Genomic DNA, 72,089 nt, shown 5'->3' with positions numbered 1-72,089 from the left:
ACCAACTGTAAAATGAAGACATTTGACTAGTTGCCCATTTAAGTGTTTCAAGTACACTGACAGTTAAGAAGGCTTTGTCTGCTCAGAACAGATGGAAGTTCTGGGCAGGGTGAATGGGATGTTACCTGATCCACATATTGGCACTTCAATGTGTAAACTTAAGCCAAAAAAGGCTAAGAAACATTGTTACAAATATACTCTTTAAATCTCTCCTCTCTTCATCCAAAAAGAAACAGAAAATTCAGGTAGGTTCTAGATTAAAATCTAAAAAAAAAATTCTTATGTGGATATAATGTATTTATAATTGTTGCACATAGATTAATAAGTTGAAAAGCATCTGTTCACACTAGATGGCCAGCTCCTTAGAAAAAGGAACCATGTTCTATCCATTTTTGTACATTCAGATTTTATTTATTCAATAGTTTATGTCAAATGTTTAGGGAGTATTGTATTAGGTACTTTCCAAGGAGCTAAACCTTTGCATCTGGATATTGCAGTCTGTTTGCTTAGAGAAAGACAATTAAGCCATCAGTTTAATACCTTTTCATAACTACCATAATGGAGGTAAGCACAGTGCTGTATGGGGACATAGGAAGAAACACCAATTCTTGCTGGAGTGGAGATGTCAAGGTGTCCTGGAGGAGGTGACACTTGAGTTGAGTTATGAAGGATAATAGAATATTGGTGAGTAATGTATGAAAGGGAGAAAGATGAATTGCAATTCAGGAAGATGTAACAACATCATAAGAAACTGGTATGTTTGGGGAAGTAAAGGTAGAGGCCAGGTTGAGCTCGAAAGGGAATGCAGAAGGAAAGGTTTTGTCCTTTATTCTGAGGCATATTGGAGAACAGAAGGAATTTTTTTACAGGGAGTAGTATGATCATATTTGGATTTTATAAATATCCCATCTGCAACAGCATGGATAATTCATAGGAGTGGAACTGGACTGAAAGCAGAGGTACAAGTTATATTTTTTTAAATATATCACACTTATATGGATCGGATATTGGGTTCCATCGAGCTTTAAATTGGCCCAGATTATTTATTTTCTTATAAAAATATGGCTATCCAGTGGTTAGAACTCTACGCTTTCACTGCCAAGGGCCCAGTTTCAATCACTGGTCAGGGAACTAAGATCCCACAAGCTGTGCAGTGGGTCCAAAAAAAAAAAAATTTATTAATATAAGCCAGAATGGGTTTGGTACCTGGTACTTCCAGTTCTGACATTGTCTTACCTAGTAATATGTGCAACCCAGGTGTGGTGAAGAGCCTTCGCATTCACATGTGGTAAAATCTGACACAGACCTTGTCTCTTTCCCCTACACTTGTGACTCAGTGTAACCAACATCTCTCTTTCAAGAGCAGCAAGCAAGGTCTTCACTAATAAAAATGAAAGAAAATGTGACCAGTGAGGACTCACTTCCCGTTGATGGTGCTAAGTGAAACATTGGTTGCCATTTGGTGTAGCACTAAGTTGAACCAGAGTGAACAGTGACTTGAACTGCACGAGTTCCACAATTCACCAGACTGTGATGGAGTCACTAGGGGCACATGGAAAGATACCTTCAGAGGACATGAAATAGGTGTAGGAAACACAGACAGAAGATCCCTATTTGCACTCTGGAGTATCTTAACATTTTGGGAATCTTTAGTGGAATTCCTATATTTAACTGGATAAACATATATTCTGCAATGAAATAGAATACATTGGATAAGGCTATGATTTTTTAACACTTGAATTTGGCAAACTCTTCAAAAGAAGCATACAGGTAACATTTTACTTTCTTGCCTCATAAAAGTATTTATTGGCAAGAAAAGCACTCTAGCTGTTGACAAAAAGATAGTAGCTGTGCAGACATTTGGCTTGAAATATTTATATATTTAAGGAAAAATCTTAATTGAGAGTATCCTTTCATTCTGCAACATTGGCTCTGAGCTTTTTAATGAATTTCCATTAAAAGGCAAAGGGAAGAGTACTAATGCCTTAGATTGGATTCCCTAAAAGCAGAGAGAGTGTTTTTGAGAAAGGAATTGATTGAGGGAGTGCTCTCAGAAGAAGAGGAGTGTAGGAAACAGGGAAAGTTATGGGAACGAAGGTAAAAAAGGGTGTTATATTGGCAGGGGATTAACTTGGGCCTGGTGCCACAATGATTTTCCTATTTTTTTCCCACCTCCTCTGATTACTTGACCACCAAATTTACCACAAGAGGTGAGGCATTCAAATTGTTAATTCTAAATATGAAAAGGGGGTTCATAGAAAATCCTTATCAATTTCCAAAGTCATCAGCTTTATGTCTGACTTTCTTTCCTCCCCTGAGGGACTTCCCTTTCCTAGTCTTCTGTGTGAAACTGCCCACAATCCCCTAGTTTAATACCCTCAAGCTATGTATATATCAGGACATAAACTCATAATCTCCATCCCCATCATTTTTCTATGTAAACAGAAGACCAAAATGTCCAAACCCTAAACCTAGTAAAAATAAAATAAATAAAATTTGTCCCATTTAATGCCAGGGGGCCAGATTTTTTAACTCCTTTGGTGAAGAGTCTAATATTCCCCAGTAAGACAGACAGAGCTGTTCTCGGCCTGTTGAGAGCTATTCTCCAGGAGGAAGTAGCAACTCAGTATGAGAGCATCACTGGCTAAAGGTATGGGGAGGAACAGAATCAACAGTGTCGACTACAACTGAAAACCAGACTTGTGCATTTACATGTTGACTTTGTATTTACTACATATGAATCTTCCATAGAATTTCCTTTATAATATACATGTGCTGCTACATTTGAAAATATATCACATCTTCAAAATGTAGCTTAAAAAACATGAAAATATCTCCTTGTTTTCAATGATTTCATCACTCCAAATTACCAGTTACTTTTCTAATTTAATTGGAAAAAATATAGTTACCCTTTAAACATTAAATGCCAATTTAAAATTTTTCATAGTACCATTTAAAATCCTTGAAAAATAGGGGTTACAGTAGAAGTACTGAGGAGACCTTAATTATAGCACTGGGAAAAGTAATGCTCTAATAGCTATATAGCAGATTGTATTTCAAGTGAAGAAACAATAAAATTGTAAACCATGAAGTGCAAGCAGGGGATAAGACATATGTCTCATGCATTCAGCCTCGACTAAAGTGACAATTTTCAGGCGCAGTTGGGTTCTTAATCAGATAATTTTATCAGGTACAAAGAGCTGTCATTCTCACTGGCCTTAAAAAATAGCTTTTAAATGGTGTAAAAAGATCATTTTCTCTTTTCCTGTTCACTGGCACTAGTTTGCCAGCAGTATATCTGTGCCCACTTCTAAGAGCCCAACTCACTTTCATTTAGGTCTTTTTAATTTTTTCTCGGAAGTGACAAAATTTAACAATGTTAAAGAATTTAATCATACAGCATCCTTAGCAAAATAAATAACTAAAACATTTTCACATTTGCAGTACTTTTATTTTTGAGGATGAAGTCATAGGCTTTTTTTTTTTTTTAAAGAGATAATTTGTTAATTCAAATAAGGATTGAAAGGCTTCTGGACAACAGGTGAGGAAACCTGTTTGTCCAGTGTAGGTCACTGTGATAAGAAGCTGTAAAGAGCTAAAACAACCATGTAAAACTATTTCAATGTTATATCCAATGCCAGAGTTTCTCTATAAATGAAATAAAATTCAAACATACAGGCAAAAAAATTACATAACCTCCTTTTTCTAAGATACAAGATTGAAAGGAAGAAGACTAAAAGATAATGAATAAAGAAAAGAAAGATATATATATATATATATATAATATATTCACATACACAACATCTTATACAAATCTTATTCCCAGCCACAAAAATATGAACTGTGTTTTCATTTATCACAAACAATGAAACGCAAATTTACTTTTGTAATCAGGTTCAATTCCTGCAGTATTTACTAAATTTTTTTATATAATAAGGGATGATAGGTTAATAGTTAATCCATTAATAAAAGTTATATAATGATTTTTTAATTTCTGAGTTTCCTTCAGATTCATGCTTCCTATTTAGTAATCCAGTTTCCATTCTGGTAGGCATGAGAGTGACAGAGTGAATAAATGTTATTTTAGAAAATCAGAAGACAGGACATATGTGTGTCTTAACCAGGAAAAAGGGAAAAGAGAAAGCACATCTTTTCTGCTCCTGTGGATTGTGAAAAGAGGAAGGGAAAAAGCTGACTTCTGCCACTCAGTGGGATTGTGTGGGATGAAGGGCAGGGATTTTCAGGAAGGCAGAGAGAGGGTATGCTCCACTCATTTGTTGCTAAACTACAATCCCAGGGTCCTTGAGGAGTGATAAAGAGGTTAAAGAGACAGCCCAGGGCAGAGGAGTTGTTTCTTTTCTGTTTGTGCTGTTGTGGGAAGACTTCTAGACTTGTAGACTGTGTCTTTCACGTTGTAACCGCCATGAGAATAAAATGAGCTTTGAGACCTGTTGAGGCAGAAGGAATGCCCGAGGATCTCTTCAGCACCTGTGTCACATGAATCTGACGGTTCTGTTTGGCAAGTTTACTGGGGATTTCAGGGAAGTGGAGGAGAAAGTACTTTGTAACTGAAACCTCCAGAGCAGAAACCTGGGGTCAGACCTCAGGGGAATTACAGTGGTGGCATGGCATAGCTAAGGTGAGGTTCAGTGACCTCTGAAAAGCCAGGTAAGAGATCACAGCAGCCATCAACTTGACCTGCACTGGGCCCAGAAACAGGTTCTGCCTGATCTCTTCTCTGGGAACAGTAACCAGTATATATTTCCCAATACATGATTATGCTAACTTCCATATACTGATACTGTATTGGGAAGAATCTGGAGGTGTGATTTGAATCTGAAATGTTGAATTATCAAGAACAAATAGATTGCATAAACTGATGGTAAAACTATTTGGCCATTCTGAGCTTATCAAATAGGGTTATACTGCACTTTCAGGGCATGCATATGTGTGTGTATGTTTGTGTGTGGGGAGTGTGCGTGCACGTGAGTGTGAGTGTTTAACACCACACTTCTCTGTAAGTCGAGGGAAGAGGGTACATGGAGAAGGATCAGATCAGTTACGGGAAGAGTTAAGCTAAATTTGCTTATCTGAGTACAATGTGGATAAATTTTCAGCTTCATCATAGTCAACATTTAGAAATTCTAATTGGGATACCAAATCTCCAACAAAAACATAAAATATAGGCATAAACCCCCTAGGTCTCCCATGCCTTCTTGTCACTACTTTGGCTATTGTCCAAAAAATTAAGAGAGATTTGCACTTCCAATTTTGAATTGGGTCAAGGGCAAATCACTCAAAGCATAATATTCTATTCTTAGCCAGATAATCAAAGTATGAGTCTCAGGAAACAAATTATCCATAAGTAATTTAGGCTTAGTTTTAAAAATATCTTAATATCAAATACTTCGTGCCAAGTTCCTTCTCTTTTGCTTTTCGTCTCATTAATGTGTTGTCACTGCAAAGGGATTGCACATTGTACAGATGGGGAGACTGAGGCTCCAAGAGATCAGATGAATTGTCTACACTCACATAGCTCGAAGTAAAAGACTTGCAGTTTGATTGTGGAGACCATGGCCTTTTTATTTCACAGTACTCATAAATTAGAACTCTCAAGGGCAGGAAAAGTACTTGAGAACTTTGGTTATAGTTGAGAGATGATACATAAGGGAAGGTGGCAGAAAATTCCTACTCAGACTATGGGGGAATGAGATATAGAAGATGGGGAGGGTGGCAATGAGGCTCTGGAATAGAAATAGTAAAGGCAAATATAAATTGTGCAATTACATGCATTTATAAGAATTGCTTTACAATTTAATATCCATTACAGAGCTAATGAGAAGATTGAAAACTAAAGCCAATTGACCCCTCTGTCCCTCACCAGATGCTGAATTTAGATACAGCATTAGTGTTTGGCTTATTGGTCCCCAGTCATGTCAGTGTGATTTTAGACTGACTATACACATTCCTATAAGAATTGCTACGGTATTTTAAGAAGCTTGTACTTCGTTAGAAGTTTGAATCCATCCTAAAAATTTCTCTTCCTAGGAAAGGCAATTTAGTTGCTATTTAATAGAGATAGCCATACCTAGTTGTCAGCTCCAAAGGAGCGGTTTTTCAGTTTCTCTTGAGGCATGGACTTCTATTTATTCACCTGTTTCTGACTGCATATATGATTTTATATTCAGAATCTGGAGATAAGCATTTCATCTTTAAAAATAGAATGCAAGTGATTTTAAACTTTATGAACTGAAAAAGTAAAATGCTTAAGAAGATTATAGATTATCATCACAATCTGCATATAAGATGTCTTTCATCTGGGGAATATTAAAAAAATCAAGAGAGATTAAATATAATTAAGTGGGAGAGACAATGAACCAGTAATCCACAGAACACCATCAGAATTTTCCACATTCATAAAACTTATTTAGAATTCAGTGAACTAGAAAATGCAAAAAATGGTAAAGCAACCCACACAAAAAACAAAGTAGGTAAATAAACAATTCATTAACGTGGCAAAGCTTGATATAAGCAAAATGGGAATTGACCTTTAAAATTACAGCTTCTGAAAAATTAAATATGGTTTTAAAAATTCCTTGTCAATATGCACCGTGCACCACCAGCTTTTCTTGTTTACAGTATTTCATTTGTAAATAACCTCTTCAAATGCAATAAATATTTACATATAGAAAGGAATTCCAAACATCTTAATTTACCTAAATAATCATACAGTAGGACTGAAGGTGAATGGTTATACATATACTTCTTTCAACTAAATGAACAAACTTAAATTTTTCTTTTAAAATGTCCATTCATAGAGTCTATGAGTGAAAAACTTACTGAAAGCAGATCAGGGGATAAGGATCATTCATTTTCTGATTCTTTGATTATAAAACTTGCCCATTAAGAAATATCCCATGGTACTATGCACAGACATTTATTTAGAACTAATCACATGATGTTGTGGTTAGCTCTTTACTAGTTTGTTTTATAGAGGAGTCTGGATTGATATGGGGAAGAACATTTGCTAAAAGGATATACTCAAATTCTTGGACCAGATGAGAAGGGTATATGGAGAAGAGGTAAAATATATATAAAATATACAGAATTGTAGGAAAAGTATGTTGAGTTTATAATGATAAAAATAGAAATATATCAAAATTGTGGAAAGAATACTGTTTTAAATTCTTAAAGCCAGATTCTGCAGTAAGTCTTTTATTTATCTGAATTGGGAAACTTTTATTCTTCAGCATATCATTTTAGTTCCTAATGGCGGGAATTGGTATTCTCCTAGTTACCTGTCAAATGCATCTCTCTCAATCTATCCCCCTCAATCTAAACGCCACACAACCATTGTGAAAATAAGAGACCCACCAGGGAATTCCACAACTATGGTATTAATATATATATATATATATATATATATATATATATATACACAAATTTTTTATATATGTGAATTTATACATATACAATTTTTATATATGTTTACTCATACATACATATTTTATACACATATTTGAGTCTGTATGTATATATTAACAAATATGTTGTGGGAGATGATTAACAAACCCACAAAGCATTTATCTCAAATTAAATCAAGAACTCAGAAGAATACAGGAAGAACAACTAAAAAAAGAAAGTGAATTGAACAAAATGTTTCTGGTAAAACCAGGATGATATTTCTACATTGTTTGTGTAATAAGAATAAAATTAATAGAATTGGAAGGAAACAATTACAGAGATTATGATTCAATAAATGTGAAAAGAAAATTAAAATTGTCTATAATTTTGAAATAGTCATAATCCTTTCCTTAAGGAAAGAAAATCCATTTAAAATTTTGGAATGTTCATGGTTTGACTTAGAGTTGATGCCTTGTAACATAGATGATTAAGTATATTCACATTACTTTTTTTGCTCTATGACTTTAATGTTTGTTTATTTGGGGATTATCAAAATAATCCTATATGTATGTGATGAAAATCAAAGATTACATAATAGTTAATTATCTTATGATGAATGTTACCATTACTAATATTACAAAACGAATTGCTTCAAAACAGGGTACTAGAGCAAGCCTTTATATGACACTGAGTATATTAATTAGAATTTGATTAAAGCTCCCTTTTAAATTCTCTCTTGTTTTCCTCTAGGGTAGTTCTTGTTTTATCTTTATCTTTCTCTGTCATGCTAGTGACATATATAGTTATACACATGTGTAATATATCAATGGATTCTAATAATATCATCAAGGTTATAAGTAAAGTCCTGAGGAAGATAGTGGGTTTTCCTCTGCTGTTGGATGAACAGTTCTCCCTCTCAGCTGGTCTCTCTTTTCAGTACAAAGTCTGGTTGAGATTTGTGTAATTACAGTATTCAGATTACAGTAAGTGGTCCTGAACATGTCCTAAAGTTTTCAAATGCCAGAAAGGCTGAGCCTTGTTCTGAGACATTCACAGCTACAGTAGAGCTATTTCTATATAAAATTACCTACTTTTTTTTTTTCTTTTACATAAGGGACATCCAGACATTGTCAGATGGTAAACCTCAGATGAGCTCTACTGTGGGGAGAAGACCTAGGATGGCCAGGGAGTACAGTTATACCATAAATAGAACCTCAGGTGAATTTTCTCTGCTTGCCCTATGTCTCATCCTCACTCTTAATTGTTGCTGCTGATGCTGGAAAAATGACTGGGATTATGGCAACCAGATGGACTCTTTTTGCTATTTCAGGATAATTTGCCACTTATTTTATTTAGTAATATAGAATATTATCATGAAAATATAAACACATACTCCCTTGTCTAGACCTCATAATTTTCTGAACAGACTTCTTATGGATTTCCAATTAACTACTCCTATAAATATGCAAGTTATAAAAAACCTCATAATCCATAATGAGAAATATCTAACCGTTTACATTCCTGGAGATAAAGATTACATTTATATATATATCTTTGGTCATTTTAGTACAAAAAATACTACAATATAATAGATTATTTTGTATAATAAAATATTAAAGCAATATAATTTGAGTAGTGAAGAAATGTTTTCATCTATGTCAGAGCATAGATGTATTTTATTTTGTTATAAATGTTTAGCATCCTGGTTATTTTATAATCCTTCTACCTCCAAATCAATATGGTCTTTGAAGCCTAAAATATCATTTAAACGTTAATTTAAAATAAGAACTCTGTTACCCAAGTAATTTCAAAGTAAGACAATGAAATTTAATATTGACCTCTGAAATAATCTCAAGAATGCTCTGACTTCCCATTCTCTGATGATTGAAAACTGTGGTGACGTTATATTTCTTAATACTACATACTTATTACTAATTTTATTTGATTTTAATATTTTTTATTTCACAAAATACAATTTATCCCTTGTTTGTTTTTCCCTTTTTGTTTTCTCCCAGAAACCTCAGTATTTCATTTTTTGATAAGAAAATACTCCTGCCAACAGGTCGCACTCTTAATGTTGGTTTGTGCTGGAGCCCAAGTGGTAAGGGAGAGTTAACAGATACTTTCTAGATTTTCCTCTAGCTCTAGAGATGTGTGAAGATTTGAACATCCATCAAATCTTTCCTGAAAGAGTAGCTTAAGAATTCTCTAAGAGCATATGCAGAGCCACATAAATGAAAATGTGCCAGGGGGTATGATTTATAGGAAAAAGCACCTGTTCCTCATTATCAAGAATATTTATCGAGTACAGAGAAATAAGTATTGATGAAATACAATTGTTCCAGATAATGGAAGCTAGCTGTGTCTTCCTGAGGACATCACTAGCAAGCTAAAAGCTGGAGGGTTGATGGCATCTTTCATTTGAGATGGTCTGTGTGAGCTCAATATGACTAAAGTCACAGTGATCTTGGTACATCAGCATCTATGCCTGGGAATCACAAGACTTTCAGTCTACAATAACTATGAATGCTATGTTGTTGCCCTTTAAAATTCTGGGTACACTCGGTGCTCCTAGTAAAAGCTATTGTGTTTTAGGAGTTGAATTTTCAATCTGAACTGGAAACAACCAACAGTTGTAGTCAAAGAGAAGGATCATTTCAATAAGCAAGGTTTTCCTTCACAGTTAAAGTCTTTGTTCCAAACCTATACCAATGCATTTGTGTAAAAATTACACCAAACCAGTCCAAATCTAATAAAATAAAACGAAATACAACATGCACACACACACACACATGAGAGAGTGCATACCCACACAACACTATCATTTTTAAGTATTGAATTATTCTTTTATGCCCCTTGTAGGAACATATTGCGAGAGTCCAATAAATCTTTTTGAAACTGAGAAAATGTTAGTTAACTCTACATCTAGGCAAGACCCAAGTTCATATTAAGTGATATAAAACCTCTAACCAGCTTTTGAAAGTTAGCATACTTGGTAAAATTAGGCAAAGATTATTTTTATCTAATATTAGTTTTCAGACTACATATCCTGCTGTGCATTTGTGAAGTAATAAAAGGTCTTATGTTTACTAGACTAGATCTCATGGTGTTAAAAAATGTGATAATTTACAAAGAGAAAAAGTCCTCAGATATAATTAGCAGAAGTGTTAAACAAATAGCTCATATGCTTTAATTAAATTACATATTAAACCAGGTATCTATATTTTAATCTCCATAGTTTGAGTATATTATATATTTTTAAAGTTTTATTGACTGATCTATGATGAATCAAATAACGCTTATGTATACTCACCTAAGTACAAGAGATTAAAACATAAATTTAATATTTAAATGATTTATTTTCATAGAAAAGACATTTAAAAATAAGACTAACTGCTAAATTTATCTATAGTGGATATAAGAAAATTCAGCTAAAGGGAGTTTTAGCTCAGTGCATTTGGCAGTGACTTAATTTAAAAAGAAAAAAAAAAACCCAGAGGAACCTATAACAGAAGTTTAGATTTTTGAAATATAAAATTCAAAACATTTAATTACATTAATTTGGAACTAGAATTTTCAGAATTAGGTGGTTAGTTCCACAGAATTCACTTTTCGCACAGTATTGGTTTTATCGTTCACAGTGCTCATATGTGTGAAAAATTTTTTGAAATAGCCCTGATTCTAAATGGAGTGATTGGTGAATTTCTTTGTGAATGAACTACTGGTTTCTCATCAAATTCTACCCTTGCTTCTCGACTCCAGTCATTTTGCAAAAGGCTGGCTTCCACATCCCCAAATACTATCCTTTACAGAGCCATCAACACATCTTCCCAGAATGCCACTTTCAGCATATAATTTTTTTGCTTCCATATCTGATACTTTTGTTTGTCTGAACTCTGGGCCTAAAACCCTCTCTTCAATTTTGTTTCTTTGCACCCTACCCTCTGCTCGAGCCAAATGAGTCAGCTTGCCAATGCCATCTTTTTTCGTCCATAGCCTTTCTCTTTTCTTAGAAAGTCCTCCCTGTTCTCTAAATTTATTGAAATCCTACTCATTCAATAAATAGATATTTCAATAAGTAGGTATTGAAATTCGTCTACTTATCTGTCATTTTTCTCTTTCATCCAGGCTGTCACAGATTATCTCAAATCTATATTAAACATTTTACCCATTTTTCTTGTACATCCATTTTGTACAACATATTCCAGCCCCTTTTCTTGCCCGGATTGTTACAAAATTGCTGTACCCTGATGCTAGAGTCACCTAGCATAAAAGTAGAGCTGCATATCTCACTCTCTCACAGAAACCCAAAGGCAAATAAAGTTCAAACTGCAGTCACCCTGCATATCCAAGGGTTTCACATATGTCGATTCAACCGTTGATCAAAAATATTCCAAACAAATTCCAGAAAGTTCCAAAAAGCAAACTTGAATTTGCCCCACTCTGGAAATTATTTATGTAGCATTTACATTGTATCAGGTATTATAAATAATCTAGAGATGAGTTAAAGTATACGGGAGGATGTGCATAGGTTATATGCAAATACTATGCCATTTTACACAAGGGACTAGAGCATCCACGGATTTTGGTATGGAGGAGTCCTGGAACCAATCCTTCGCGGATACTAAGGGTCACCTGTACTCTTCAAGGAGTACAAAAGCCATCTCAAGTTATCTCTACTTACTTTTCCAGCTACTTTGCCAAATGCGTAATAGTAGAGTCTTTCACATACCTGTGCCTTATGTTCATTCTTCCTTCTACATAGAATACTCTTTATCTTTTTCTTCATTTCACAAATGCCCAAACATCTATCAAGACCTAGGTCCTATGTCACTATCTGCTTCGTGAAGACCACTCATTTCATCTCTCCCAAGTATTGGAGTTACTTTGTACTGCCCTGAAAGGGTATTCACATAGCCTATCTTTATATGGGACTTAATCTTTTCCTAGGATGTGAACTCTAAATTTAGAGATTGTGTCTTATTCAATTTTATGTTTGAAGTAGTTAGTAAAGGTTTCATTGAATATTTATTAATTGGTCACTTTGAATGCCATTTAATTTTTCTAATGCTTGAATCATCTGGCCAATCAGATTCTAAATGTGTGTGTGCATGTGTGTTTGTGTGTGTGTGTGTGTGTGTGTGTGTGTGTAAAAACGTTCTGACCCCACTGATGGCCGTTTCTGCCTTTCTGTTTCATCACAGAAAGAAACAAACACACTCACACAACTATAACAAAAAAAGAATTAGCAGGCATTGGACACTCAAAAGAATAGATAATGTGTACCAAATGGCCTTTGCTATTAATTACCCTATAGATCTGCTGCCTTATAATGTAACAAACTATTATTACAGAAACTTAATTATTGTATGGCAAATGTTTAAAATTATTCTATCACTTTTGATATGAGAAAATAAATCCTGTCAAATAAATTTAGTCAAAAGGAACCACATTTTATTTAACATTGCATTCCCAGTAGCTACAATATAGATAGATAGATAGATAGATAGATAGATATATTTTCCCAGTGGTGATATTTTGAATGATATCAATGCAACAGAAAATATCTTAAGATATGACAGGCGTTATTATACATAATAAAATGAAAATAGGCAGTATACTCTAATGAAAGATAACAAATAGTAAATAAGCACACTGGGAAAAAAATAATGACATTTATTTAAGAGATAAAATAACCCAGTACCTTGAGACAGATTAGATGTATCAGTGTAGACAGAAATGTAGAAAGGTAGATGTCACTTTCATCATACTTCTTTTTTAGGTAAAACATTACTATTTATAACAGAGCAAAATTTAAAACAAAACACTAATGGCATCTCCAAAGAGATCAAAACTAAGATGAATGATAATCCTTGCTCAGTGGAGAAGTGGTGGTGGCTGCCACTTTGCCTCTGCTCCTTTCCTATTGCTGTGCTCTCTTACTTGCTTGAAGAACCCCCTTGTCTTTTCCAGGCCTCAAACCACACCATGGCTCTAGACACATCAGCATGAATTCTTTGATTGAGATATTTCTATCCCTCTCATTTTTATATTGCATTAATTACTATATATGCCTTCTTAATCTGAATTGACAAATTGTTTTATTTTATACACAGACTAGCACAGCCAACCTGAACTATGGCATGAGTTAAGTTACAACAGTGAGCTATTCCAACCAAAATAATCTAGAAAGAATCATAGAAAGACTGAGTCTACAGTGGTCAGTGGCCAAGTGGACTGGAAGCCAGGGAGATATTTAGAAGTTTGACGATCATTGATTTTTCTTTAATAGGAACCAGAAAGAGAACAAGGGATTAGGACTACATCACAAGTGAAGAATCCAGGAAATTACTTAAAGGGAGAGAAGAAAGTAGTTAACGTAACACTGGATTCTTGATTACCAAATGGGAAGTCCAGTGTCGAACAATACTGATTACACAGAAAAACCTCTGTGAGTCATCAGAGCCAAGCATAGGAAGTCACATTATTTGGCACCTCTGCTGCTTCACATTTACTTACCACCCAAATTAACCATTTTGAGAGAATGACTTAGTGACACCAGTGTGCCCAGAACTCGTTGAGCCACTGAAAAATACAAACACATTTTGGGACATGTTGTCTGACCTCAAGAAATTTTAAATTCAAGCAGATGGATCAAAATATATAACAGAGCATATACATAGCACGTATACAGAGAGTTAAAGATAAAGCAGAGTCTCATGTCTCTTTAAGCAAGAAAGTCAAAGAGACAACTAATACAATCAAATTCAATCATGTTTAAAGTGTCCTTAATGAGGAAAATATTACATTACATATATTTAGTGAATTTTCTGTACACTGAACATGAGATAACATGAGATATATCCATCCACATGGGGGGTGGAGATAGAGGTGTACCATCTACTTAAGAAGGAATGTGCCATTGATGATTAAATTTATGTGTCCATCTGACTAGGTCAAGTGATGCCCAGACATTTGGTCACACATTATTCTAGGTGTGTCTGTGGGGTGTTTCTGGACAGGCAGACTGAGTGAAGCAGCTTGTTCTCCCGAAGGTGGATGGTCCTCATGCAATCTATTCAAGACCTAGGTACAACAAAAAAGGCTAAGTAAGAAGGAACTCCTCCTGCCTAACTGCCTTGAGCTGGAACATCTGTTTTTGTTTTGTTTTGTTTTCTTTCTTTGTTTTTTTTACTGCCTTTGGACTCAGACTCAAACAGTGACTCTTGTTGGATCTCGAACCTGGCAAGCACCTTACACAATTGGTTCTCCTAGTTCTCAGGCCTTCCGGCTGACTGGAATTACACTATCAGCCCTCCTGGGTTTCCAGCTTCCTGACTACAGACAGATCTTAGGACTTCTCAGTCTCTGTATTGTTTGAGCTAATTCCTTATAATAAATCTCTCTCTACATGTCTCTGTATATACCCTATTGGTTCTGTTTCTCTGGAGAACGCTGACTAACATGGTGACATTGCAGAGTTCCAAATGCTAAGTGCTCTGTAATTTTCCTTAAACATTTTTTCATATAGCTAGATAGATACTAAAAAGCATGTGAATAATTTTGGTACATACAATGACAAATTGAGAGAAATGTGGTATATATTTTTAAAAATTTTTTCAGTGGTCAGTGTTCCTCTTTGCTTGTACTCATCTTTTTTTTTTTTTTTTTTTTTTTTTTTTTGCGGTACGCGGGCCTCTCACTGTTGTGGTCTCTCCCGTTGCGGAGCACAGGCTCCGGACGCGCAGGCTCAGCAGCCATGGCTCACGGGCCCAGCCGCTCCACGGCATGTGGGATCCTCCCGGACCGGGGCACGAACCCGTATCCCCTGCATCGGCAGGCGGATTCTCAACCACTGCGTCACCAGGGAAGCCCGTACTCATCATTTTATATAAAAAACTCTGCTTTATTTTTTTTCTTTTGTATGTTCTGATTTTTATTTGAAGCTACATCTCCTTTACCACCTTTATGATGGTGTCTCTCTTACTATGAATGACTGTAAATCTTATGGTTTGTGATTTTATATGACACTTAGCATTTGGAATTAAAGTGTCACATTTCTCCTTAAGTATATGTTTAAGTCTGTGTTCTGTACCTAGCACCACTTATCTCTACCTCAGTATATAGCAAATAATAATAAATGAGAACAATGTAACATTTTCCTCATTTTAGGGATCATAATAAAACAGGATTTAGCATTAATAGATACACACTACTATATATAAAATAGATAAAAAACAAGGACCTACTGTATAGCACAGGGAAATATATTTAATATCTTGTAATAACTTATAATGGAAAAGAATCTGAAAAAGAATATATGCACATAACTGAATCACTGTTGTACACCTGAAACATTGTAAATCAACTATATCTCAATTTTTTAAAAAAAGAAAAGAAAATTAAGTATTAAAACTAGCCTAGAAAATCCAGGACCTATGATCATAGATAGGGATCACAGAGCAATGGGATTTAACTGTAAAAAAAAAAAAAATTGTTATTCTCTTGTTTGACTTTTTTGCACATTTTGCTTTTAATCAGAAAGTAAACAGGGTACTATTCTTTTCAGTTCCTCAGCCAATGCCACATACTACATATAATTATATATGCATGTTTGTACACACATGCCCTCATAACCACACGTATTGTTGCATGTCATATTATAAGAATTTTTTCAGCTGTTATAAATATGGATTGCTAGCCATGGAAAACACTGGTTACAAGCTAATCCAAGTGCTATAATCAGCTTTCTAAACCTTGCCTTTCCTCCACTATAGAGGCTATAAAAAGCCAGCTAATTGCTTTTGTAGCCTCTCTTATGGCTTGTGGTACCAATGTAGCAGTTGTCTCCATAATATGTAAAGAAAGTTTACAATCCAATAATAATAAGGCAAATGATCCAATAAAAATGAACAAAAGATTTGAACAAACACTTCATATAAGAAGACACACAAATGGCCAATAAACACATACAGTTGCTAAAAACCATTAGCCACCTGAGAAATGTATATTAAAACCAGAAGGAAATATTATTACACACCTGCTAGAATTGATACTACCATGCATTGGTGAGGTTATGGGCAACTGGAATTTCATATGACCAAACATTTTGTGGATGAATGTAAATTAGTTTAACTATAGATTTCTCATATTTTAAGTTGGGTCAAATAAGACCATTAAAATCCAATATGGACTACAAGGATATTCATTCCCCTGGAAGCTTTCTAGTCTACTTCAGGAGGTGAATACAAATGCAGTAATAATGAGTTAATAATTGTGATAGAAGAAGTATGCACACTTCTACAGCTGTTAGAAGAGTAAAATGCTTTACACTGATGCAGCTACAGTAATTGGTTTGTTCTGCTCTGAGTTCAATTTAAAATGACAATTATTTTTTGAATATGTGATTTAAATCTTTCAAGATATATTACAGTAAAAAGGGAAAATGCCTTAGAATTGAAATGGAGACTCACAACTAGTTATGGAGGAGAAAATGAGTGTCCATGAGATAACATTTAAACTTTATGTTGTGACTTCAATCAAGAATGAATTTGAATTTTTAGAATGTATTATAAGAGCATTTGAATATATAAGACTAACCATTTAAAAATGACTTTTAAATTTACAGTTAAACCCTAATTAAAGATTCTAAATGAGGTCTCAGTCAAAATTGCCAGCTGTGCCACCCAAACATCCATCTAAGGTAGTTCCATGTGTTATCACATCAATATTTTCACAATTATATAATATTATATTGCAAGTAAGACTATCTAGGTTAAATGATCTCAGCTCACTAATTCTAACATTTAAAACTGTTCCAGTCAAGGAATGATGGTCTATTCCTTTTTATCACAAATGTTCATCTGCAAATAAATGCTGTAGAGATGAAGATTTAGGAATACATTTGTGATTTTACAAAATGATGGAGCCTGCTTACAATAATTCACAATGCAGTTTAAAACAGCAACATCATCATTTTAATCAAAATTCAGTAGGATAAGAATTTTGGAAACTAATAAATTATAGTGACACTCATGATAGTAAAATCACACTAGAGTTATATCACTTCCATGTAAACCAGGAAAACATCATTAAAAAATTCAAAAACATATTGGAGAATGTGCATTTTTATGTATTAATATAGGGGATTAGTCCAAGGAGTCTCCTTAAACTTATTTTACAAAAGAGATATATTATTATTCCTTTTCATTAATTTTTCTTTTTGTGATACATTAGAATAAATAATATTACTCACTTTTCTTTGACGATGATGTGGCTATTTTCCCATCCAGTTTACCAATACAAATGGACAAATTAAACTGATCTATAGCTGCCCTATTACTACCAATATTGTTTCATATTTATTGGATGGAAGGGGACTGATAAGAGCATACCAGCTATTCTTTTTTTTAAAAAAAACATCTTTATTGGAGTATAATTGCTTTACAATGGTGTGTTAGTTTCTGCTTTATAACAAAGTGAATCAGCTATGCATATACTTATATCCCCATATCTCCTCCCTTTTGCATCTCCCTCCCATCCTCCCTATCCCACCCCTCTAGGTGGTCACAAAGCACTGAGCTGATCTCCCTGTGCTGTGTGGCTGCATTCTTTAAATCTGCATTCTTATTTTAATTTCCCTATACTTCGTCCCATCCCTCAAGGGTGATTTTTAATTCTCATAGTTACTAATGCCATGTTGGCAAAATGATTGGGGAGTGGAAGCACACATAGCATGTTTACAGGAAGCAATGGCAGAGAAACTGGCTTAATGTCTACAGGTCTTCTGGCAGGAGGACATTCTAAAAACAACTGGATCTTTTTTACTAGTTAGAGTTTAATTAGAAACAAAAGCAGAACAGTTTGCTGTGGGGGAGGAGTTTTAATAGCTCTATTTCATTACTTAGTTTTTCTAGATACTACGCTATGTATTTTAGTTAGTCTGTATCTCCCAACAAAAATGTGTTAGCTGGTTATCATTACCCTCATTTCACAGGTGAAGAAGTTAAACAGGAAATGTGTAAACTTTGTGCTAACCTGATAGTGAAAATTTGAAGTGTAATATTTTACACACGCATACACATTTTCAAAAAATATTTAACTCAATTTTTCAAACTAATCATTTTTAATTTCATATCTGAGCCTTCATATCTGTGCCACATTCCATATAATGAGAAATAGATTATATCTACTAGGTAAAATATTGCAACCCTTTGACACAGTTAAGCCTTAATAAAAATATACTCACAAATTCTGGATAAACTGCATTTGTATTAGTTTCTTAGACCTGCCATAATAAAATATCACAGATTGAGTATCTTAAACAACAGAAACTTATGTTCTCACAGTTCTGGAAACTGGAAGTCCAAGATCAAAGGGTCAGCAAGTTTGATTTCTTCTGAGGCATCTTTCCTTGACTTGAAGATGACCACTTCCTGTGGTCTTCCCTCTGTGTTTGACTGTGTCCAAATTTCCTTTTATTTCAAAAATGCCAGTTATATTGAGTAAGGCCTATCCTAATGAACTCATTTATTCTTATATGATTCTCTCCCTTTAATATGTCTCAAAATTACTATTTTACACAAGCATAAAGCAATATAATTCATATCAAAACAGAAAAAGTTTCTGGTTAGAGAATCTCTTCTTGAAATATGTTTATTATCTTGTTAAATACAAATATTCAGAGAAAGAAAAAAAGCAATTAGTATCCTACACTTTCATCAAATTATGAAATATTTTAGATTTTTTTTTTCCAGTGGAACAACTACATCGGATCAAAGCTTGGTAGGGACAGACTTTGATTACTCTGAAAATCTTTTCAAAATACACTTATGGGGAGAGGATGCTGCCTTAGCTTCTTGCTATTAAAAGTGTGGCTCGGCTTCCCTGTGGCGCAGTGGTTGAGAGTCCGCCTGCCGATGCAGGGGACACGGGTTCGTGCCCCGGTCCGGGAGGATCCCACATGCCGCGGAGCGGCTGGGCCCGTGAGCCATGGCCGCTGAGCCTGCGCGTCCAGAGCCTGTGCTCCGCAACGGGAGAGGCCACAACAGTGAGAGGCCCGCGTACCAAAAAAAAAAAAAAAGTGTGGTTCAACCATACCCTAGGCACTCACTAGAAATGCAGAATCTTGTGCTCTACTCCAGTCTTTCCAAATCAGAATCTGCATTTTAACTTCCTCTGAGGTGATTCTTATATACAATAACCTTTGAAAAGCTCTGATCTGAAATATAGCAGGTTTTCTCCAAAAGCACCATATGTAAGAATCAATGGAGATATAAGTGGGTGCAAGATCAGGAGCAAGGGAAAATGATGCAGAAGATTGATTTTCCTTTTGTCTTATTTTTTCCCAGAGCTACTTGTCTATACACATACATCATATCAAATAATATTGTTTAAAAATGTTTCATAATTGTTTTATTTGTTGCTCTGGAATAAATGCACTCCAGTATTCACAGTTTTATATGTCTTATGATAGCAGCTCACAAATGAATTCCTTGAAATTCTAGTACTAAAAATATTTTGGGAGAAGGAAAAGGATTCTTTGGTCGATAAGTTTGAGCAGATTGTCATATTAGATCTTTCTTATATAAAGTACATTAATTCACAATGTGCATTAGCATATAAAAGACTTTGAACATTTCAGCAGTAAAGCAACATGTCTAATGTTTAACTCTGCCTATGTCCCAGACTAATTTTACCATGGATATCTTTCATTTAAACTTTTATCAATATATGAAAGATCAGTGGAATTGATGTGTTCATAGACTTTGGTGTACACACATCCAAGTTCAAACTACAGCTTTATTACTTCATAGGTATAATTTTAGGCAATATTTAACATATTCAAGTCCCAATTATCTTGTAAGTAAAGTGCAGCATGGTAATATTTACTTATGTCACAAAGAGTGGCCCAGATTCTGAATACATGCAAGCTATTTTGTCATGGAATATATCTTGGGGAAGGCTGGGATGAATATATATGGAAGTATATATGTCATTATATGACAGTATATGTATAAATATAGTGTATATGTATAGAGTTGTAGTATATATATTAAACTTATATATAAAATAATTATAAATTATAGAGAGTTCTATAGTCAGTCTATGATTTCAAAGTTCATATAACATTAACCCTTTTCATGCTTCACTTAAGTAACAACTTGATATAAAAATGTTCTAACTTCATCAGTTACTTTCATTTTAAGAATGCTTGGTTTTATCAAGTTTTATCCATATTACTTTGCAATTCTCTTTGCTCTCATTCTATAACTCTTCTGACAGAATCATCTTAAATGATTGGTTTTCTATAACTCTACTTGGTCTTACAAGGAGAAAAAAGAGAAATGGCTGGAAACCTAAGACACAGTTGGAAAAATCTATTTCTAATTTTGCATTAATGGACAAAGTTACAGTTTTTCAAGTAGGCAGAGAAGGGCCTATGCTCAAGTTTTAAAGGGATGTGGCTCAGTGATTTCTTCAGTATAGTTCTTAAGGAACCTGGTAAATTAGTATTCATGTACTCAAAAACTAACTATACAATAAAACTGAACAAGAATTACAGTGTTTGCATAAAACCAGATTAAGATACCTTCAAAGTCCCCTCTTTCAAAACATCACTAATAGTGATCTGAAATCAAAAATAAAAATTTCCTTTCAAGCAATGCCAAAGAATATATTTTCCAGTGAAATATATATATATATATATATTTTAAATTAACTAATTTATTTATTTTTGGCTGTGTTGGGTCTTCGTTTCTGTGCGAGGGCTTTCTCCAGTTGTGGCAAGCAGGGGCCACTCTTCATCGCGTGCACGGGCCTCTCACTATCACGGCCTCTCTTGTTGCAGAACACAGGCTTCAGACGCACAAGCTCAGTAGTTGTGGCTCACGGGCCTAGTTGCTCAGCGGCATGTGGGATCTTCCCAGACCAGGGCTCGAATCCGTGTCCCCTGCATTGGCAGGCAGATTCTCAACCACTGCGCCACCAGCAAAGCCTGAAATATAATTTTTAAGGCTGAATTCCATGTTCCAAATAAATATTCAACCTGAAAGAATATAAACCAACTTTATATAGATTTTATTTGATATGTTACTTGTCAGGATTCTTCTTTTGGAAAGTGGGATTAATTCTCTATAACTTTATTAATTACCTGTATTTTTTTATATTCAAATTTCTATTTAAATTTAGACTTGCTGCTAAATTTCAATGTCTTTGGGCAGTTATTAATTATAAAATAAAAATGGACTTTCTTAAATTATTGTCATTGTATATTATACTCATAGATTTTTTTCACAGTGAATCATTTTTGCATTATTCAAACAAAACTAGTTCAAGGTGTTAAAACTTTTAGTATATGACTGATTTATTTTCTTAACATTGTTGCATCCATAATCAGAAGTCTTTTTGTTTGTTTGTTTTTTCTTATGGTCTATTATGTTTTGATTATTGCAAAGCAGATATTGGGAAATTAAAAAAAAAATCCTAGTGCTATAACAACCCAATGAACCAAACCAATATGATGTTGGTCAAACATCAATAACTTGCATTTTGGATGACCATTAACAAAGACTCACAGTCTGATCCCTGAATCATATTTGACTTACAAATATGATTTGTAAGACATAAAATTGTCTTACAACAATTTTGTGCCTGGTAAGTGATTAAGCTAATGACTTTTCATTCAGGAAGTGTATATAAGTTAGACATCAGTAGTTGAAATTAGCTTTTTTGAAGCTGCATCTAAAATAATTTTCTGGCACCTCACTTGGAGAATATTGACTAGAATCAATGTACTGAGGTTTCCCATCTGTTATTTGACTTCATGGTACCCCTTCATCCAATGTATCCCAAATTTGTAAGGAGAAATGCAAAATAATGCAATTATTTACTCTCATTTGTCATTGAGCATTGTATCTGAATTAATCAAGTTGTTTATTAACAAATTTTCATTGTCACTGATTGTATGAGAAGTTTAATCAAAGCAGCTCCTTAATTATATGTAATTATGAGTTTTTCTTCAAACCTCCTCAGTGACATTCCGTTGTTTTTTTGTTTATTTGTTTAAATGTTGATCAGTGAAGGCTGGGTAAAGTTTCATTTTCATTTCCAGAGAGAAAAAAAATAGAAAAACTCAGTGAAATAGTTCTCAGGAGAGCCAATTATAAACTTCACATTATATACTTTATAAGAGAAGTGTATGAACTGAATTTAAATACATGTTCTTAAATGGTGAGACTGTCAGCCTTTTAAAGAAATAATGACTATTAATATATGGCAGAAATATGCATTATAAAAAGAACTCTTTCAGGAAGGGGCTTATCCTCAGCTCACATTTCACCAGAAATTATGTTAGCTATTTTTCCCAAGGTCTTAAAATAATAAGTAGCTTTGCATAAATTCAAATCCAAGCTAACTCCAGAGCATGCATATTGTTGGATAATCTATGCCAAGAATAAGATAAATCAGAGGTTTATGTAAATGATACCATACATATTGGGAGACAAAGATCTTCATTAATAAAAACAAAACAAAACAACAACAATAAAAACCTCAGAAATCCCTGGACATATAATCAAATAGTAAATACAGAAAGCAAAAAATAAAATGGATCAAGAGTTGTCAATGGCCTTTAAAGGCTAAGTGCAAAGCCTCAATTCCCAGGCTTATCACTGCTACTCCATAATGTAAGAAAAGAAAAATGAAAAATACATAAACACCAATTTAGAAAAAGGCCAGAGTTAACTGGATAACAGAATATGAAAAATTTAATGACTTATGGTAAATGAGATTACTTTCTATTTTAGTTTGTGACATTTCATGAAGAGATAAAGAGCACTTAAATTTTACAGGCATCAGTATTTGAAGCTAATTTGAAAAAGATTAGAAAAGTAGGTGGCAGAAGGAGATGGAAGAAATGGGAAAATATAAGTATTATTTACTTATTCAATGTATAATAATTAAGCACTAAATATTTCAAGCACTGTTCTAGGTTCTGGAGACTGTGGTACAAAAGACGGAGTCCTGGTCATTTAACCCTAATCTTAAGATGTGACTTGTATGGTGATCATTAAACATCATGAAGAAATAGTCTATTTTGAACCATTATATATAAGCACTAAGCTCCAAATCCTTTCTGTTCTATTAGTTTCACACAGGGTCCAGAAGCTGCAGAGGAAGAGAAGACTGTGCTGCTGACACCCCAGGTGTCCAAGCATTCTGGCATAACCTCAGAAATGTTCAGAAGATTTGTTATTTACAAAGTGTGGGTAGAGAATAGGGAAGGCCAGTTAAAGTGATCCCAATAAATAATCTTGGCCTATATGAGAACGTATTGTAACCTTTATCCCTACACCAACAGAATACGGTAGAGGGTAGGAAGAGTCACCAAAAAAGCTGAGGATTGGTAATCCTAATTTACTAGGAGTCAGAGAAGGGTAAAGACAAAGTTTCATACTTTGTGAAAAATGCAAAAGTTAGGAGACACTTAGGCATATCAAAAGAAAGAAAGAAAAAGAGAAGGAGTAGAAGGAAGACTTGCATGAGAATGAAGAAACTAGGCTTTACCAGAAGTTACTTCCTCATTAGTGGGAGAGTGGGGAATAAGTAGTTATCATCACATTTTATTTTATTATTGAGGTATAGTTTACAATATTATGTTAGTTTCAGCGTACAACATAGTGATTCAATATTTTTATAGATTACACTCTATTTAAAGTTATTATAAAATATTGGCTATATTCCCTGTGCTGTACAATATATCCTTATCTATTTTATGAATAGCAGCTTATACCTCTTAATCCTCTACTCCTATCTTCCCCCTTCCCCCTTCCGTCTCCCCTCTGGTAACCACTAGTTTGTTCTCAATATCTTTGAATCTGTTTCTGTTTTGTTATATTCATTCCTTTATGTTTTAGATTCCACATGTAAGTGATAACATACAGCATTTGTCTTTTTCTGTCTGACTTATTTCACTTAGCATAATACCCTCTCAGTCCATCTACATTGTTGCAAATGGCAGAATTTCATTCTTTTTTATGGCTGAGTAATATCTCATTGTTTATATACACCACATCTTCTTTATCCATTCATCTGTTCATGGACACTTAGGTTGCTTCTGTGGCTTGGCTGTTGTAAATAATGCTACTATGAACATTGGGGTACAGGTATCTTTTTGAATTAGTGGTTTTTTTTCCTTTGGATAAATACTCAGGAGTGGAATTGCTGGATAGAATGGTAGCTCTATTTTTAATTTTTTGAGGAACCTCCATGCTCTTTTCCACAGTGGCTGTACCAATTTACATTCCCACCAATGGTGTTCTAGAGTTTTCTTTTCTTCACATTCTCCCCAACATTTGTTATTTGTGTTCCTTTTGACGGTAGCCATTCTGTCATGTGTGAGGTGATATCTCACTGTGATTTGCACTTCTCTGTTGATTAGCAGTGTTGAGCATCTTTTCATGAGATGCCTCCCGGCCATCTATATGTCTTCTTTGGAAAATGTCTATTCAAGTCTCTTGCCCATTTTTTAATCAGTTGTGTTTTTTTTCTACATTGAGTTGTATGAACTGTTTATATATTTTGAATATTAACCCCTTATCAGTCATATAATTTGCAAATATTTTCTCCCATTCTGTAGGTTGTCTTTTTGTTTGTTGATGGTTTCCTTTGCTGTGCAAAATCTTTTGAGTTTAATAAGGACCCATTTGTTTATTTTTGTTTTATTTCCTTTGCTTTAGGAGACAGATCCAAAATAATATTGCTTACAATTTATGTCAAAGAGTGTTCTGCCTATGTTCCCTTCTGGGAGTTTTATGGTTTCCATCTTACATTTAGGTCTTTAATCCATTTTGAGTTTATTTTTATATATGGTGTGAGGAAATGTTCTAATTTCATTCTTTTACAGGCAGCTATCCAGTTTTCCCAGCACCACTTATTGAAGAAACTATCTTTTCTGTATTATATTTTTTGCTTCTTTTGTTGTACATTAATTGACCATATGTACATAGGTTTATTTCTGGTCTCTCTATTCTGTTCCATTATCTATGTGTCTGGTTTTGTGCAAGTGCTCTACTGCTTTGTTTACTGTAGCTTTGCAGTATAGTCTGAAGTCAGGGTGCATAATATCTCTGGCTTTGTTCTTTTTTCCTCAAGATTGCTTTGTCTATTTGGTATCTTTCGTGGTTCCATATAAATTTTAGGGTTACTTGTTCTAGTTCTGTGAAAAATGTTATGGATATTTTGGTAGGGATTGCATTAATCTGTAGCTTGCTTTGGGTAGTATGGAAATTTTAACAATATTAATTCTTCCAATCTGTGAACACAGGGTATCTTTCCATTTCATTGTATCATCTATTCCTTTCATCTGTGTTTTATAGTTTTCAGAGTATAGGTCTTTTACCTCCTTGGTTAAGATTATTCCTAGGTATTTTATTCTTTTTGATGCAATTTTAAATACAATTGTTTTCTTACCTTTTCTTTTTGATTGTTCATTATTAGTGTAGAAAAGAGCAACAGATTTCTCTGTATTAATGTTGCATCCTGTGAATTATGAATTCATTTATTAGTTCTAATAGGTTTTGGTGGAAACTTTAGGTTTTTCTGTATATGCTATTATGTCATATGCAATAGTGACCATTTCACTTCTTCACTTCCAATTTGGATACTTCTTATTTCTTTTTCTTTTCTGATTGCTGTGGCTAGGATTTCCAATGCTGTGTTAAATAGAAGTGGTGAGAGTGGGCATCCCCTCCTTAGTTACCCTATTTCAAAAGGAAAAACTTTCACTATGAGTCTTGGCTTATCAACTCAATGTCTAGTGATCTTTGAAAAAATATTCATGCAGTCTTGTGCTGCTTTTAGGTTTGAGTTTTGGTTATGGTGAACACAATTTAGGGTAAGTCCCAGCAGGGATTTTAGCTCAGGGGTAGAGCATTTGACTGCAAGATAGGTTCCCAGGTTCTAATTTCTTAGAAAAGAAAGCCTGGATATAATAAATATTTCAATAGATGTGCCAATTATCAAGAAACTGGCTCTCAGTTTCAAATACACCCTGTTTGCCCTGCTTTTTAATACTATCAATGGACCCTGGAACCCCAGTGGCTTCCCAGTGAATCTTGACAATACTCCAGTGTGATGATTCCCAAGTCTTAGCAGCACCCTAGAGGGCAGGTTTCTACTGGCCTCCTTCAGGTTTGGGGAGGAGTGTGGTAACTCTCACAAGTCTTTTCCTTCCTTGGGTAGTGTATCTCGGCCCTAGAAGTAGTAACTGTGCTTTGACATCTGCTACTCTTGTTTCTTATAGATTTATTTTTATCCTTTTTAGTAGTTAATTCCCTTCTACTGTTTAAAACATCTATATTGAATTTCCTTTGTTCAAACTTCTGGTGTGATTTTGCCGACTGACTGGACCCTGACTGGATACATAAGGATGCAAATATTTATTAGTAAGAAATTGTGCCTTTAGTTGTTTGAGATCAACAATTGTCTACCTGTTGCTGTTTTGTCCAATTATTTTCCCTACCCCACTACCCATAAAATCAGATAAATCACTCAGTGTTCTTTACCTCAGGGAAGGGATGACCAGAATATAAATGCTAAAAGAAGAAAAAAAAAAAAAAAAAACCTGGATTTCCTGTCCAAAAACCCTTAATTTATAGTGGACTGCAGAGGATTTGTAATATAGATTAAAATGCTATGGAAATAACACAAGGGCAGAAAGAGTCTCTAATTCCCTACCTATACCAACTCCCCAGACAAGAATAACCAATCATTTTATTTGAAATTAAAAGTACAGAGAGAAAAGGATGAGAGGAGAAATGTGAATGAATAGCTGTGCCCTGAAACCTTGTCTGTTTTTAAAAGTCTGCATTGCCTTTCTATCTGAAAGAAATCTTGACTGATTGGAAAATATCTAGGGTTTAATGTTACCTCATTCATATCTTCGGTAAATTTTTTTCTGCATTGAACCTGTATGCATAGAATATAAGACTACCTAATACATTATCTTTTATATACATGATATTTCTTTTCTGAGGTTTTTAAAATTTTTTCAATAGACTAAATCTAGATAGTGTTGATTAAATTAGATAAAATTTACCTGTAGTAAGATGGCATATTAATTTGTAGATTCTGTTATTTCTTTATATTTGAAAATTTTCTTCTATTATACTTTAAAGATTTAAAAGCTATATTTAATCAGCCCTCTATTTATAAAACACTAACAACCTCTTTGATCAATCTCTGTTTTCTGACTTCAAAAACTATCTTCTCTAATTGTTTCTTTGTTCTCCATTTCTTGTCATAGTTGGAGATTTTTTCCAATTAACTGATTCTGTTTTCTACCATGTCATTTTTGGTTTTATCTATTAATTTTACATAGTGGTCTTTTTGAAGTCAAATTGATTGATTTTTCAGTGATATATTTTTGCTTTTTCATTCTAATCAATTTTACTTTCATTTGAGTTTGTATTTCTTATTTCATCATCTTTCCATTTTGCTGAGAGTTAGAATAATTTATCAAAGGGAAGAAATATTCTCTTTACTGAATATATCCCTTCTAGAAATGATTCTTTCTTTAGCATGCCATGTTATTTACCACTTTATTCCCTTTTTCCACTCTGTAAATATGTAAATGTTTTGAAGATTCTCCCATTCCATATATTTTCTTCTGATTCATGTTTGACATGAGTAAATAAGTCTAGATTTTCTCTTGGCCTAAATTTATAGTTGAGGGATAATCCTTCTTTATCTTAATAGTCTTTGTTAACTTATTCCTAAAAATCTGTTGCTATTCACAATTAAATATTATGAATTACAGATATAATTTCTTCAAATTTGCTGTCAAATATTTTGATCACTTAGACAAAGTATATGTTGAGTTTCTTGTATATGCCATACCCTGTACACTGGGAAGGTATATGTGAAAAAGATAGAAAGGCCAGTGCCCTCGTACAATTTATGATCTAAGTGATGGAGTATGAAACTATCCAGAAGACTCTGAAATTCTTAAAGAGAGTCAATGATGTCTTGTTTTACAGAGAGAATACCAAGCTCAGTTTCACTCAGAGGTTAAGCTCAAGTTTGGATATAGCTTTTGCTCCTACCTGGGTTTAATCTTTTATGAAAATAGCTGTTAACTTAGCTGCAGAGAATATTCTCCTACCACTGCTTCTCATCATGTGTGACATTTGAATGAATAAAACTATTTTAACAAAAGATTGAGGTTTTGGATTCAGGTATCTTCTAGAGTAAACTCCTTGTAAATTGCCAAATCCCTAGAATGAGGCAACACATTGTCATTAACATCCATTAAAGTATTAATGTGGGTTTAAAAAACATAATGTAGTAGTGCATGTATTTATTAGAATTATGAGTGAGATCTTTATGGAATGCATCTCTTAATCACACTATAATGTAGACTATTATATTCCAGAAAATGTGCATAGTTTGAATATTCTCATGTAAATGTAACATCTAATTTCTTTGACAGAGATCCCACTATTGCTTGCTTAAATATTATTTAACCTTTGTTTAGCACAAATTGTATGATATTTTATGCTTCCAGTAATGTGTTTCTAATAAACAGTATTTTTTAAATAATAAGGTTAGTAAATGCTTACAATAGAAAGTGTTTAACTAGAAAATATAGAAAAGAAAAATTATTCACCAACAAGAGGAAAACTCTATTAGCTTTTGTATGTTTCTTGCCAGACTCCCTCATTTCACACATTCAATGTCATATTCTTCTTTTAATTACTAAACATGATGACATAAGAATGTTTCAAAGTTATTGCAAATTCTTAAGTATGTTGCTTCATCTCAAGACTTTACCTTTATCCTTTTTACTATTGTTAGACATTTGGCTTATTTATTTTAATCTATTGTAAATAAAACTGCAATGTATAGTGTAGAGTATAAAACTTTTGTTAATATATCATTTTCAAAATGTTAAAAATTATTATGGAAATATAAAATACATGCCAAATATTTTATTAAGCTTGCTGATTAATGAGACCAGTAAGATATTAAAACCACTATAAAGGAGAATTTGAACACCAGAAGTAGATAAAAGCAATCAGGAATGCTGAACTTAACATGTTAATAAATGCAACTTTGGTTAGCATTCTATGAGGCAATAAAATATAATGCTTGGGATTATGTCTTAAAGACAGGAAGTCAATTTTCTCTAGTGTGGATGATATATATTTGCATTGCTGTGGACAAAAATAATTGGTATGACAACCATTATTCAAGAATACTTGTACACTTACAGAGTGGTAAAATAGACTAGCCATTAGAAAGACAGTCAAAGGTGCACACCCTAATATCCTAATAATTCCTAAGGTGTACATCTTAATAAATATCATTATATTATCGGCTCCCTGTGAATGTTATGCCTACTAAAAAACATGCAGTAGTCTCTTTTGCCCATTGCCAAATCTTAGAAAATATTTGCTGACACTTTCATTTTTTTGTGAACTCTGACCAGTGTCTCTCCATTTCCCCCACTCCTAGACACCATCATTCTACTTTCTATTTCTATAAGTTTGACTTTTTGTTTTCATCATATTTGTCTTTCTCTTTCAGACTTACTTTACTTAGCATAATGTTCTAAAGGTCCATCCATGTTGTCACAAATGGCAGGATTTCCTTCTTTTTTTATAACCAAATGATACTCCATTGTGAGTGTGTTTGTGTATACATATCTCATATTTTCTTTATCCATTCATCTGCTGTTAGACAGGTTGTTAACATGTCTCAACTGTTATGAATAATGCTGTGTTGAACATGGTGGTGCAGGTATCTTTGAGAGAATGATTTTGTTTCCTTCAGATATATACCTAGAAGTGGGATGGCTGGAGCATATTATAGTTCTATTTTAAATTTTGTGAGCAACCTCCACATTGTTTTCTACAATGATTGTATCAGTTTACATTTTCACCAACAGTGCACTAAGGTTCCCTTTCCTCCACATTGTCAACGAAACTTGTTATATCTTTTTGATACTAGCCATTCTAACATTGTGAGGTGATATCTTGTGGTTTTAATTTCAATTTTTCTGATGATTAGCGATGTTGGGCAACTTTTCATGTACCTATTGGCCATTTGTATTTCTTCTTTGGAAAAATGTGTATTCAGGTACTTTACCCATTTTTTAATCAGATTGTGTTGTTGCTATTGAGTTATATGAGTTCTTTATATATTTTGCATATTAACTTCTCATATATGGTTTGCAAATATTTTCTTACATTCTATAGGCTGTCTTCATTCTATTGGTTGTTTCTTTTGCCATGCAGAAGCTCTTTAGCTTATATAGTTTTGCTTGTTTATTTTTGCTTTTGTTTCCTGCCTGCACTTTTGATATCAGATCCAAAAATCATTGCTAAGACAAATGTCAAGGAACTTTTTCTCTACATTTTATTTTAGAAGTTTTATAGTTTGGGGTCTTACATTTAAGTGTTTAATACATTTCAAGTTAGTTTTTATGAATGGTGTATGACAGAGATCCAATTTCATTCTTTTGCATGTAGCTGTCCAGGTTTCCCAATATTATATATTAAGGAGACTATCCTTTCTCCATTGAGTGTTCTTGATTCCCTTGTCAAGTGTTAGTTGACCATAGATGAATCTGTTTATTTCTAGGCCCCCTATTCTATTCCATTGGTCTATGTGTCTGTTTTTAATACCAAAACTATACAGTTTTAATAACGATGGTTTTGTAGTATAATTTGAAATCAGGAGGTGTGATGCCTCCAGCTCTGTTCTTAATTTTTCTTTGGCTATTCAGGGTCTGTACAAATTTTAGGATTATTTTTTCTATTTCTGTGAAAAATGCCGTTAGGATTTTGATAGAAATTGCATTGAATCTATAGATGGTTTTGGGAATTACAGACATTTTAACAGTATTATTTCTTCTGATTCATGATCATGGGATATCTTTGCATTTATTTGTATCTTTTTCAGTTTCTTTCATCAATGCCTTATATTTTTCAGTGTACAGATAATTTCACATCCTTGCTTAAATTTATTCCTAAGTATATTATTGTCTTTGATGCTGTTGTGAATGGGTTAGTTTTCTTTATTTCTTGTACAGATAGTTCATTGTTGGTACACAAAAACACAACCGATTTTTATATATTGATTTAGTATTTTGCAACTTTACTGAATTCGTTAATTAGTTCTAAACTTTTTTTGGTGACATATTTAAGGTTTTCTATATATAAGTTCATATCATTCATAAACAGAGACAATATTACTTTTCCTTTCTGATTTGGATTACTTTAATCTCTTTTTCTTCCTGATTGCTCTGGTTAAGACTCAGGTACTATGGTGAAAAGGAATAGTAGGAGTTGGCATCCTTGCCTTGTTCCTGGTTTTTGAGAAAAGGCTTTCAGCTTTTCACCATTGAGTATGATGTTAACTGTGTGTTTGTCATATACAGCCTTTATTATATCACAATCTTCCTTTTCTATACTGAATTCGTTGAGAGCTTTCATCATGAAAAAGTTGTTTAATTTTTTTTTAAACACTTTTTCTGCATCTATTGAGAGGGTCATATGGTTTTCATTCTTCATTTTATTAATGGAGTGATCTTGACATTTTTGGCAATTCAAATTAATTTCAATAATGGATTTAGAGAATTATTAGAAATAAAATTGCCAAGTTCCATAGTATAAAATTATTGTTACACCAAATGAAATAAATTAACAGATTGCAAAATTTTCAGGAAGATTATAACAATATAACTTTTACCAATATCACTCGAGACTGTCTCTTTCTAACAATATTAACTGGAATTGAATATTACAATATTAAAATGTTTCTAAAAATTATTAATTTTCTAGGCCAATAAAGATTTTTTAGTTATTTTTTTTCTGAAGCTGAACGTTAAGAAAATACTTAGAAGTCTTTTGTGTTTTTTCAAGTATAAATGTTCTCTTCTTGCTCTTTGCTGTTTTTTTCCAGTTCAGCCTAAGCAGTGTCTTTATCGGCTGATATTGTTAATTTGCAGATTAAAAATATGAATCCATTTTTGTACTTGTAGCAAATTTTTACACCTAAATTTGTTTAGCTTTTTTGATTTTAAGCTTGTTGTTGTTCTGTGGTTTTTGTTTCAACAGAAACTTTTATAGTTTTATAGCGATGAATCTTTCAATATTTTACTTTGAGATTGATTCTGCTTTTATACAAAAAAAATTCTAAGTTCACACAGAGATATTCTAATTTTAACTCTATTCTACCTTGTATTTTGTGTGTGCTTACATATATGTGTATGTTTGGGGCTGATGACCTAGATATCTATTTCCCACTCAAATTACTAACTCACTTGGTCAATAATTATTCTCTTACTCTCATGTTAAAATTTTACATGAAATAATGTTTATTTCTGGGGTATTAAACCAAACTATACTATTTAGTATTATTATGACCACATCATATTATTAGTACTTTTCTAAGGAGAAGTGGTTTTCATTACTTTCTGTTACATAACATCACTTAGCACAGTTAAAAAATAAAAAGTAAATTTCTTTCCTACTCAAGGATGCTTATCGATATTCTTTCTAACACAGAGTCATTTCTGTTTAGTTACACTTATGCTAAAACAAAATCAGAGCAAAATGACACCTGAAAAATCATTCTGGAATGTATCAGTTGGCTTTCCTTTACCATAGCTCTAACAATCCATAGACAGAAATAGAGTCACAAGGACCCTGCATATTTTGTTTTTCTTCCTTCGCCATCCCAAGCCGAGATAGGTAAAAATAAAGAAAGAGATGTCAAGGGGGATAGTTGAAGAAGAGAGAAAATACATATTTTCTACATTATATATGTATTATACAATATATTTATACATTTATATAAATATATATATTTAGAAATGTATACATTTATCTGTTCATGTTACTATATCATATATTTGTTATATATAATTATATTATTAAAATATAACATATAATTTTAAAAGTTATATTGCATTGTATATATTATTCCATATATATGGGATACTATATATATGTGTGTGTGTGTGTGTGTATATATATATATATATATATATATATATAGCATCTCTACCATCCTCTTTTCCTCCTTTCTCTTATTGTTAGTTAATTAGTATATTATATGAGTGTACTTAGGTGAAAAATTCATAAAATATAATCCAATCTCACAGCAAAAGCTGCTGTTTGCTTCAAAGAGACAACATAGGGAAAATGTAGAGGAAAATGTTACTTCTCCTTCTATTTCCATCAGATATAATGAATGTTATAACCTATGAATCCAAAAAGAGAAATCTGTGGTGAGTGATAAATGTTTTCTTCTCCCTACCACACCAAATGTATGACAAAATGGATCATTTTCAAGCACTATATGAAAGTGTATTTTTTCCCCGAATTGTGAGATTTTGATATACTCATTTATATTTTAAATCAATCTCTATTATCCTACCTTGCAGCAGTATTATGGCCATCTGATCACCTCTCCTCTTTGTAAGGGTTTGGCATCTTTCATGTTCTTTGGCACCATATACAGTATTTTAACTGTGGTTTCAGTTGTGCCATAGATAAAAGGGTCAACACCCCTAGCTTCATAACATAATGTCCCTGCGTACCCTGGGGTGCATTTCTTTACTCTAATATTGTTTTCTTGATGGTTTTAACAGAGTTGATGCGTTTTTCTAGGGTTCATCTATCACAAAACAATTTACAATGCCTCACAAAACCCCACTACCTTGGAAAGAATGTATTTATGTTTTCTTTGGCTCAGAGTGAATGACTCAGGTAGTACCATGTCCCTGAGGCCTTGTTCTTTCGGTTCTTTCTGTTTAAAGAAAATACATTTAGGTCAAACACTGAAACAGGAACTACGTTTAGATAGCAGTGAGAACTGGTGAAAAATTGCTTGGCAAGCAAACTTTCTTAGCAAAGTTCTCTTGCTGAACTTAAGAGCCTTAAAGCTTAAAGAGCCTGTAGTCTTATATTATTTAAAATTGCAGATAATTTAAAATTAGTATTAAAGCAAATAAAACCTTTAATTAATGAAATAGAAAGATATTGTTTGATTTTGTATCTGTGTCAATGATACTTGTCCTCCAAGACTAAAATGAAAAACATTGTTTCATTCCTGCCACGATTTTAAATGGGCTGAGCATGTGTTCATACTGTGTCTGTAGCATAAGAATACGTTAATACGCAGAACTTGAGAGAATATTTCTTTGCCAGTATAATTTTATAAGCAGAGAATCATAATGGTATAGTAATATAGAATAGTGGGGTTTTGCAAGGCACTCTAAACTGTTTTATGATAAATTGAAGCTAAGTTTGAAACATATTCCCTAGTTTTCCATTTCCTGTATGTTTCTGGATTAGGTTTGGTCACAAGAAGGATTTGTGCCAGATTTAGAAGGTGGAAGTAAAGCAGTAGACAGTTTCCCCAGTGATCAGCACAGAGTTATAGGCATTATTGCAGTCCATACAATATGTTGCTGATCTCCTGGCTCACAGGGCAGATACCTATAAGTCCTTCTACTTTGCAGTTTGGGGTCCTGGCTTATGCATTTAAAAAAATGTCAGAATATTGGTTTAAAAATACACGTTTTGGATTTGCTGTCTCTAGAAACTTGTACCTGGACAGATAATGTCTCAATTTTAATCAAAGAAGAAGAAGAAAGTGAAAAAAAAAATAGAAAAGAAAGAAAGAAAATATAGGCAAACAAGAAAGACCTAGAATAATAGATTGGGGAAAATTAAGAATAGGAAACCTTATTAGGAATGTCATTTAATGTTGAACTTATTTGTATTCTTATCTTTTGTCTCTTATTGTATCTTACCTGTATCTTATCTTTTGAAAAAATCAAAAATATTTAAATTTCTAATATTTTCACAAAAAATCCCCATTAGTTTACTAATCTTTTGGAAAAAATAAAGTAACATCATGAAAATTTTTATTTAATATTATATATTCTTTAAAAACATTTAGACATAATGACCACTGATGCAATGACCACTGTGCAGTTTAAATTTAAAATTTACATATTCAGGCTTAACATAATAAAACAAATTTCTCAAAAAAGTTTTCTATTGTATTTCACAAATGTTATTAACATATTCTGCCTCATATGAACCTAAAAATAAGCCAGAGAAGTGTGCCAAATGAAAACTCTGACAAAGTTTATTATCCATATTGTCTCTAATTCAGCAAATCAAATTTCAAATATTTCATTTAATAAGGTACAATGTATATATTAGTAAAAACTGAATGAGAAAACAACTACACAAATATCCTGAAGGCAAATAATAAAGTTAATAATGAAACATTGACCAAGACTTGACTCAAAAATGAATTTTTGTGTATATAAAGAGTGAGATAAAACTTAGTAGAACCTCCACATATGCATTAATTTAAAGTTTTATGACATTTTAAAAACTTATTCAGGTTTTATGTCAATGCTTCCTTTTTGCAGTTTTCTAAGCAATTTCCTTCTCATCATTTTCTTGACATTTGAGTTATTTTTACAAAAAAGTTTTGGGTTTTTTTTTGCCAAATAAAACCTATTTTTCCTTCCAAAGGGAAAAAAAGTTCTGTAACTTAAGACAATTTGAAATAGTGAACAGGTATAGAATGTATCTTTTCTACTTTTTACAAATAAATCCAATATGATCCTCTCTCGCATACTGACCTTAGGGAAATCCCCCATCTTATATTTTCCTTTTCAACTAAGGGGGAAAAAAGCATTTGGACATCCTCAGTGCCAAGATTACATGAAAAACAATGACTACAATATTCATATCTGTCTTTCCAATTTGTTCCTAATATTATCTATGATCTTGTTTTATTTCTTGTAATTTGACTTATTTAAAGGTGTATACTTTGCAAAGCATCATTGCTTATTGAGTTCTTTGAAATGCTTAAATGGAATGTAATTTTAAATTCTGAAATACGTAATTATAGAGATTTAAGGATTCTTACTTTCTTAAGCAAATCTCCACTGTTTTATAAGAAGACTCATTGAATATGCTAATTGTTTAAATCCTCCTTAATGCAATGTTAATAAATGTAGGTTTAATATTAAAACGTTATTTATAACCACATTAAAATACACATTCACATTTTAGAATTCTGGGAGATATATTCAATCTAACTCAACAAATAATAAGCATCATTGGTGTACCTGGCACTGTGTTAGTTACCAAATATACAGAGAAAGTTATATCATGATAAATCATCAGTCCTCTCTACTAAAACAGAGTTTCATCCTGAGCTATTATTTTGATGTCTAGGAGTTAAATATACAAAATTGTTAATCTTATCTTGATAGATACTGGTAGTCAACTCAATAACTCTCTGTTATTACCTAAAAGAGCCCTAGAACTGTCCATCCTATTGGTGATATGTACTCTAGTAGATGCCTGGAGTAGCACCTGGCCGACACTGGGCCTCAGGGCAAGTTACTTAACACTTTTGTGCTTAAGGTCCATCATCTAGTTAATGAGGGGATTATTCCAGATGAACATTCCATGAACAATATTTTACATTGGGTCTCTCTCTCCACTACTAGAAGAGTGAGTAGTTTCCTTAGCACCAAACAAGCTCATTCTTGCACTGATTCGTAAGGAACAAAAGGCATGGGTTCAATAATATTAAGCAATATCAGTATATTGAATACTGCTCAGTATATTTTAATTTTAGGAAATGGTTGTGAGTGAAAACTTGAATTGTATTTCATGAGTAAATGTATAGATGAGCCCATAAAAGATGACATACCATGTCTCATTTTATATTTTTCCCTGAAATGTGTTCATTTCCTTTATTAATTTGATATGTTACTATTTAGATTTCATTATAGGCAACTGATAATTGTTCAAGTTTTACCTAGGATGATGCTTTCAACTAGAACAATCTTTTATAAATTTATCATATAAAGCAAAATGAAAATACGTTGAAGGATGAAATTTGTTAAGAAAAGTTTTAAAATTCATTCCATAGTTTCTTTTAGCATATTTTAATTATTTTCCCACTTTTTGCTTAATCCTCTCATTGAAGTAGTGCAGAAAACTGTAGCTGTCAGATAAGTAAGCTTTAACGAGTGTTGCCATATTTTTTAACAAAACAAAAATTGAAGGCTTTTTTTTTTCCTGAATAAACTTGCAATCTTTGGAGAGATTTTATCTCATTTTTGCATGTTAAGTTTACGTCTTCAAAGAATTCTGCCAGTAAAGAATTACGTTGTGCACTTTTACACATTTCACAGATTCATAAGGATTTAAATAAATTGTTAACCTATGGCTCTCATGTTCTGCCTTTTACTCTCAAAATAGATAAATCAATCCATGTTATTGCTCCTTGGTAATCAGTTCTTTAAAATTGTCCCTTATATTCATTAGACAACATACATTTTAAGGTATATGTGAAACTTTTCCCAAAATGTAAGAAAGGATGCTCAACTTTTACACTGAAAGAAAAAGTTAATTGAAACATTGTACATATTGTCATGGATATGTAATCTAATGGATTAAAGGATACCAAATTTTATTGCTTTGAATTTGCAAGCTACTTTTCAGATTTTTTAAAACAAGATAGAAGAAATATATTTGATCTTTCTTTTCTTTTAATATTTGAACCCATATTTTGAGTAAAATTGCTGTATCACTCAATGATCATTAGTGGGCAGATTTCTCTTTTTTACTTATTTCAAATATATATATGCATGTTACTATGGAAATATACACACTATTACATTTTATCATAAATCAAATGCATATTACATTTATTATATTTTTGTTTCAGAAATTATTTCATAAAAAATAAAGCTTTAGCAACAGAAATATTTTAGTAATAGCATTTTGTAACAAAATAATAGAGTACTAATACTTTCAATATTTCCCCTCTTCCAGGCAGGAGAAGAGGATTCTTGTAAGGGAATCACTAGTTGATCGCCTTGGGAACACTTCTTTTTTTTTAAGTTGAGATGTAATTGACATATAATATTGTATTAGTTTTAGGTGTACGAGATAATTATTTGATAAATGTATGTATTGCAAAACGATTACCACAATAAGTTTAGTTAACATCCATCACTACAATCAGTTATAATTTTTATTCTTGTGATGAGAACTTTTAAGACATACTCTCTTAGCATCTTTGAAATATACAATATAGTATTGTTAACTATAGTCAGGAGGCTGTGTATTACATCCCCAGGACTTATTTATCTTATAACTGGAAGTTTATACTTTTTGACCACATTCATCCATTTCACCCAATTTGCCCAATATCTTAACTTCAAAATCCAGTTTCTTTGTCTAACCTGCTACACAAAAAGAGTTCTACACAAACTTGTAAATTTAAAGACTAGGTTACTGAAACCCCTCCCAATTCATTATCAGAATTCATGCAAATGAGCAATCATCAGGCTTTTAAAAAAAATTTAGAAATAAAGTTATTGTATATTGTGGCCATTGTTGGATCCAGGTTTTTATGACCCAAATCTTACACAATTTGCAGTCCCGCTTTAAGGAAAATAATTCACATCAGGCACAGGGCATCTTAGAAGGTAGCCCATGCAAGTGAGAGTCTCCAAAACTTAAACTTCATTAGATTCTTGAAAACTTTATGAAAAAATGAAGGTAGATTAGAAGGGATTTGCTACATAAGGGTAGATGCAGTGAAAAAGAGGAAAATAAGTGCCAGAACCCTGTGATTGAAGGCAATATGGTATGTTCAAGGAGCTGAAAACAAAACAAAACTGTGTGGCTATAATAGGGGATGTTTGGGAGAATGTGGGCATTAAATTTGATAAGTTTTACAAATGTGCTCTGTAAGCTAGCAAAGGGTATACAGATATTGAAAATAATTTTATATTTAGCATTGCCTAGACATTGAACAAGGGAAAGCATGATTAGGGAAGACGCCAGTGGGGTAGAGATGGTCAGGAAACCTAGGGCTCCACAGCCCGTTTTAAGGTGTTCTTTCTTCACATTACAGCAGATACAACTTTCAGAAAGTTTCAAATTGGGTAGGTAGGGGTGAGGACAGAGCAAATGAGTACAAGCAGATTTGATTTCATCAAGACTAAAGTGGCTATCTAGAGAAGGATTTAGAGAAGAGTAAGAGAAGCTGTTGCTTCCAAAACACGCAGAAATAGCGGTGGTTTAGACTGGGTGGCTACTGGGTGGTAAATATGGGGGAAGTGGACTGATTTGAGAGATATTTAGAAAGGAATATCTATAGGGGAATACAAGAGGTCAATGTCTATGATGACTTGGATTTTCAATTTATGTAACTAGACAAGTGGCAGAATATGAAAGAAATGCAGATAGAAGGAAAATTCAGTCTTGCTTCGTTAGTAATAGGTAGTTTTCAGTGATTCCAAGAGGTAAGACAAAATACATCCAATCAGTAGCCTCTAGCTATTTAAATAAAATGAAAAATATCAGTCTCACCACGTTTCAAGTGCTCAATAGCCACATGTAGCTAGTGACTACTGTTTTGGTCTGTAGAGATATAAAACAATCCCATGATAGTGGAACATTCTGTGGAGCTGGACTGATCTAGATTAAACTTAAGTTTGTGATATGTCTATAGAGAGATGTACATAAAAATATTAGACAAAGAGTCACAGGCTAGGCTGAGGCTTGCAGAATGTCATCATTCAATAGCAGTAAAATAGTTATGAAGGCCAGGAAAAGTTTGCATCATAAATCCAAGAAGAGAAAACTTCAAAATATAGGGGGTTGTGGACAGGTTTGAGTGCTTCTGAGAAACTCAGTAAGATGAGGCAGTCAAAATATCCACCAGGTTTAGTGAGACTTCCCATTTCCGGAAGCATGTTTTGGTATAAGCTAGAAAGGAGTGGCTTAAAGAAGTAATGGGAGATTGGAGAATGAACATAACATTATGGATTCCTGGTTTTGAAAGGAAGGAGAGAGACTGCAGTAGCTTCAGGACCATGAAAGCTCAAGTGGGAGATCTATCTATCTATCTATCTATCTATCTATCTATCTATCTATCTATCTATCTATTTTACTTTTAAAACTTTTAGAGGGCTTCCCTTGTGGCGCAGTGGTTGAGAGTCCGCCTGCCGATGCAGGGGACACGGCTTCGTGCCCCGGTCCGGGAAGTTCCCACATGTCACGGAGCGGCTGGGCCCGTGAGCCATGGCCGCTGAGCCTGTGCGTCCGGAGCCTGTGCTCCGCAACGGGAGAGGCCACAACAGTGAGAGGCAAAAAAAAAAAAAAAAAAAAAAAAAATTTAGAGCAAAATGAATTTAACTTGAAGAAGAGTTATCCTGTTGAAAGGGAAGGGAGATAAATATACAAGAGGGAGAAGAAGAGAAGAGATTTAAGACAGAGCAAAAAAATGGAAAGATTATCCTGAGATAGATACATACAATTTACCAGAGTTCCTGTGATTTTAACGCCATTTGAGTCATCTTCAAATACATTTTTTAAAATGAACCATTCCGAACATCTGGTTTATAAACACTCCCCAAATATATTTTATTTACAGGTGTTTCTGTTTCCATGGCTGTCTGTTGTTTACATTTGTTCTTCCATAACAACTTCAGTGAAATGAGGCAATGAAGTTCAGTTAATCCCTGCAAGACTCCTCTGTATTTCTCCCACACGGCAGCTACTTACCAAATGTTCACTCTTTTCCCTCTCTGAGGGAATGGAGCATTGTTAACGAGTTAGATTGTGTAACTACATGGTCAGATTTATGTTTTAGGCAATTTCTTCCTCAGTTAAGTGGAGAAAGTTTCTAAGCCAAAGAAAGACTGGAGTTAGGGAGGATAGTAGAAGCGACTGCAGTAAACCAGAAGAGAAATGGTAACAGCCAGTGTCATCTGGGATGAGAATAAGGAGTGTCAAGACAATGAACAAAAAACAGACTGGGATATAGAATTACTCAGAACAGAAAGAATTTCAGTAGCTTCCTAACGGTGTTGTCTTTTTAATATCTTGGTCTAAGATTTAATATTAGTAACAGGATTACAGTATGTATTAGTTCTGTCTAGTGTTTGTATACATAGATGTATTATAGATACATAGCATATATCTACATATTGAATAAATATGGATTATTTATCTGCCTATCTATATCTGTATGTTAAAGTTAAAATTGAATCAAAATTCACCAAATTCTCATTTTTTGAGGGTTCAGTCTTTTTAATTTATTTGCCTTTATAGTGTTTCAGTTTTTTCAGATATATTCAAAGATTGATACATGAACCAGGTAGACAGATTTCAACGAATAAGTAGAAAGCATTTTAGAAACTTACAGTGGTTAGCCCAGCTAAGTAGTGGTTTTTATAGATGAAGCATTATGTTTGGGTTTGTTATATTTTAGAACACATTAAGATACAAATTTTAGACAATAGTAGAAAACCAAGAATATTTTAAAATGATGAGAATTTAATCATCTAAAATGTATACAGAGGTCTCAGCATATTGTGTTTTCCTAAAGTAGAAACCTATGTCTTCCCTGGATTTCCTTGCTCCTCTAAGGCTTGGTAGGACTTAAGTTATTTCTTTTATACTGTATGCTCCAGTAATCATAAAGCTTAGTCGTGATTCTTTGTCCAGCTTTGGATTGACACATACGAGTGTATGCAAATGAATGCATTTTATTAGTAATCAAAATTAGCTCAAAATACCACAAATGGAACCAATCACTTTCACAACAAAATATGTTCTTTCTATCCATTTCTTATCTTGGCTGGTGTGCTCAGAATGTAACCAGTCACCAAGTCCAGAAACTTGAGTAAAATCCTAAATTCCACATTCATCTTTACTCCACTATTTTAGTCAGAGGTTCTGATTCACTTATAATTTCTGTTTTATGATAATCTTGGTCTACTCCACTTCACTTGGCAATATTCCCTTTAATAACAAAGAAAGAGAAATTGTAAGCTTAGTTCAAAGTTTATGTAAAATGTATTTTCACTATTTTAGCTATCTCTGTTTTCAGTCTCACATGTTGTAAAAGCACCCACAGCCTCCAGCATGCTTTGAATATCCTGTGTCCAGAAATGGAGTCAATCCTGTGCACTCTCATCTCCTCCATTGCATTAATAGACTAGTTGTAATGCTTTGGGAATTATTTGGGGAAATAACTCCCAGGGTGGTTCTGAACTGAAAATGTCTCCCAATTGCATGAACTCTGTCAGATAATCCCCCCAGGTACAACTTGTGACATTTTGTTCAATAATCACTTCATGCCCACTGCATTTAGTCTTCATTCTTTTTTTTTTTCTTCAAGTTTTAGCCCAGAAATTCCAAAAAATATATTTGTACTGGTCAAGAATAGAGTTACAAGTGGGGAAAAAACCCTCAACTACAGTATGAGGATCGTTGATTAGCATACTTCAAAAGAACATATAGGAGACTGACCCAATGTCACCACTGGAACCAAGGTTTCTCTACTCTGTTTCTACTTCCCTTTTGTCTTTACTTCCCTTTCATATCACTTAATTCTCCAAGCATGATAAAGATACACTGAATGGTTGTGGAAACACTTTCCTAGAACCCTAGGTTTATAGTCTAATAGCATTAGAAAAAGATTGTTTTCTATCATCCATGCTTAGAAATATGCTGGGGAAGAGCTTTGATCACCTGACTTAGTCCTATGCCCACAATCATAGGCTAAGTAACATGGCTATGTGTGTAAGTTTTGTAACCAGAAGAATGAATAGAAAGGCAGACACAGTTTTCAGCAACTGTGCTAGTTATAATAAATATATTTTATTTCAAAAATATGTTCAGCATATTTTATAATTTTTGATTTTGAATATTACCTTTAGTCAACACGTATTTATAAAATGTGTTGTATGTGATTCTTCCATTTATTTACTGCAACAGAAAGGATAAATAATCCCTTTCTTCTGCTTCTTGGTACATTTAGTTCTACTGCGTAAGGAAACAGCAGAAAAAAGATATTACCTTATTTATCCTTGCTCTTCCTGTAGTGACTAGTGATAAAGCTCAGCATGAATGAATATGTAGTGACTGATGCTAAGGTCATCATGGAATAGTATTTAAAGATGTGTGCTGAGAAGTCTAGCAGGCCTGATTTTATTTTTTATATTTTTCCTGATACCAGTTTGTATTGCAAACTTTCCCCAACAATGCATCAAACATCAATCCAGCCCCGATGTCAGTCATGGGTGCAAATATAGCTGGAGGGTTGTTTTCCTCTTAAAGGGCAGGAGTCCTTTGAAATAGTTAGCGTAACTGTGGCTGACACATAAATAATCTGACACATTAATAACAGTACTTCTAGCTTCACATACTAACCTGGACTTCTGCTCAAGATTAGCCCAATAAAGGAAGTCATCAAATAAGCCTAACAATTCTATTTTGAACCATATCTAGTTTGATACCTGTCATCCTCCTCCTTTAGCATTTGAAGACAGCAGGCTGAGTTGGCAGATACTGTTTATGGACGCTTGAGGTAATTTTTCTCAGTTCAGTCTGTTTCATTGAATTCTGGATAATAGAAATAAAATTTGCAAGGAGAGCAGGGGTACCGAGAAGGTCTGCACTGGATGTTCCCCATGAGGCCAACAGAGAAGCTGCTGTCTGAATAGTTTCCAACTGAGTCACAGTTGTCTCTTGATGAGACAAGTTCGCCTTCTGTTCTGGTTTCCTTGACGTGACAATGTCCTCTAGACTCCTATGATGGGATTAGCTATGTTTACTGCTGTGCTCCCTGAAGGCTTGGGTGGATAGCAGACCACACATGTTGAGGAAACAACTCTGGTGACCATGGGCTTTGGTGATGGAGAAATAGTTGGTTGTGGGGCAGTCTGAGGGATGCTTTTGCTGGACGCACCCCTGGGCTGTCACTGGGATTTGCTTGTTGCAAGGAAACTTTGGGAACCTGTACGCTGGTCACGGATGCTGCTGTCACAGCTGGGGCAGGACTGCTTCTACCCTGAGCGCTGCCAGTCACTGGGCCAGTCTTCACAGAGCCAGGAAGTGAAGACACAGATGTGCTGTCTTCACTGTCTACAGATAAGTCGAGGCTGCCAACATCCAAAGCTGTTAATCTGACACCTTCCATCGAGTGTGTTTTCTTTTTCTGAAGCACGTGATTAGGTAGTAGTTGATGAAGTTCCTTTCTTCTCAAATGCATTGCGGCAATTTTCATATCCATCTCAAACATCTTACTATATATCACTTGCCTATAAACTGTATCTGTGAAAGACTGGATATCATAGGTGAGATCAATACTGAGAACTTCAGAGTTTTCTGGGTTTTTTAACACTAAATCAATCCACCCACATTGTATGAAATTCTTTTCCTTGGGTGCTGGAAACGACTGAGGATTCACATGTGCCAGTGTAATAAATTCATTCTTCTCCAAGCTTCCAACCAGGATTCGGATTTTTGATTCCACCAAGCCTGCCCATTTTAGATGTTGTTTTTCTGTTGGTGCACTTGCTAGAAGTGCCATATAACGCTTGTACTTTTGAAAGAAGATGGGAGCTTCAAAAAGTTTGTACCACTCTGCTTTACTCAGCAAAATCTCATATGTGATAGAAAGCCCTTGCTCACACTCCTCAATCATGACCATCCAGGCACGTGGTAAGTGGAGTTCTTCTGTGAGTACACTGGTGTAATTATAGGCATGAGATGGTACCTATCGCTGGGATTTACTCTCAGGTCCCAGACAGGCAAATTAAGATTTCGTTTTTCGGGCTCTTTCAGTAGCACTGGATTTGGCCATTCCCATTCAGAAAACACCAAGAAAAATTTACGTACAAGAGTTGATGCTATTGCATTTGGATAAAGCTGGCAAGTTCTTACTCCTAGCATCGCCCAGGAAACACCTCCTAGGAAACCTTATATATTGTAATAGATACTGTGGCATTTGGCCCAAAACTTGATGGCCTTATTTGACCTTATTCACTTGATATTATATTCACAGTTGTTTTTGCTCATTTTCCAAAATACTTTTCTAAACTCACAACCCAGCATTCTAGCTTCCCTCCAAGGCTACACAAGCTTTCTCTTCTGTCCAAAATATCCTTTACCTTTGCTCAGTAAACGCCTATTCCTTAGAATCCAAGTCAGGTGTCACTTTCCCTTTATACTTTCCCTTATTTCCCTGACAGAAATAGATGGAGGTAATTGCTGTAATTTGTAACAGTTTTGTAGTTTCTATGTATTTCTAGAGAAGAATATAAAAATTATAATTTTAATTATTTGTTTCCATGATTTGCCTCCTGGAGCAAAATATGTTTTTCAAGGACAAGCAGCATTCTTCTTTTTATCCCTATTTCTTAGCAACATGTCCAAACTAGAATAGACATTTGATAAATTTGTGGGAATGGAAATCGGCATGAAAACACCACTCAAAATCCACTGTGACAGAAATAACCAAAATATTTAGATAATAAAGTTCAAAGCTACATTTCGAATGAAAATAATGCCACCATCTGGCTCATCTCAAAGAAAAGAGGAAAGCAATCTCTCAGAGTACTGATTACGAAGTCAAAATGCATTTGGTAACTGTTTGAGAGAAATAAAAACTTTACCAGTAACATTTCCTTAAATTGTCGCTCATTATTTTAAAATGGCATTGGAAAACTTGAGCTTGAAAAACTGTCTGGTTAAATTTTCATGGTAGTTGACAAACCATCTGAGTATACTGAATAAATGGCCTCACTTGGTCACAATACCTGACCCATTGTTTTAAACCAGTATCTGTAATTCCTGTCACTTGTATCATTTATTTAGTTATGTATTTGCATCTTCTTCAGAAGTAGGTAGCTTAATAACAATGATTGATTTAAAAATATGATTTTTATCCTCTAATTTATCCAGGAAAACATCTCCCTGAAATTTGTAGCTTGCAATTATTTAAGTGAGTGTCATATCTTGTACGCTATACCACGTATTTTATTTTTCATACAAAGTTATCTTCCTTCTACACCACACTGCATATTTTTAGATCATTGATAACAATTTACAAATATATTAGACATTTAGATTTCTCATTTTGGAATGTAGGTATGAGAGCCAAGCAAATAGAATAAATGGAAGTTGTCCTTTTTCAAGTGGCAATAATTATATAAATAGATATTCAGCGAAAGTACACCAGGTGGGAGGAAAGCCCAGAGAAGTTGCAGAACCAATAAAGGGAAGGCAACTGCTCAGTATTCCTGAGGGGCACTTGAATGCAGGGAATATGTGCACTGAGTGTGCTAAGAGTGCACATTTTCAACAACAGAGATACTGCATTTAGACTGAAATTAAAATAAGCACAAGAGGGACTTCCCTGGTGGTCCAGTGGTAAAGAATCCACCTTCCAATGCAGGGCACGTAGGTTTGACCCCTGGTTGGGGAACTAAGATCCTACATGCCATGGGGCAACTAAGCCCGTGCACCACAACTACTGGCCCCAGGCACCTCAACTAGAGCCCACATGCCCTGAAGCCTGTGCGCCACAACTAGAGAGAGAAAAAAAAACCCGCATACCACAATGAGAGAGAATCCCGCGCACAGCAACTAAAGATGTTGCATGCCTCAATGAAGATCCCACATGCCATAACTAAGACCCAACGCAGCCAAAAATAAATAAAATAAAATAAGCACAAGAAAACAAACAAGAGCAAAGCTTCCTAGAGAAAACTCACCTCTGTCTGATTAATTTTGCAATGAGCATATAAATTCACAATGAATTTTTAAACCAAATATCTCATGGTACATTTTAGTTAAACTGAAAACAAACAAACCAATTGATTTTATTACCTAAATCATAGACATCTCTATGCTTCCAAAATGTTATCTTAGTTGGAAACTCTCTAAAGAGATCTGAAGACAGCATAAAGCTATAAAAACTGTCAAAAAAGTTTTATGGATTTTCTTGAAAACAGTATCTTCTCCACTTTAGCCAGAAATGGACAGGGAAGCAAGTCTCATTCTATGTACACTTCATCATTAGGAAATAAATTTCATGCCAATCCCACAAAACACTTGCTAAGCATGAGTTAACATGAAGGATCAGATTGTCAAATCAGACTCACACAAATGAGAGATCTTATTCTGTTTTAGCCTTTATTAATAATTTCGAGCAAATAGGCTTTTAAGAGTCACAAGTGATCAAGGGTGAGGTATAGGGATTTTTAGTGTGCCTTCCTACCTACAACAGATACACCCTCTTGCCCAAGTAAAAGTTGAAGTCTCAAGTTAGGAAAGTGTGCTATCTCCTCACAGTCAGGACCAGATTCAGTTACAAAATACCTCCATTTTCTATTCAGATAGTTATACAGCTTATGTGACATTTTCCAGAGAGCCATGCTTAATTCACCCATAGATTCCAAGTGTGTTTGTCTTAAGTAATCTTAGATCATGGAAATCTGACATTCAGTATATTTATAGAATATAAATCTATATTTATATATATAGCATATCTTTTGTGCTATAGAAAGACTCTTTTGCCTTAATTTGTTTGCCAAAAGGTCAGTTATTACTATGTTCATAAGGAGATTAGACCAGGATCACCTACCTGCCTTGAATTTGCCCCCCTCTGCCTCAGGAATAAGAGCAAAATTGATTGCAAGCAGCTCCTCGACTCTTTGCTTCTTAGTGTGCATTGAACTAATTTAGTTCTAATTAACAGCAAATCATTAACTTTCCCTGGTCACCCACTTGACTTGGACATTGGATAAGCCCATATAAGGGACTTATTAGTAGGAATTTCAGGTACCAACAAGCAGCAGTGAATCACTGGGTATATTGGTGGTAAACTTCCAACATTAAGGAACCAATTGCAGATACGGTAAGATACAAAATATCCTTCCCTTCACTGTGAACTCCTCAAGAATCTGGTATTTAGGAGGAGTATGGTAAATATTTGTCAAATTAGATTTTTTAATGCAGAAACATCTCTGATTTTTGAAACAGAAAACTTCAATTTAGAGATTCAATTTAGCTTTCCTATATTCGAATTTAAACCTCTAAAAAGTTTTTAATCACATCATTTCAGAATACACAAGCTAAATTTGACAAGTTTCAGCACTATCAAACTTTGCTTTTTAGCTCTAATGAAAAATATATAAATCCTTCTTGAGTAGCAGATAAAAATAAATAAAGCTGGCAGAAAAAATAATGTTGTTCCAAGCTTTCAAAACCATGTTACATAAATAAATAATAGTAGTAAAATGTATACTCTGTAATAAAAAATAAATACACCTAACAGGACTGCTTAATTGACTCCTACTGTCTTTTATTAAATAGCAAAATGTTAGCCACAATCAGTCAACTTGAAACCAGTAGGTTTAATTTATTAAAAAATAAATTTTACTATCATCATATTTGTTAACTTTTTAAACAAATCTGTATAAATTTCCTAAATAATTCACTTTTTTATTCACAATTTGTCTGCTGCTTTGTAGAAACAAAAACACCAAAAAGGTTGATCAACCCAAATGTCACTAAAAATGAATTTTAAAAAATTACCTTCTCAAACTAACCATTGAAAGTCAGAGCACCAATAAGTTAAAATGGGTAATGTGAGTTACTAGAATCAGATATTTCAAATTAAATTTGAGGTAAATTAATAGAAAATATTCCCACTAGCGTATGAATTTTACATAAGTATAAATGAAAATAAGTAATTTTATGCATAATGATTAATATCGATCTATTTTACTCTTGTGTTTATTAAATGTGTTAAAATATCTATATTCTCACTGCAGTGGAACTCCTCACATTATGTGATAATTGAAGAATGAGTAAACGTTTTTAGAAAGAATTTATCATGCAAATTTGGGGGAGGAAAATGTCCTAAATAAAAAAATTTTTTTCACCATTATTTTGTATTTGTTCACTTTTTTGCTTTGGGGTGATTTCCTGGGAAACCCAGATGAGAAACAGTAGACAACAAGCTCCTTATAGTCACTAATTTTGGTGTCAATGTGAAAATTTGCATTTTCCTTAATTGAGCTAATGTATTATGAAAACTTGTGAATATTCAGAGTTGATTTTGTCTTCACCAATTTAGGAGTAACGATTAGAATGTCAAGATTGCAGAATTTATCTACAACAAAAAATTGTGATCTTCTTTATCTTAATATTGACTATTTGTTATTTTTATTTGTATTTAGATATGTTGTAGATATGCTACTCTCAAATAATAGACCATTTTACTGCCCTTTTAATAATATTTATAGTGTACTTTTATAATAAATGTATTTATATTTTATAATATGTAAAATATATTTATTTATTATGTTTATAATCTAATTATATATTATACATGATCATATATGATATATAAAATAATATAGTTATAATAAATATTTTATATAAAATTATATTTATTATATCTAGCATAAAGTAATATTTAGAGGGCATTTTTATCTGTATAATAGTATTTATTTGTTTAGTAGTTTTATTTATATAACTATTTACCTATATGTGAAATGCTTCTATATAGTAACTTTTAAATATTGTGTATGAGTTGAGAGAGAGAATTCTTTATGTATTCAGCCATAATAAAACACAGCGCTTACCTTTTAAAAATTAGCAGAAGACTGTAAAATTTTCTTTAATATTTTCATACTATGTTCAGAATGATTATACAGACTACTGTGAAGATGAACACGTTGACTTATGTTGTAGATATGTACTCTACTTTTTCAAACTGTGTTTTGATATCAGAAGACCACAGAGATATAATATTTAACTTTAAGTTGACTTTGAGAAATTTTTCAGTCTATTGTTTAATATCACAGGACATTTTTGTGATGGAATGGCCTGATGATCCATGTATCCAATTACATTATAATTTGCATTTGGGAAATTCAAGTAGGCTTCTTTTATTTATAATTTGCTTAGCTTTGAAAATACATTATTAAAGGTTATATTATTATTAATAAAAATAAATATGTTATTAAAGGTTTTAGAGGAGAATTATCTAAAAGAGAACAAAAACTGCATTCGTAATGTAAGATGTCTGTGCTGAAAAAAGCAACATATGTTTGGATAGAAACCACAATACCTGATAAGTTGCTTAAGTATAGTTCTAACATATATTTAAGTATACAAATGTGCCAAGAACAATGGTTCTTTTATTTTTGAGGATGTATTCCTCTGAAATGCCAATTTTTTTGAAGTTTTAATAAATCACTTGAAAATGAAGTGATGAGGCATACATATATTAAACATGGCCATAATGAACACTTATAATATTTATAAAGATATTTTGAAACTCCTTTTTGTTTACTCACCACTGTTTGGAAACCATTGATATAAAGGACACCATTAGGGTTGACATACAAGCAAGTGTAATACAGGACCACGTACCTAATCTATTTTAGATATCCTCATGATTTAAAAAGTAATAATAATTCTGGAAATTTAATAGCTAGAAGTTTGTTTCTTAAATCTAATCTTTTATACCAGACTAAAAGGAAACATACCTTAGTCAAATCACACTTGAAGTTTTCTGTGGAAGAAACTAGAAAGATAGAAAATTAAGATACACATGTTTTCTGGGTGGGGCTTAATAATTGTAGTTAGGTTTTGGCTTTTATGGAAATATTAACTTGTAAAGTTGATAACAGAATATTGTTTCACCACGAACAAATTGTCACTCCAACAGGCTGAAAGTTTATGTTATTTCCTTACAGTTATTCCTTTCTTCCCCATCATTAGTTACCTCCATTAACTGAGAATATAATCCTACCCCATTGCTGTTGGGTGTATCCACACGATTTGCTTTAGCCAATGGAATGTGGGGAGAAGAGACAAAGTGCTAGTACCAAGATGAACATTTAATAGGCATCACCTTTTTCCACTTGCCCCTGTAGTGGTTCTGCCATCTGCTCTGAGGATGCTTGTGCTGGGAAGTCATTGGTCTAAGGAGAACAAAGACACTTGGTGGACACCTGAACCTAATCACCACCCCTGCTGCTCACCAATTCATGGGTAAGAAAACATTAATTTTTTTCATCATCAGCCAATGACACTTCGGTGTTGTTATTCTAATATGTTGTTATTCTAATGTTGTTGAATTCTAATCAATTTTTCCTACAACTCAATTAACCAGTCATAGTAATATATTATTCTATCTATATTTGAATATAGATATGCTAGAAAACTTAGTGTGTTGATATTTTTTTCTGTAAGGAAAATCTGAGTCATGGTCTATGCATTCCTCTGCTGCTTTTGCCTTCATACACCGAGAATTTACACATCTATGTTTGCAGTGTCATGTTGATCCCTTTCAAAGATTTACCAACCTATGCATACTTTTTCCTACCCTTCCATCTGGAAGACATTTCTTTTTTGTTTGCTATTAACTCTAACCTATACAGGGCTCTTCACAGTATGGTTCTAACCTATAATTCCATGCGAATCTTTGTTCTCTCCAGTACACGTAATGCAGGTCAGTGAAGAATACCCTAAGGTGTCCAAAATTTCTGACAGCTGTGCCTTTATTTATATGTTATTTTTCTACCTGGGAATCATTACATGTTCTAGCTTTTGTATTCCCCAATCTTCATTCTTGCCCCAGAACCAAGATGCTGAAGATCTTGAATTGAACTAGTTGTAACAGGTTCTAACTGAAAAAGAAAATGCCAACTCAGAAAATAGTATATATAAAAAGGGAGCAGAAACTATTTTCCTCTTTTATTTCCTTTTGTAAAGAAAAAAATTAAAAAAAGGGAAGATGATTATTTGAAAGATGCCAAAAGTATAAAAATATACTAAAAATTCTGGTTTATATTTTAAAAAGTTACAAAGAAAATGATATCAAAGCAGACATCCTCAAAACTTCACTGATGGTGCAAGAGAAAATAGGTCACTCCTGTGTGCAGCCCAAAGCCAAGAAAGAAAACCATAACCCATTGTTGAGATGTTATTTTAAAGATCAAATACAAGCTATTATATTCTAGAAAATTCTAAAATTTTATTTTAATGTCTGTCATTGTACATTTATTTTTTTTTCTTTATATTAATGGTCATTATTCAGAACTTGGTTTTTTTGTTGTTTTTTTTGTTTTGCTTTTGTTTGTTTGTTTTTTCTTTTGTGGTACGTGGGCCTCTCACTGTTGTGGCCTCTCCCGTTGCGGAGCACAGGCTCCGGACACGCAGGCTCAAGTGGCTATGGCTCATGGGCCCAGCCACTCCGCGGCATGTGGGATCTTCCCGGACGGGGGCACGAACCCGTGTCCCCTGCATCGGCAGGCGGATTTTCAACCACTGCGCCACCGGGGAAGCCCGAACAACTTGGTTTTAATATTCATGTTTAAGATTGAGAATAGAGGGGTTCCCTGGTGGTGCAGTGGTTAAGAATCCACCTGCCGATGCAGGGGACACGGGTTCGAGCCCTGCCAGGAAGATCCCACATGCGATGGAGCAACTAAGCCCATGCGCCACAACTACTGAGCCTGAGCCCTAGAACCCGCAAGCCACAACTACTGAGCCTGCATGCCACAACTACTGAAGCCCATGTGGCTAGAGCCCATGCTCCACAACAAGAGAAGCCACTGCAGTGAGAAGCCTGTGCACTGCAACGAAGAGTAGCCCCTGCTTGCCACAGCTAGAGAGAGCCTGCATGGAGCAACAAGCCCCAACGCAGCCAAAAATAAATAAATAAATTTATTTTTAAAAAAAGATTGAGGGGCTTTCCTGGTGGCGCAGTGGTTGAGAGTCCACCTGCCGATGCAGGGGACACGGGTTCGTGCCCCGGTCCGGGAAGATCCCACCCACATGCTGCAGAGTGGCTGGGCCCATGAGCCATAGCCACTTGAGCCTGCGTGTCCGGAGCCTGTGCTCCGCAACGGGAGAAACCACAACAGTGAGAGGCCCACATACCACAAAAAAAAAAAAAAAAAAAAGACTGAGAATAGAAAAAAATTAGCTAAGGAATATCTGCTTGTTAAGAGTGATATATTTCATGAATTTTGCACATTTGTTGTGGTTATGACAATAAAAGTAGACTAGTACAGTTTTTCACATAATGAAAATTGTATATTTGTTTTATACTGTTCTTTATGCAGATAAGAGAATATATCTGCACAAATGACTTTTTTACTGCTGTTGAAAAAGATATATTTGCCTCATTCTAGAATTTAAATAATACAAATTATATAATCACTACTTATATTGAAACAAATGCTCTTTAAATTTTCCTTTCTTAACCCTTATCTTTATCTATACATATAATTTTTAAGTTTATAAATTAAATATGTATGAGGAAATTGTAACTTTTTTAAAAAAATGCATTTTAATCTTACATTGGACTGTACTGAAGAGAGCAATTTAAAACAAAATTCTAAAACTTTTATTTTTGGTAAACTAAAGAAACATTCTGTGCAAGAGGACTTGAAGTTTATATGATTGAGATTCTATTAAAATAAGCTCAAAGAAAGGTAAAGGTTGACCTCAAGAAGACTTGACAGGATTATATGGAGGAATACATATCATTCTGATATTTTATAGACTAAAAGCTTCAATAAAACAAGAGATGTTACTTAAAAATATATTCATAGAAAAAATCATATATTTCAGAAATTGAGAAAAATTGTTTGGTATTGTACAATTTTCAAAAGCTAATGTATTTTAGAAACTGATTACATTTCTCAGTTTAGTAACCTTAATAAAACACATGGCAATAGACACCAAAATCAGTCTAACCATATTCACATTAAGTCTACACGTAAATTAAAATTGCCAACAGTTTTGAGCACTTGCTAAATCCTAGGAGCTATGATAAGGATATTATAAGATAGCATCACTTAGTCATCACAATGATCCTATTAAAAGATATTATAATTGTTTTCCTAAGGAAACTGAAGTTTAGTTCATCACTCACCTACAGTCTCAAAGTGATGGGCCTGGAATTTAAAACCACATCTATTTAGGTCCACGTTAAGAATTTATATTTTACCATTTGTTCATTTACACTCTATTATTCTTTCATTCTATTAAAGTGAACTCAAAGAAATATTCCTTGAGCCACGTCTGTGTTCCAAGAACAGTTCTGGGTGACATAACAGTGAACAAAGCAGAAAAACACTTGGCCTTCTCAGTAAAACATGTCAGAAAAAGCTAAAGAGAAAACTAACTTGGGGAAGGAGGAAAGGAATTATGGGGTTGGGGGATTTGTAGTTTTAGAGGGTGGCTAGTGAAGTCCTAACTGAAAAGAAATGGATGCATAAAGCCTGGAGATGGCTGGGGAAGAGGTCCTGTGAGTATTCCAGGGAGAGTATTCCAGGCAGGAGGGAAGAGTGCATTAAAGCTTTGAGCATGGCTGGTGTGTTCAAGGACAGAAAGAGGATGGTGCGGTTGGAGCACAGGAAACAAGAAAGGAGCAATAGGAAACATGTTGAGAGAAATAATTAGGGGCCAACCATGTACATCCCCCTAGTTGGTGATGTTATATCTGTTTTACTCAGAATGATTTACGGAGCATTGGAGAATTTTAAGCAGAGGACTGACATGAACTGGCTTCCATTGATAATACTAGGATCATTGTGGCTGAAGTGTTGAGAATAAACTGAAGGGGAGCACATACAAATGGAGGGAGACTGAACAGTGTTCAAGTTCAAGTAAAGCAACTAGGGAAGTATTGAAATATCAAAGGGGATAGAAATGATTTGCATTAGGTTTAAGGACATGAAGAAAACTAGAGAAAATTTTATTAAATATTTAGAACATAAAGATCAACAGCATATTGTGATGGGTTACATATGAAGCATCAAAGAGGAGAGGCGAGTGTCAAGGATGTACTTGAGTTCTAGGTTTCTGTTTGTGAAGTAAAAAAATGAAATGCAAAAGGAGAAAGCTGGTTCCTTGCATTATCCATTCCCTTTTACATAAATATGGGAAAAGGGCTATAGATTGAAGGAGAAACAACAAATATAGTTCTAAACAGTCAGACAGTGATAGTTTTAAAACATGCAGAGTAAATGTCGAGTTTCCAGGTCTTCGCTTACAGGAAGAGTATTGAATGGATATAATAATTTATGATTGATTTGACTACAGATGATAAAGCCATAGATATAGATGAGATCACCTGAGGAGAAAATATAAAACAAGTGAACCCGATCCAAGGAGGTATTGCAATATTTACTGTCATGCTACAGATAGGGCGAAAGTGGAGACAAACATAGAGAATCAATGTGTAACTGCATTTTCTATGAAAGCAGTGTGTCATCCAGGGAAGCACAAGATATCCTGGCAGGATCACACTAACTTTTCCTAATTTACAGCACATATGCCTGGAGGCATGAGTAGACCACAGGCCAGACAGAGCATACAACAATTGGAATTATTCTACCAGCAGAGTATCAAAAGCATTCAAAATCAGCTGAATAGGGAAGAATCAGGCTTATAATGACTGACAAAGTGGTTTGGGTTTTTTCTGATGCACCTAAAAGGAGGTTGGGCTTCACTAGGAAACAGACACAAGGGTAGCTGGCAAGAAAGCCAGGTCAATCATAAAGCTACATGTAATTCCAGTCATCTTTTTTTGCGCCTAACAACATAAAACGTTTTGTATGTGTGTGTGTATGTACATATACATGTATGTATGCACAAGACACATTTTAATTAAGTTTATAAAGTGTGGATTACATTTATTAGCACATTTTTAAGTCACATGGTTTACAAAATAATAATAACTGATTAGTTGCCTATTATGAAGCCTACTATGCAGCTTCTAGTCACAAAATTATTTTCTTTTATGGATTACTAATGTCAAACCTAAAATGTAGCTGCTGTTTCATAAAACATAAACCCAAGGTCTCCATCTCAGTAAACTTTCAAAGTTAAATGTAAATAAAAACTGGATAACAATAAAAATCTTAATTTGGGAACATAGTTAAAGTTGAGGTCAATATTAGGAATTAAAAATGAGAATGTTAATGTTTAATATAAATGCAATTATTGTACATTCAAAGAGCTTATTATTAATCTAAATAGTACAGATAGTCTTGCAAGTGGAGAAATGTATCTGATAAAGACAATATTTCAATTCCTTTACTGATTAGGTAACCTTTTCTTACCAGTTTCTTTTCACTATTTCCTCGCTACACCAATTCAAAGCAACTGTAACTCTTTCTTCATAAAGGTAGTCTAAGAATGATTAACCATAATAGATTGATATAATGAGAATGATGCTGTCACAGCAGCTACACAATCTGGTTGATGGAAGCGACTTTAGCTTTGGGAACCTCCATACTAAATTGACTCTGAGATGTATATGGACTATCTTAAGTGCTATGTAGATATGACAGCTATGTGTTTTCTGAGAATACACCTAGATTTATGAATTTACTTTTCTTTGCCCTGTGGGTACTGAGTATCTTTATGTAGTTCTCAAAGACCATTAAGCAATTTAACAAACCTAATTAAACAAAATGTTCTCTGTACTGAAATGACTAAATGCATCACATTAATGGTCATAAACTCAAATTCCTGGCTCCACCAGGAAGTACCATAAAGGAGTGAAAGGGCAGGAGTAACAGTGAACAGGACAGCATATGCTTTCTCAAGACGGGGAGCTGCCACTGAGCTTTGGGTCATTGTTGCTTTGGGTGCTTGCGGCTCCTTCATTTTTCATATGAAATCTCCCTGTTTTTAATTATTAGAAATTGTTCAATTTCATTAAAACAGTGTGAAGGCCGAGTGCACAACATTTGGTATGAGAATTATTTGTCATAATCTGTTTTACCTACAAAGATATCAGTAAAAAGATAAACATTTTTAGTACAATAACAAAGTGATAGAACTTGGGATGTGACTCGTAAACTCTCTAGGGCACAGAATAAACATTAAAATATACAATGATATACAACAAGCAGTAAATACGTCAATAGAATAAAGAACAAGCAGAGCTTCCAGAAAAGGTGACAAAGTAAATGAGTCATCTTTTTTTTTTAAACATCTTTATTGGAGTATAATTGCTTTACAATGGTGTGTTAGTTTCTGCTTTACAACAAAGTGAATCAGTTCTACATATACATATGTTCCCATATCTCTTCCCTCTTGCATTTCCCTCCCTCCCACCCTCCCTATCCCACCCCTCTAGGTGGTCACAAACCACCTAGCTGATCTCCCTGTGCCATGCGGCTGTTTCCCACTAGCTATCAACCCTACGTTTGGTAGTGTATATATGTCCATACCACTCTTTCACTTCGTCACAGCTTACGCTTCCCCCTCCCCATATCCTCAAGTCCATGCTCTAGTAGGTCTGTGTTTTATTCCCATCCTACCCCTAATCTCTTCATGACACTTTTTTTTCTTAGATTCCATATATATGTGTTAGCATACGGTATTTGTCTTTCTCCTTCTGACTGACTTCACTCTGTAGGACAGACTCCAGGTCCATCCACCTCACTACAGAAAACTCAGTTTCATTTCTTTTTATGGCTGAGTAATATTCCGTTGTCATCTTGATGTCTCACCTTACAACTCAAACTACAGACATTGCTGTGATTAGACACATTCCAGGGTCAGGAAGAGAAAGAGAACAAGCTGGTTTCACAACATCCTGTGACAATAGCCTGCTTTCTCGTGTATCTTTCCCTTAGATCTCTGGGAAGAAATTTTACACAACTCTGTTGTGTGCATGTGCCTGAAGAAAGGCTCAAAAAATAACAATCTCACGGTATTCTTTCACCGGAGAAAAATCAGAAAGAAAAATGTAGAGATAGAAGACCCAGAGGCAAGGGTGTCTGAATGACATAAAAGACATAGTACATTTTTTCTTTATTTATTTTTCTCTTTCTTTTCTTTTCTTTTTTTTTAACATCTTTATTGGAGTATAATTGCTTTACAATGGTGTTTTAGTTTCTGCTTTATAACAAATTGACTCAGTTATACATATACATATATCCCCATATCTCTTCCCTCTTGCGTCTCCCTCCCTCCCACCCTCTCTACCCACCCCTCTAGGTGGTCACAAAGCACCAAGCTGATCTGCCTGTGCTATGCGGCTGCTTCCCACTAACTATCTATTTTACATTTGGTAGTGTATATATGGCCATGCCACTCTCTCACTTTGTCCCAGCTTCCCTTCCCCCTCCCCATATCCTCAAGTCCATTTTCTAATAGGTCGGCGTCTTTATTCTCGTCTGGCCCTTAGGTTCTTCATGACCATTTTTTTGGTTTGTTTTTTAGATTCCATATATATGTGTTAGCACACGGTATTTGTTTTTCTCTTTCTGACTTACTTCACTCTATATGACAGATTCTAGGTCCATTCATCTCACTACAAATAACTCAATTTCGTTTCTTTTTATGGCTGAGTAATATTCCATTGTATATATGTGCCACATCTTCTTTATCCATTCATCTGTTGATGGACACTTAGGTTGCTTCCATGTCCTGGCTATTGTAAATAGAGCTTCAATGAACATTGTGGTACATGACTCTTTGAATTTTGGTTTTCTCAGGGTATATGCCCAGTAGTGGGATTGCTGGGTCATATGGTAGTTCTATTTTTTAGTTTTTTAAGGAACCTCCATACTGTTCTCCATAATGGCTGTATCAGTGTATATTCCCACCAACTGTGCAAGACGGTTCCCTTTTCTCCACACCCTCTCCAGCACTTATTGTTTCTAGATTTTTTGATGATGGCCATTCTGACCAGTGTGAGATGATATCTCATTGTAGTTTTGATTTGCATTTCTTTAATGATTAATGATGTTGAGCATCCTTTCATGTGTTTGTTGGCAATCTGTATATCTTCTTTGGAGAAATGTCTATTTAGGTCTTCTGCCCATTTTTGGATTGGGTTGTTTGTTTTTTTGATATTGAGCTGCATGACCTGCTTATAAATTTTGGAGATTAATCCTTTGTCAGTTGCTTTATTTGCAAATATTTTCTCCCATTCTGAGGGTTGTCTTTTCATCGTTTATGGTTTCCTTTGATGTACAAAAGCTTTTAAGTTTCATTAGGTCCCATTTGTTCATTTTTGGTTTAATTTCCATTTCTCTAGGAGGTGGGTCAAAAAGAATCTTGCTGTGATTTAGGTCATAGAATGTTCTGCCTATGTTTTCCTCTAAGAGTTTCATAGTGTCCTACCTTACATTTAGGTATTTAATCCACTTTGAGGTTATTTTTGTGTATGGTGTTAGGGAGTGTTCTAATTTCATTGTTTTACATGTAGCTGTCCAGTTTTCCCAGCACCACTTATTGAAGAGGCTGTCTTTTTTCCACTGTATATTCTTGCCTCCTTTATCAAAGATAAGGCGACCATATGTGCATGGGTTTATCTCTGGGCTTTCTATCCTGTTCCATTGATCTATATTTCTGTTTTTGTGCCAGTACCATACTGTCTTGATTACTGTAGCTTTGTAGTATAGTCTGAAGTCAGGGAGCCTGATTCCTCCAGCTCCGTTTTTCTTTCTGAAGATTGCTTTGGCTATTTGGGGTTTTCTGTGTTTCCATACAAATTGTGAAATTTTTTGTTCTAGTTCTGTGAAGAATGCCAGTGGTAGTTTGATAGGGATTGCATTGAATCTGTAGACTGCTTTGGGTAATAGAGTCATTTTCACAATGTTGATTCTTCCAATCCAAGAATATGGTATATCTCTCTATCTCTTTGTATCATCTTTAATTTCTTTCATTAGTGTCTTATAATTTTCTGTATACAGGTCTTTTGTCTCCTTAGGTAGATTTATTCCTAGATATTTTATTCTTCTTGTTGCAATTGTAAATGGGAGTGTTTTCTTAATTTCACTTCCAGATTTTTCATCATTAGTGTATAAAAATGCAAGAGATTTCTGTGCATTAATTTTGTATCCTGCCACTTTACCAAATTCATTGATTAGCTCTAGTAGTTTTCTGGTGGCATTTTTAGGATTCTCTATGTATAGTATCATGTCATCTGCAAACAGTGATAGCTTTACTTCTTTTCCAATTTGGATTCCTTTTATTTCTTTTTCTTCTCTGATTGCTGTGGCTAAAACTTCCAAAACTATGTTGAATAATAGTGGTGAGAGTGGGCAACCTTGTTTGTTCCTGATCTTAGTGGAAATTGTTTCAGCTTTTCACCATTGAGGACAATGTTAGCTGTGGCTTTGTAAGACATAGTACATTTATTTTAAGGACATTCCAATGGCATAAACAATATAATATATTTATTATATTTAATTCAGGATAAAATACATTTTTTAAATACTATGATTTTCCTGGTGTTTTACCTACATTACTTTGTTTAATCATAACAGCAACCAGTACAGTGTTATTATTCATACTTTTTGTGTAAAGAAATTGATCCTGAAAGAGAGTACTTAATGTACCAAAGAACACACAGCTGGTAATGAAGATTTCAGAAAGAAATGTAGTTATATCTAGCTCCTTCAGTACAACACCATGCCACTGAATGACAGGAAAGGAAAACACTTCCCTAGCCAAGTTTCACGGTCTCTGAAAAATATGGTGGAAAGGAGAGGCAAACATTAATTTCTACTCTGTTATTGACTCTGCCAGTCTTCTTGTTTGTCTTGTTTGTGAAGATAAATAGGAGGTTGTTATAAAGGGTCATCCAGGAATTTAGATAAAGTCCCTCTGGCTCCCATAATACATAGCAGTTGTTGGCTTTTTAAATATATATATATATATCAATTAGTAAGTCCTTTAAAATTGTTACATTATTTTATTTCAAAGTAATATATAAAATGTATATCACATCATATAAAAGATTTAAAAATTTCAACTACTAAGAAATGCATACAATGAAAATTCTGTACTCCTAGCTTTGGAATCTGACCTTCTCCCAGAGGTAACTATGCTTAATAGTTGCTTATATGAGCTTCTAGAAAAAAAAAAAAAAAAAAATATATATATATATATATATATATATATATATATAAAGTAGGTGTGCATATGCAGATATACTTATATAACCTTCTATATATAAATATAGATACTTCATGTGTACATATGTACATATACACATGAAAATATAAATTTAGTGACTACTAAAATAATTACCAAATAACACGATTCTGCCTAAGTTTAAGTTTATTATTATTTCACATATGAGCAATGTGTCAAATACTTTTCATTGTGACTTCAAATATATCTAAACAAAACATAAGATTAAAAATATATCTACAAGAAGCATAGAAAACTTTTTTGATTACAAAAAGAATATTAAAACTTCCTGCCTCAGTACCAACAACATAATTGGGAATTTTCTGCAATATCCTTGCTATCTTATAAGTAGAAAGGAAAATATTTATGTACATCTGTGCCACAGAGTTTTCAATAAAAATAAAAGTGAGTAGTCAATATTCAGTATGATCTTGTAGTATTTTCTATCCTTAATGGAATTTAATCTCCTTGGTACACTCATTTTGGATTTTTTTCATCTCTGTGTGATCTTGTACTGACTTTAAGAGAGCTTCCATGAAATACTGGTGATGTTGTGACATAGAGTATATAAAAAAGAACTTTCTAAGATAGAGAGTATTAATAACCGAGAAACAAAAAATGTTTTGTATTGGTATTGGACTATTAGCATGTGATTATACTAAAAGTTCCTCTAGAGCTTTACTTTTTTAAATAGGTTACTATTTTTTCATCCATTCAACAATAACTTTTGAGACTTTAGGTAGTTTATTTGAAAAGGAAAAAAGTTCCATTATTTTTTTCCAGTTTGAAGCCACTAAGACGTCAAACTAAAGCTTCTGAAAATTAAAAACAAAACAAAACAAAATGAAAAATCATCTCTGAACATTGGCCTATATGTGGATGTTCTATAAGCTGTTTACAGCTTGGTCATTAGAAATCCTCATGTTGCTTTGGCTGTTAGAAGTTTGGAATTAGTCATATTTTTATGCTTGACGTAATTTCACTGAAAAAAAATCTGTTTTATGTTGCTCCAAGTAATAATGCCTATGATTTTAGAACTTTTGTCTGGTTCTCTTTTTAAAAGCATCCGTCATTTAATTAAGAGTTTGTCTTAATACTGTCATTAGGAAATTAATGCTAGATTGCTAACCCCCATGATCAACAGGAAAAAAAAACAACACTGAAAATCCTTCATGTCTTATCTTATAGCTGACCCCACTGAATGGAAGTGGAGAGAAATCACCAGTAATGATCATTCCCTTAAAGGGAAAAATACAGCGTTTTCATATATGGTCTTCCATCTACCTGGGATGCTTTTACTCTCTCCTTTGCCAACCTAATGTTTTTCAGGCATGCATCTCTTTAAACTTTACTTCCCCAGAGTTAGATAATGTCAGTACTCTATCCCATCTACCTAAATCCTTCCCATCTCACTAATGCTGAAGTGCAAATCTCTACTGAGTAGATCCATGTGTCTATTCTAAGTTTCTAACATCACATACCTCACTATCTTATGCCCTTACTCCACACCAGTCGCACTGGCCTCGTTGCTGATTCTCAAACATGCCAGGCATTCTCTGTTCTCAGGGTTATGTCATTGCTGCTCTATCTGACCTGCTATGTTCTGCACCAGTTGTCAGGAGGCTGGCTCCCTGTCTCATTTAAGCGTTTGCTCATGTCATTTTCTCAGTCTTGTCTTCTCTGGCTATTTATTTAAAACTGAGTCCCCTGATCATGCACCAAACTCTTTTCCTTATTTATTTTCCTCCATAGCACCCATCATCCTCTGATATACCATACTATATACTCTAGATTATAAACTTCAACAAAGCAGATATTTTTGTCTGTTTCATTGACTGCTATATCTCCCCCATATTGGAATAATGCCTGACTTGTTTTAGGTACTCAATAAGAATTTTCTAGTAAACAAACGAATGGAAAATATGTATGTTAAGGACATTTAATCTGGGATCTATCCAGGCCCATAGATTAGCTTCATGAGTTCAATGAATCTCTTGAAACTGATTACAAAATATTCATAGGTGTTCCTGTATGTATTCTAAAAAGTATGTGGCTAGCTATCATCATTCTGAGGCTTAACATAATATACCTTTCAATACTTAACACATAGGAAGTTCTCAAAATTACAGTTAATATTAGTACTCTATTGAATGGCAAGTACCTGTTCATGCATTTTTTTGGACTAGAATATAAAATTCTCAAATAACTTTGAACTCATGTTTTCTAACATAATGTTTGAACTCATATTCTCATATTTGAAAATATCTTTGATCTCATATTATCAAGCATGAAGCAAGCTAACCTTGCTTAATAAATATTTGATGAACTGAACAATTCATATAAAAATTCCACAAAGAAAAAATGAGAACTAGTTCAAGTTGGTAGATTGAGTGAGTAGCACTCAATGGAATCTCCTTCCCAAGACCCCATTAAAATAAGATTAATAAAATATATAAGAAAATTCACCAAAAAAATGAACAAGATGTGAACATCATTGCACATAATTTTATTAACATTTTGGAAGGTGTAGAGTGAATGAAAAAGCAGTTACTGATGAAGAGCTTTCAGAAAATTTGACTTTCTAACCCCTAGAAAGCTAAAGAATGCCCAGGATGCCTGGGAATACAAAAAGGCAGGTAGCAGTAAGGAGAGAAATGAAATCTGAATATTATTTGAAAATCTATAGCTGAATGGTCAATCTCATCACTCTTCCACACATATACTCCACACCCCACCCTATATCCATTCTGCAAAAGTAAATTCAGGGTTACTCCAACACTAGAAAATAAGCCAAGAAAGAAAATATGCAATAGAAGAAATTATGGCTGCAGTCCAGGAAATCAAAAGATGTTGATAGAAGAGAGATGTCAGAAAGATGGCAGAATAGAATGCTACAGACATTCCTTCCCCCACAAAGACATTGAGGTAACAGTATATAAGACCAGAACCCTAGAGCGTGGTTGACAAGCTATAGCACTTAGGTATATGTAAAATCAAGAAGGAATTCCAGCAAAACAGGTTTGAAAATTCATGGAGTTTTAAATACCCATTTGTGTCTGTCCATCTACACAGTATAATGCATGCAACCAGGGGAAACTTACCATACTTGGGCTCTTCCATTGGATGGAAACAAGAGTGCATCCAACATTCTAGCTTGTTGAGAGCCTGCCTGATGGAATGGCTTTTATCTTGCCTGTTTTGGAGCATTTAGGGAATAGTGGCAGAATTTGGAAGCCACTAAAAATAGGCAAGCACCACTGCATGTAAGAGCTGCAGTTCCACAGACAGATTCCAAGGGGAACAAGAGATCAGAAAAGATTTGAGAGGTCCTGAAACCTTTAGCCAGGCTGACTGGCAAAGGTTTTTCCCTTCATAAAGCAAGTATGCAAAGACTACAGAGGAGGTTGTCTTCTTCAAATGCTCATATCCCAGAAAAAGATTAAAAGGAATATAAAGAAATAGTAAAATATGGCCCAATCAAGGGAAGAAAATAAAATTATGGAAACCAAACCTAAAAAATACAGATCTATGAGCTACCTAACAAATAATTTAATAGTAACTGTCGTAAGAATATTTAACAAACTTAAAGAGACTACAGATAAACAAATAATTGAAACCAGGAAAACAATGCATGAACAAAATGAGAATACCAACAAAAAGAAACTATAAAAAGAATTAAACTGAAATTCTGGAGTTAAAAAAAACTAAAAAATTCACTGGAGGGTTTCAATAGCAGACTTGTTCAGGCAGAATAAAGAATGATCACACTTGAACAAAAGTCATCTGAAGTCATTAAATCAGAAGAGGAAAAAGAAAATAGAATTAAGAAATAAGAAGAAAATCTAAGAGACTTATAAGATACCATCCAGTGGACTAAAATACACATTATGGAAATCCCAGAAGGAGAAGAGACAAAAAGGGACAGAAAGCTTCTCTGAAAAAATAATGGCTAGTGGCTGATTCACTTTGTTATAAAGCAGAAACTAACACACCATTGTGGAGCAATTATACTCCAATAAAGATGTTAAAAAATAATGGCTGAAAACTTCCAAAATCTGATGAAAGAAATAGACATATAATTTCAAGAAGCTCAAAGACTCCATTTGGGATAAATCCAAATAGAACCACAGTGATACACATTCATTATAATAAAACTACCAAAAGTCACAAAGAATCGTGAAAGCAGCAAGAAAAAAGTAACTCATCACATAAAAGTAAAACTTCCATAAACCTATCAGCAGATTTCTCAGAATAAATTTTATAGGCCAGAACAGAGTGGGATAACACACTTAGATGCTGAAAGAATAAAATTGTCAACAAAGAATATTACACTATATCCAGAAAAAATATCCTTCACAAATGAACAAGAAATTAAAATTGTCCTAGATAAACAAAAAGTTAGGCAGTTTATTGCCACGGGCTAACTCCACATGAAACACTAAAGGGAACCCCTTTAAGATGAAACAAAAGGATGCTAGACAGCAACATGAAGCCAAATGGAAATATAAAGTTTCACAGTAAAGGTAATACATGGACTGACATAGTAACCTGTGTTACCATAACTTTGGTGCCTAGAATTTAAGTGAGAAAAATATTTTTGAAACTATAAATCTATCTTAATGTGTACACAATATATTAAAACATTACAACCGATGACACAGAAGGAAAATGAATTATAAGATAATATTATCAACAATTGTACACCAAAAAATGTGATATCCTAAAAGAAGTGCATAAATTCCTAGAAACACCCACTTACCAAGACTGAATTATGAAGAAATAGAAAATCTGAACAAACCAGTAACTAGTAAGTAGTTTCAATCAATAATCAAAAGCCACCCCTGCCCCCCCAAATAAAAGCCCAGGATCAGATGGCTTCACTATAAAAATTAACCAAACATTTGAAGAATTAGCACAAGTACTCTTGAAACTCTTCCCAAAAATTGAAGAGAAAGAAACAAGTCCTCACTTTATAAGGACATCATTACTCTGATACCAAAGCCAGACAAAGACAATACAAGAAAACTACAAACCAAATACTCCTAATGGATATTTATGTAAAAATCTCAACAGAACACTGGCAAACTGAATTCAGCAGCATGTTAAAATAATTATACTACATGACAAAATGAGATTTATTCCTGGAATGTGAGTACAGCTTAACATATGAAGTAAAAATGAAAATCAGTCAGTGTAATATAGCACATAGTAGAATGGACAAAAACCACATAATTATCTCAACTGATGAAGAAAAAAAGCATTTGACAAGATTCAAGAACTTTTCATGATAAAAACACTTAACAAAATAGGAATAGAAGAAAACTACCTCAACATATTAAAATCCATCTATGAAAAGCCCACAGCTAACATCATAGTCAATGGTGAAAGAATGAAAACTGCAAATATGTATTATTTAGCCATAAAAAATAGAAAATCCTACCATTTGCAACAACATGGATGAACTTTGAGGGCATTATACAAACTGAAATAAATCCGACTGAGAAAGACAAATATTATATGACCTCAATTATACCTGGAATCTAAAAAATCCTAACTCATAGAAAGAGAGTAAATTCTTATTGCCAAGGGCAAAGGGTGAAGGTGGTCAAAGAGTACCAACTTCTAGTTACAAGATGAATAAGTTCTGGGGATGCAATGTAAGGCATTGTGACTATAGTTAACAATACTGTATTTTGCACTTGAAAATTGTTAGGATAGTAGATATTAAAAGTTCTTACCACACACAGAAAAAAGTAATTACGTGAGGTGATAGATTTGTTAACTACCCTCACCGTGGCAATAATTTCGCAGTTTATATGTCTGTCAAATCACTGCGTAGTATACCTTAAACTTACACAATGTGATATGTCAATTTATCTCAATAAAGCTTAAAAAAATAAAATTAATACAATAAAAATACCATTTTGGGGCTTCCCTGGTGGCACAGTGGTTGAGAATCCGCCTGCTGATGCAGGGGACACGGGTTCGTGCCCCGGTCCGGGAAGATCCCACATGCCGCAGAGCGTCTAGGCCCGTGAGCCATGGCCGCTGAGCCTACGCATCCGGAGCCTGTGCTCCGCAACGGGAGAGGCCACAACACCGAGAGGCCCGCGTACCGAAAAAAAAAAAATAAAAAAAATAAAAAATAAAATAGCATTTTGGTTATATAAATGAGAAGAATTGTATTCAAAACAGGCTAAAGAGTTTACTTCCCCTGAGTGGGATTAAATAAGAATATGGCAAATGGAGCCAGAGGAAGACAGAGCAGAAGGGTCTTAGATTTCACAGAAGTTCTTATGGATACAATTTAACTCATTAGTATGTGCATGAAACATATTGATAAGACATATACATTATTTTAGGGTAAAAACAGCTGGGTTTTTGCTGGAATACTTGCAGTATAAAATAGGATATGGGAGAGAGAAATTCTATAGTGTAAATATTCTGTTCTTAGTTAAGAGATTTAAAAGGACAGCAGATATCAACCTATTTTGACACGTGACAGATTTACATGAGTTTTTCCTTAAAAAAAAATCACTGAAGGGGAGTGGCTGAGGATGGACTGAGGAGATAAGGATGTCAATGGCAATCCTTTTGAGTCTATTGTTGAAGAAGCAGAAAACTACTCATGGATACTGTGAAAAACAGCAGAGGCAAGAATCTTAGTATCTCTTTTGTGTAAGATGTATAAATCAATGAAGGGCAAATAAACCCAGCCAATGTACCAACCTCCACAGAACCTTTAAAATAGAAGTCACTGCAAGAATATAGACTCATTTCCTAGGAATAGGTTAATGTAAATTCATGAATTTCTAATTAGCAATTAACATTTAAACAAATAGAGAAAGTACTATATTCTCTCTTAATTCTAATACATAGGTGTATTTTAGCTGTTCTCCTTTAGAAATTTAATTCAATAATTTATGGACTTTTCTAAAAAAAAAAATCTCTTTTAACATGCCACAAATAGTAGACTATTTTGTGTAGCTATATTTTCTTTCTGGACCATCTGCCTACAAATCAGGAATTCAACAAGTTTGAACTCAAAATAGTACTACTCTCTCTGAAATCTCTCCTTCACCTTTAAACCCAAATGCTCAAAATTAGATACATCATCTTCTCACAGCTCGCCCTCCTCCCTCACCACCAGGCATATTCAGGCTGCCTTCCCTAGAGTTCTGCAAAAACAAACCCCTTCGTCTCCAGCCTCTATCTCCAATTTATAAATCTCTATCTCCATTCTGTCACTTTCTTTGCTACAACTGTTCTCCCAGATTGATTTTTATGCCCAGGCATCTAAAAACTTGCAGCAGCTTAAAACTGGTTTCCTTTACTCCAGTTGTACTCTTCTCAAACCCATGCCCACGATGTTGTCAAAATAATCTAATTACGGGCTTCCCTGGTGGCGCAGTGGTTGAGAGTCCACCTGACGATGCAGGGGACATGGGTTCGTGCCCCGGTCCGGGAGGATCCCACATGCCGCGGAGCGGCTGGGCCTGTGAGCTATGGCCGCTGAGCCTGCGCGTCCGGAGCCTGTGCTCCGCAACGGGAGAGGCCACAATGGCGGAAGGCCAGCATATCAGGGAAAAAAAAAAATCTAATTATAAATCAAATATGTGCATGTCTCTCCACTGTTTAAAATGACTTTCTTTTAGCTTCAAGATGAAAGTTAAGCACTTAGCATTGTTTATGAAGTTCTCCATATTCTGATCTCTGTCACCTTCTTTAGCCCTGCTACTTTTTGTCTCACTGTGGTAATGATAGGTGGCCATAAAATCTTTGTACTCTTCCCATTGAGAGGTAGAGTCCAGTCACTGTCACCATCACCATACCCTCATGACTGAATTTCTCCATTAGAATATGGCAGAAGTCATGCTGTTTACCTAATATCTAAGTGCAATTAACTAGTTTACATATATTACCCCTTGCATCATGTCTGCGATGTAAGCTTATAGTCCCATTCAAAAGATGAGGAAATTGAGGCACAGTGTCTTTACAGAAGTGGCTAAGATTCAAATCCAAAAGGCAGGCTTAAAGAGCTTTGCTTCTGCTTTCACCCTTGTCAATAACACTCATTCTTGGAATCCAGTTTTGAGATAGACCAGACAGCCACGTGAAGAAGTCCACATGGAGGAGAATCCCAACTCCTAGCTAACTTCTCCAGCTGAGATCCCAGCCAGTGACCAGCTGCAGCTACCAGTCACATGAGTGATGCTTGTGTAGCAGATGATCCATCCCTGCCAAAATCTGCCCCAATTGTATAATCATGAACAAGTAAATGATTGCTGTTAGTTTGTTTGCTATGTTGATAGAAAATTAAAATATACATGCTTAACAAGCTATATATAAATATATATATATACACACATATTACATATACTTAATTTCCAAAGACAGATAGTTCATGCCTATGCCTCTATTATATTTTATAGACTTTTCTGAAAAACCTTTCTTAGCTCACTGCTCAAACTCATTTTAAAGATAAGTAAAGGCAGAATCCTCTCTAAGATGCATTCTGTGACACTGCCATCTCACCCCCTCTCAAATTGCAAAGTTGGGCTTGGTACCCTTCCTTAGTGCTTCTACGATATCTATTAGAATGAAACTGTCTGAGAACAGGTGGTGTGTATTAATCACTTTCATTATATTTTCTTATCAGATAGTCTCCCTATCCCCAAATAGGCTTCTACTAAATATTGAAATAACTAAATTTTCTTATTGTGTTAGCTACCTGAATTGTGGACAAGTGATCTTTGTAGTAAAATGAGAACAAGGAATTAAGAAGAAGGTGGTGAAGGAAGGAGGAAATAAAATCTAAATGGAATGCACATAGTTACATGTATTTAACACTTATAGTATCTTTATGAAACAAACGTTAGTCCTCTTATTTTAGAAATGAAGAAATTGAGGTTCAGAATGTTTACAGAGATAAATGAGATTCAATCTCAAGTATAAGTGACTTCAAAGTCCTTATTCTTCCTATTATACTGTTGTGCCTTATGTTCCCAACCCATGCAGTCTTCTAAAACTAGTAAAGTCATATAGAATCAGGAAATATTACTCAGCTAGTGTATTGTGAAGAGTTGAACATAACATCATGCTGATGCCTGATGTTTCATAGAGTAGTGCTACAAATATTGTGTTCTGGAAAACCATCATCATTACCTGAGTACTTGCGAAAAATGTGAATTCATGGCCCTCACCCCTGAATCGCTAAATCAAATCTTGGGTGTTGGGTCCCAGCAGTTTGTGTTTTAACAAGCCCCACAAGTGATTTGAATGCTTTCTTAATTGAAAACCACTGCCTTTGAATATCACCACCTTTGTGATCACAGACCATTTAGTATGATTTTCTCTTTTCACAGATAAAGAAACAGAGGGTATCTATGTCTGGCCTTGTGAATTTATTATAATTAACAAATGGCAAAGCAAAAACTAAAGTCACGGTATCCTGATTACCAGTTAAAGGCTTTCATTGCATCTCAGTGAGATTTTTACGTGTAACGTATGTCAAATTTTGACTACCAATAACATAAAAGTTTTGTTTCAAACAGAAGAATCAGAAGTACATATACATACATATACTTATCTAAATACGCTGAGATGGCAATTGCTCTCAGAAGGACATACGCAGAGACTTGAATCTCAGCAGGCTAACATACTCAGCTTTAGTAGGGCAAAGACAAGGGAGGTTCACAAAAGAAACACGCTAAGGATACATTGAACCAGCGTGAACTGATGAGGCAAGATTATAGAGTACTGCAATGTAATCATAGCATAAAGAACAGGCTGAAGTACCAAAATCAGAAATATGAGCCAAAGCTCTGCAAACATCTGCTTTACCCCAACTCAAGATTACTAGTCACATTTGCCTGGGGTAAAACAATCTGCTGGTCACACTTTACCAAACTTAGATGGCAATTCTGAAACATGAGAAGGCCAAGAAAATGCATGTGTGCTCAAATGTACATAAATACCCAGAAAACAAAACTTCATAAATATATGTAATATATATAAATGCAGATGAATTTAGATACATGGCATTTTAGTATTCACAAAGCCAGAAAATATCTCTTCATACTTTGAAAGGTTTAGGAAAAAATTGAATATGATAATCTCCTCTTGGAGATTTACATGCACTTTAGGGTATCAAAATCCTTAAGGTGTTCTACAGCAAATAAAACCTTTCTTAAGCTTTCATTACCCATTCTTCTTTGAACAAAGATTTAAAAAATAAATTCTAACAAGTGTATAGTCTTCTTCTAAGGACCAATCCCCATCCTCTTACTCCACTAGGATTTCAGTGTTCCCTGCTGCCTATTCTGTTGGACAAGAAACAAAGACTGTATATGCCTAGTAGCACTAACACTCCTGTGGAAAAGGAATCACAGGCTGGAGAGATTTCCTATAAAATTTTGGGGTTTTGCTTTCTCTTGAAAAAAAAATCTGATAACATTGTGCTTACGTTCCTGTAAGGCAACAATTAGCTCTCACCTATTAGTGGCTGCCGTTTTATGCTGAGATAAGGGCTCTTCTGTTTGCCACAGTGCTTACCACTGCCTAATTCACTCAATTATTTTATCTGCTTGCCCTTATAAGTTTCAGAATTTGTTATCCTTATTGTGGGACTTAGAGGGAAAAGGGTCACTCACTTCAGATGACAAGAAATTGCCAGTGATTTAGGTAGGGGTTTGTGATTAATTACTTTGCTACTTAGTGGATTTTACTTTTGCTTAAACTACTTGCTGATGATAGTCATAGGTCAGAATGCAAATACTCACATTGTTTTCCTACATATCCACTCTCATTCTGTCTGGTTTTAGATGAAAATAATGAAGTCAAAGA

At 34.1% G+C, this 72,089-nt stretch overlaps 1 pseudogene; it reads right to left on the bottom strand.

Moving 5' to 3' along the window:
- Window positions 1-43,796: 43,796 nt before the first annotated feature.
- On the bottom strand, window positions 43,797-45,296 carry LOC131767789 (poly(A) polymerase alpha pseudogene; annotated as a pseudogene).
- Window positions 45,297-72,089: the final 26,793 nt, after the last annotated feature.

The sequence above is a fragment of the Kogia breviceps genome, chromosome 13 (assembly GCF_026419965.1).
Source record: "Kogia breviceps isolate mKogBre1 chromosome 13, mKogBre1 haplotype 1, whole genome shotgun sequence".
Taxonomy (NCBI): domain Eukaryota; kingdom Metazoa; phylum Chordata; class Mammalia; order Artiodactyla; family Physeteridae; genus Kogia; species Kogia breviceps.
Note: the sequence above shows the minus strand (reverse complement) of the source record. Positions and strands in the feature narration are given on the sequence as shown.